Source organism: Pelophylax lessonae (assembly GCF_965119305.1).
Source record: "Pelophylax lessonae genome assembly, chromosome: 5".
In the NCBI taxonomy this organism is placed as follows: domain Eukaryota; kingdom Metazoa; phylum Chordata; class Amphibia; order Anura; family Ranidae; genus Pelophylax; species Pelophylax lessonae.
Genome location: NC_138772.1, coordinates 20,970,616 through 21,042,704, shown reverse-complemented (window position 1 = coordinate 21,042,704; position 72,089 = coordinate 20,970,616). Strand labels below are relative to the sequence as shown.

Here is a 72,089-nt window from a genome sequence, read left to right as displayed (position 1 = left end):
CAGATTTGTGCAGTATACGACTGATTGTTGTCCTATGGACAGAGTCTCCCACCTCAGCTGTAGATCTCTGCAGTTCATCCAGAGTGATCATGGGCCTCTTGGCTGCATCTCTGATCAGTCTTCTCCTTGTATGAGATGAAAGTTTAGAGGGACGGCCAGGTCTTCGTAGATTTGCAGTGGTCTGATACTCCTTCCATTTCAATATTATCGCTTGCACAGTGCTCCTTGGGATGTTTAAAGCTTGGGAAATCTTTTTGTATCCAAATCCGGCTTTAAACTTCTCCACGTCAGTATCTCAGACCTGCCTGGTGTGTTAATGTGTCCTTCATGATGCTCTCTGCGCTTTAAACGGACCTCTGAGACTATCACAGTGCAGGTGCATTTATACGGAGACTTGATTACACACAGGTGGATTCTATTTATCATCATTAGTCATTTAGGTCAACATTGGATCATTCAGAGATCCTCACTGAACTTCTGGAGAGAGTTTGCTGCACTGAAAGTAAAGGGGCTGAATAATTTTGCATGCCCAATTTTTCAGTTTTTTATTTGTTAACAAAGTTTGAAATATCTAATACATTTCATTCCACTTCATGATTGTGTCCCACTTGTTGTTGATTCTTCACAAAATAATTATAGTTTTATATCTTTATGTTTGAAGCCTGAAATGTGGCAAAAGGCCACAAAGTTCAAGGGGGCCGAATACTTTCACAAGGCACTGTATGTAGCACCCTCCTGGGTAGGTGCTAGGAAAAGCATATGGGTGGCCCTGTCTGCTTATCAGAGGGGCCTCAATTGTTCAGCAGGCTGTCATGTGTTCTCAGGTGTGCCTGTTGAGCTTGGGAAGTCTCCCCACTGTATCCAATGAGAGCTCTCATTGGACAGTGGAGGAAACCTGACCAATAGCACACCAGGGCTTGTATCCATCCCAGAGGGCAGATTCTGCCGCAATGCATCCTGGGAGGGGGTATAAGTCTGTGGGGAGCACATGACAGGGTGTCTTTGGCGGGAAGCAGAGTCCCAGGAGGAGGTTGACGTCTGTCTCTCCTCCTGTCAGCGTGAGGAAAGGTGTCCTTGGAGGTTAGAGGACGGAAGGTTGAGCTGAGTTGCAGAGAGGGATCCAGTGAGCTGAGGACCGTGTGGAGCTGTTGGGGTTGGAGTTTCCAGGAAAGCAGAGTCGTGAGTACTGTGAACTGCCCCGGGGTCTGCCTAGGATAGGAGACCACTCCAGGAGGTCAGAGGGATCCAGTAGCCAGCTAACCAGGAGGAAGCTTAGAAAGGGGGTGCCAGAGTCTAAGCCCTGAAGAGAATTCAGTGAGAGAGGGTGCCGGTGTGGGCCCTGAAGTGTTAAGAGTTGCAGCAGTGTTACAAGTAGCTACCTCAGGAGGGCTAAAGGGAGCTGTGCAGAAGGACTTTGTGTCACCGGGTAGTGTCAAAGTCAGTTCAGTGTTAACAAGACAGAAAGACAGCGGTAACAAGTACCAGCCGGCATTGACCGGCATTTAGCTGGTGTCAAGTCAGCGTCAAGACGCATTTATCTCAGTTGTCCCATTACATTGTTTACAGTCGAGCCAGAGGAGTATCCCATTCATTCCCTTCTCCCATCCAAGTTCCTAAAATAAATACAAAAACCAAAGATGCTGGACTGTTTCTTGTCTCAGTGCTCACACTCGGAGAACATGCTTAAATGTAGTGTTGTTACTAGCGGTAACCCTGGCAGACCCACATCTAGCACAAAGGCTGGAAATCCTGCTACATATTGTGTATATATATATACATATAACAAAAAAACTATCAGCGCAAAACCAAATATGTGATATAACACTCAAAATAGGTAAAAACACTGTGCGTGAATAATGTACTGAAAAAGTGCTTGAATATCACTGTGCATAAAGCAAATATAGCCAGCAGCAAACACCAACCGTGTTCACATCCCACAATAAATCAAAATAAATACAAAAAATGTGCTGCGCCAGACGTGCACCAATAAACATAAATGATGTTAATATAATCAATAACTGAAGTCCATACAAGCTGTGATTGTGCTCAAAATCCAATAAATGTGCATTAGTGTCCAAGTGTCAAAATCAGAAATGCAATCTGGTGAAAAGTGCGCACCAATCTGTGAAATCCCTCCACCTGCTAGATTGGCCTCTCACCTCCAAACAGGACCCAGACGGGCCAGCAAAAGCATGTACTGAGGATATCAGACTCCTGGAAAGACACTCCAGCCTCTCACCTCCGGAGGTCTCAAGACACGGGACATGCGATGCAAAATATAAAAGGGAAAATATAGTGCTCTCCGTTTCAACAATCAGGCTTTATTGAGGAAAATAGAAGTTTACTCACATGTACAGGGCACTTCACCGTGCCTGCTGTTATGGCAATAGTAATAGCGTGTGTCACTCGAGAGATGTTCGGCGTCGGTCACGCAAGCTCCGCCCCCCTATACGCGTTACGACGAGCGTATGGCTCCAATGTCTTCCTCGGTAGGGCAGCACTTATACGTCTATTTGCCAAAGACAACCTCTGGATATGACGCTGAGCATGTGCACTCAACTTCTTTGGTTGACCATGGCGAGGCCTGTTCTAAATGGAACCTGTCCTGTTAAACCGCTGTATGGTCTTAGCCACCGTGCTGCAGCTCAGTTTCAGGGTCTTGGCAATCTTCTTATATCCTAGGCTATCTTTATGTAGAGCAACAGTTCTTTTTTTCAGATCCTCAGAGAGTTCTTTGCCATGAGGTGCCATGTTAAACTTCCAGTGACCGGTATGAGAGAGTGAGAGCAATAACACCAAATTGAACACACCTGCTCCCCATTCACACCTGAGACCTTGTAACACTATTGAGTGACATGACACCGGGGAGGGAAAATGGCTAATTGGGCCTAATTTGGACATTTTCAATTAGGGGTTTACTCAATTTTGTTGCCAGCGGTTTAGACATTAATGGCTGTGTGTTGAGTTATTTTGAGGGGACAGCTAATTTACACTGTTATACAAGCTGTACACTCACTACTTTACATTGTAGTAAAGTGCAATTTCTTCAGTGTTGTCACATGAAAAGATAGAATAAAATATTTACAAAAATGTGAGGGGTGTACTCACTTCTGTGAGATACTGTATATTGTGCAAAGGTCCCAATAAGGGCAGACAATGTCAAATGGGACAGACAACAAAAAAGACAATACAGTGGCTCCTGACTCCACCCAAATCTAAGAAAAGAAAAAAGTTTGGTGGATGGGTTATCCTTTAGGTTTGGCACTGCATTAATGCCATTCTGCTCCCAAGTAAAGATGGGCTTTGACTTGGTTCGACTCGAACACAGCCTGTTCGCCGAATGGCAAACAAATGGGCTTCTTCGCGGGAACTTCTAGTTCCCACATCCATAATGCACTGCGCACTGGCAGTGCATTATGTGATTGGCCAAAGCATGGACTCTGCCCTCCATGCTTTGGCCAATCAAATCATTGTGCCATGATTGGCCAAAGGCAGGTGTCTTTAGTCAATCAAGACTCAGGGGCGGCTGTTAAACTCAGTACACTCTCCCTGAAGAAATTCCACTTATAAATCACCCACTGGCCATGGGATCGAATCAACAACCTCTCAATTGCAAACCTGGTATTCTACCACCTACACCACTGTCAAGTCTGCTTAGGCTGAACACATTCTCCCTGCCTAACTAACTAACTTATATCTCTAGAAGTTAGTTGGGTCTAACTTCGGTCGGTCGCGTTTTGCGTTTGAACCGCCGGTAAACACACGTTCTGAACATCCTGAACGCAAATAATTGCTTTCCAAAAAACGACACTGAACTCAACTGCCTCTAAATGACTGTAAACGACCCTGTGTACATGGACAGATAAGATAACATGGAGCTGCGTTCAGGGGCTTCTGAAAAAAAACGCCCAACTGCTCCTAAACGTCCATTTACAAGTAGCAGTGTACATGAGGCCTAAGGGCCGGCTTCACATTTGTGCGGCTGCGGCGATCGCATGTAATTCGGAGCGCACTGCTCCTTCATTACATGTGATCGGATGTGCGGATGCGAATTCAGCCATACACTTTGTATGGCTGAAATTCGCACTGCACCCGCAGCAAAGACGCACAGGACCCTTTTTTGCAGCCACATCAGGATCGGATCGCACAGTGGTTCACTGTCAGAACTGTCAGATCCCACTGCGATATGCGATCAAACTGGGGGTGTCGTTAACATTTAATTGACACCCCCTGCGTATCGCATATGGCAGTGTGAACTGCCAGATGTGCGTTTGCGATGCGGGAACAGGCTGCGAATTCGCAGCCTTCCCGCATCGCACAAGTGTGAACCGGGACTAAGAGTTGATGCTGGTTTGAAACCAAAGGGTGGTCGCACCAAATATTGTTTTAATTTAGATTTTTCTTCTTTGCATTTTGTAAATTGATAAAAATAAACAATTAACACTTCTATTTCTGAAAGCATTTAGCATTTCTTCACACCTGCCGAAAACTTTTTGCACAGTACAGTAGGTGATAATTCAGGTCTACAAACCTATTCAGGTCCTGAACTGTGGGCATTTGTCCTCTTGGATCAGTTAGGAACAAATCTGTAACAACGTCCAATTTCTCATATCTAATGTTAGTTTGCTCATTTTGATTGCAGTGCTGGTTATACAACAGGATAATCCCCCAACCTCTCCCCAAGATAATCCAGCAATGGGTCACTTTATAGCTCTGATTCTTGCCAGGTTCCCCACCCTCTCTGCGGTGGGAATGTGGTGTGGGAGGTAATATGGAAAGCAAATAGCTGTATAAATACACATTCAAGACAGATAATGCATCAAAGCTGCAGGACTCAGTACAGGTAAGTACCTTCTTATGCAGTAATAACTGTTGGTGTACATAAAGGGAAGGGAGATAACAGTAGGAACTGTTTAGGGTGCAAAGCACACGGGGCACAAAGTCATCTAAGATATAACCACTTTAGCCCCAGAAAATTATCCCTCTTAATGACCAGGCCATTTTTTGCGATTTGGCACTGCGTTACTTTAACCACTTAACCACTTAAGCCCCAGGGGATTTTCCTGCTAAACGACCAGGGGGTATTTTGCGATTCGGCACTGCGTGACTTTAACGGACAATTGCGCGGTCGTGCAACGCTGTACCTAAACGAATTTGACGTCCTTTTTTTTCCACAAACAGAGCTTTCTTTTGGTGGTATTTGATCACCTGTGCGATTTTTACTTTTTGCGCTATAAACAAAAAAAGAGCGTAAATTTTGCAAAAATAACAATATTTTTCACTTTTTTTATATGAAATTCCCCAAAAAAAATGTAAAAATCAAAATTTTTTAACATTTTTGGCCAATTTGTTTTATCCTACCTATGTTTGGTAAAAAAAATCGCAAAAAGCGTATTTTTATTGGTTTGCTCAAAAGTTATCGCGTTTACTAACAAAGGGAAAGATTTTTGTCATTTTTGTTTTTTTTTGTTTAACGCGTAATGGCGGCGATCTGCGATTTTTTTGCGGTACTGCGACATTGCGGCGGACAGATCGGACCCTTGACTGAAATTTTTGACACTTTTGGGGTTACCAGTGACATTTCTACAGTAATCAGTGCTATATATATGCACTGTTACTGTAAAAATACACTGGTAGTGAAGGGGTTAACTTTATTTGGGAGGGAGGGGCTGTGTGTGTCCCTAGGGGCGTGCTTTCTACTGTGATTGGCTGTGGCTTGAGGTGTAAGGACACTGATCAACGGATCTACATAGTAGATCCGTCTGATCAGTGTTTTTACACCGAGGAGAATGACAGGTGGCTTGTTTACACAAGCCGCCTGACTTTCTCCCTCTCCCCCGACGATCGCGAGTGACCGGCGGACATCGGGTCCGCCAGTCACACGCGCGGGGGGGGGGGGGGTCCGTGACCGCGCGGGAGCGGGAGCGCGCCTCCGCGGGCGCGCGCTCGCTCCCCAGACCCTCCCAGGCTAGTGACGTTAATTAACGTCACTCTGCCTGGCAGGGGCTGACCGCCGCAGTAAATTTACTTGCGGCGGTCGGCAAGCGGTTAAGCCCCGGAAGATTTTACCCCCTTCCTGAGCAGGGGTTTTTTCGCGATTTTTTTACTGCGTGACTTTAACGGACAATTGCGCGGTTGTGCGACGCTGTACCTAAACGAATTTGACGCAGAGCTTTCTTTTGGTGGTATTTGGTCACCTGTGCGATTTTTTGATCAATCGCTATAAACAAAAAAAGAGCGTCAATTTTGCAAAAATAACAAGATTTTTCACATTTTTTTATATGAAATTCCCCAAAAAAATGTAAAAATCAACATTTTTTAACATTTTCAGCCAATTTGTTTTATGCTACATATGTTTGGTAAAAAAAAATCGCAAAAAGAGTATTTTGATTGGTTTGCGCAAAAGTTATCGCGTTTACTAACAAAGGGAAAGATTTTTGTCATTTTTGGTGTGTTTTTTTTAACGAGTAATGGCGGCGATCTGCGATTTTTTTTGCGGGACTGCGACATTGCGGCGGACAGATCGGACCCTTGACTGACATTTTTGACACTTTTGGGGTTACCAGTGACATTACTGCAGTAATCAGTGCTATATATATGCACTGTTACTGCAAAATGACACTGGCAGGGAAGGGGTTAACTGTATTGGAGAGGGAGGGGTTAAGTGTGTCCTAGGGGCGTGATTCTAACTGTGATGGGACATGGCTACTAGTGTAAAAACAGAGATCAATGGTCCTACATAATAGAACCGTCTGATCTCCATTTTTACACAGGGGAGAATGACAGGCGGCTTGTTTACAATAGCCGCCTGCCTTTCTCCCTTCCCGCTGAACGATCGCGAGTGACCGGCGGGATCAAGGGGTTAAATGTGAGCCTAGGGGAGTTATTGTAACTGGGGGGCGTGGCTTCTGAAATGACCATAGAGACATGTGATCCTATATAGAAGGATCTCATGGGCTCTATGGTCATTCCAGGGAGAAGAAAACACAGTAAACACAGCTGACCGTTCTTCTCTCTTAGCGGGCAATGATTGCGGGTGTTAAAATCAAAATGTCCTTTTTTCCCCACAAACAGAGCTTTCCTTTGGTGGTATTTGATCACCTCTGCAATTTTTATTTTTTACGCTATAAACAAAAAAAGAGCGACAATTCTGAAAAAAAAATATATATATTTTTTACTTTCTGCTATAAAACATTCCCAATAAAAAAAAAATGTAAAAAATCAAATTTCTTCATCATTTTAGACCAATTTGTATTCTGCTACATATTTTTGGTAAAAAAAAATCCCAATAAGTGTATATTGATTGGTTTGCGCAAAAGTTATAGTGTCTACAAACTATAGGATATTTTTGTGTAATTTTTTATTTTTTTACTAGTAATGGCGGCGATCATAGCAGGACTGCGACATTGCGACGGACAAATCTGACTACTAACTGACACTTTTTTGGGGACCAGTGACACTAATAAAGTGTTCAGTACAAAATAATATGCACTGTTACTGTACTAATGACACTGGCAGGGAAGGGGTTTATATCAGGGACGATTAAAGGGTTAAATGTGTCCCTAGGGGGTGCTTGCTAACTGTGGGGGAGGCGCTGTGACTGGGGGATCGCTTGTGCGATCAGAGAGCAAAGGAATAAATCAGCCACCGTTTACCATTTAACATAGAGCTGACCGAGGACCAGATGGTCCCCGGCCATCTCCCTGACCTTCGTGGCAGTGTTAATTTCGTCGACTAAAACCGACTAAAACGTTTTCGTCGACTAAATGAACACAATTTTAGTCGACTAAAATACGACTAAAACTAAAACAATTCAGATGACTAAAATACGACTAAAACTAAAATGGCATTTTAGTCTTAAAGAGGAAGTAAACCCTCCTCAGGAAGTTGTACCTATAGGTAAGCCTATGATAAGGCTTACCTATAGGTACTGTAAATATCTCCTAAACATGTACGGTTTAGGAGATATTTACCTTTAATGCAGCCAGTGACGTCACTGGCGCATGCGCTCTGAAGGAACGGCTGATCGTGCCGTTCCTTCAGAGCCCCGTGCCGTGACCGTCGGCTCCTGCGCGCGTGCGCAGGAGTGACGTCACCGCGGCTCCGGCCAATCCGATGGCCGGATGCCGCGATCCCGGAAGACGGGCGACTGAACATATCGCTCGTCATACAGGTAAGAGAGCGGCACGGCGGGGGCTCGTTCTAAGGTAAGTATTTCATAATGAGCTAGTATGCGATGCATACTAGCTCATTATGTCTTTCTCTTGCAGGTTGTAAAAGAAAAAAAAAATTTTTTAACGAGTTTACAACCTCTTTAAGACTAAAATACGACTAAAACTAAAATGGCATTTTAGTAATAAGACTATAACTAAAACTAAATTGAAATTTGCTGCCAAAATTAACACTGGTGTAGTGCTGTGCTAGTGCATGCTCAAAGCTTAATACCATAAATAATAACATATTAGATTTTTCACTCCAGGACCAGCAGTAGTATATAATGAGTTTGGAAATTGTAGAGAACTGCTTAAATAATGCATTACAAATTACAATTGAACTACACCCATTCGATTATAGATGACTAAAATGAGTTTTAGTCGACAAAAATGTACTGGAGTTTTAGTCGACTAAATACGACTAAAACTAAAACACTTACAGAAGACTAAAATGGGACTAAAACTAAAATGCCATTTTAGTCCTAAGACTAAGACTAAAACTAAATTGAAATTTGCTGCCAAAATTAACACTGCTTCGGGGGGCCAGGAGCGACGTCATCACGTCACTTCTGGCACCGACAGATGCTGTTTTTTTAGCTGGAAAGTCAAAATTGCTTTTTTTTTTTTTTTTCCATCTTAGGCTTTCCAGCATAGAGGAGAGATGTGGGGATTTATAGACCCCAGAACTCTCCATAAAGAGGACCTGTCATGCTCTATTCCTATTACAAGGGATGTTTACATTCCTTGTAATAGGAATAAAAGTGATCTAAAAAATAAAAATAATGGGAGAGTGTAAAAAAAAAAAAAAATTAAAGCGATCCCGCCCCTTGTGTGCTTGCACGCAGAAGCAAACTCATACGTAGGTCACACCGGCATATGTAAACTGCGTTCAAACCACACATGTGAGATATCACTCTGAATGTTAGAGCGAGAGAAATAATTCTAGTGCAGGAACTCTTCTGTAACTCTAAACTGGTAACCTTTAAAAAATGTTAAAGCATCGCCTATGGAGATTTTTAAGAATCAAAGTTTGGTGCCATTCCACGAGTGTGCACAGTTTTAAAGCGTGACATGTGACATATCTATTCACTCGGCATAACATCATCTTTCACATTATACAATTTTTTTAATAATTCATAAAAGTGTTTCCCCCCCCCCCCCCAAAAAAAAAAGGTTATTTAAAAAATTGCTAATACCGTGTGACATAAAAAATTGCAATGACCGCCATTTTATTCCTTAGGGTCTCTGCTAAAAAAATATAATGTTTGGGGGTTCTGAGTAATTTTCTAGCAAAAAAATGATGATCTTTATATGTAGTAGAGAAGTGCAAAATTAGCTTGGCCTGGAAGTGGTTAACTTTTTTTTTTTTTTTTTTTTCATTACATAGAGGACAAAAAGTCCTCTATGTGATGATTTTTAGGTGACAGGTTCTCTTTAATGAGAAATGCATGAGACTCTGGATGTTTTGTAATGCGCATTGTTTACTGGCTATGCTAGTTGGGGGGGGGGCGGCAATGGTACCAGGGGTGTGTGTGAGCAATCGGGAGGCAGCGCACCTGCCCAAATGCAGGGTGTGTGTGAAACTCCCCGCTATCAGGTCTGTGCGATATACGGACCTGGCAGCGAAAGGGTACAATGTATCTTTCTCATCCATTCAGAGAGACAGAAGACACGGGGGAGGACTTCACAGTGACTGATCATTGTGATAGCCAATCAGAGGCTATCACAGTGATCAGGTGACACAGAATCGGACGTTTTGGGTCCCGATTGTTAGAACGGGGCCCAGGGCTCTCAGCAAAACCCTGATCACCATTGCGGGAGTGCAAAGGGAGGTACACAAATATGTGGCCCCATGGCAAAAAGCCCAGTTCAGTGGGGCCGCATATTTGTGTGACATTCATGCCAAGACTGGCCTCAGGTAATACACAGAGATGAAACAAATCCTCCTGCATAAGTTGTACCTGTTTATCTGCTGTCTTCTCTACTCTACATCCACTCAAAGTCCTGAATTTTTAAAGCTTGTCTGAGCTGTCAGCAAAAAGGGGGTGGAGAGACGAAGCCACATTCTGCAGAGCTCAGTGAGGCGAGTTCTGAGAGTTGATTGGAGGGAAGGGACACACCCCCTAGACACAGCACACAGAAGGTTGAGGCTGTCAATCACAGGCGGTGTGCTGGAGCTCCCTCCACGTCACCTTTTTTCTCTTGGTGTCAGGAAAACTTGTCAGAAATGCAGATAGTAGAGGAAGGAGGCAGCAGACAGAAATTACTCTTAGAACTCTAGATTGGACTTATACAAGAACAAACAGAGGTTTTTTGAAGAGGGGGACCGCAATGGACGCCTACTGGCGATGCTAGCGCGGCACGAACAGCCTTTAACCCTGATACCAGAAATTAAAACCCCGTCGGTTGAGTCAGCCTCTTCCCTACCTGCTATTCTAGACACTTTTCGTCAATTTTATAGTTCTCCTTACTCCTCAGTTTTGCCCTCTGACTTTTGTCCCATGGACCTGGCTGCTTGGCTGGACCCTCTGGCCTTCGGCTGGCTGTCAGATGAGGATCAAGAGGCTCTGGTGAGGCCAATTACACCTGACGAGATTCTTAGGGTGATTGGATCTTTTCCAGGAGAGAAGTCCCCGGGTCCAGATGGTCTCCCCTTCAAATTTTATTAAACCCATGGGGACCTCCTTGCTTCCATCCTGGCCTCACTCTACTCCCAGTGTTTATCGGATGGAGCCCTCCCGGCCTCCATCAGTCACGCTCTTGTTGTAGTGATCTATAAACCTCCCAAAGACCCCACATCCTGTGCCTCCTATAGGCCGATCGCCCTACTTAACACAGACTTTAAAATACTTACCATATTACTCACACTGTGTTTACAACCTATCTTGCCCACTATCATTGAGACAGACCAGACACACTTTATGGCCCACAGAGCGACAGACAACCTACGTAGACTACATACCCATATCCACGCCTAACATCTCAATATGCGTTCCAGGGTGGTGGCCTCCCTGGACATTGAAAGGCCTTTGACACAGTCGAGTGTCCTTTCTTGTGGGAGGTCCTCTGCAGAATGAATTTCCCTCTGGTCTTCATCAGTTGGCTACAGATATTATACAAATATCCCAATGTCGGCTCCCAAACTTGGAGGCAGTCTGTCTGAGCTTTTTCCCTTGACCAGGGGTACCCGACAGGGCTGCCCTCTCTCTCTCCAGCCTTATTTGCCATCGCCATTGAGACTTTGGCAGAGGCACTTCGTGCTTCCCCGCGCATTAAGAGACTGCTTATTGGTTGGCTGGAGGAGAGGGTAGCACTGTATGCGGACAACTTGTTATTTCTAAACTATGCCGGCCCATCCCTACAGGGGGCCTTACATACGGGCCTGGGAGGCTGGTCTCAGGCATGAACTCTACCCCAAACATGCAGTTTCCCCTGACACCCCCTATGGTGCAATCCCAAGCCACATGACTTCCACTAAATATTAGAACCATATGCCTGGACCAAATTTACCATTAAAACGATTTCCCAGATTACAGTTGACCATTCCCTGGCCCCCTTGCCATTACTATCCTCTAAATTCAAAACCCCAGGAACCCACTCATTCGGTTACTTCCAAATCTCCAATTGCCTTTCGTAGCCAATTTTCTCACGCAGGCCCTTGGATATTACAATCGACACTGTGGAAAATTCTGTGGCTTTGGTACATTTAGCTTTAAATAAGTTTAATCAAGTGTGATACTACACAATTAATGAATCAAAATCAAATATCCTTGATCTGAGCCTCCCCCTGTCAACAAAAAATAAATGAATGTCTTCCTTTTCATATAAATGGGAAAATAAAGGAATTAAATACCTTGGTATTACTCTTACACCTAAAGTGAAAGATTTCGTGGCAGCAATATACTTACCATTTCTTAACACTTTAGGATCTAGGTTACAGGCATTAGCAAAACAGAACTGTCCTGGTCAGGTAGATTGGCTAAACTCCAACATAAAAATGTATATTAGTGCTAAAGAAAAGGCCTTCAAAAAATACAAGACTGAGGGGTCATTGGCAGCATTTAAGCATTACAAAGAGTGTAATAAGAAATGTAAAGATGAAATCAGGGCGGCTAAAATAGAACACGAGAGACATATAGCGGAGGAGAGTAAAAAGAGCCCCAAGAAGTTCTTTAAGTATATAAATAGTAGGAAAGCGAGGCCAGAACACATTGGCCCCATAAAAGATGATAAAGGAAATATGGCCACTGAGGACAGAGAAAAGGCGGAAGTGTTAAATAATTTCTTCTCTTCAGTCTTCATGGCTAACAGAGGATAGACTTAGAGCTAAACTAGAGAAACTTAACATAAATAAATCCCCGGGACCGGATGGCTTGCACCCGAGGGTTCTTAATGAGCTCAGCCAGGTGATTGCCAGACCATTATTCTTGATCTTTAAGGATAGTTTACAGACGGGTATGGTGCCAGCTGATTGGAAAAAAGCCAACGTGGTACCAATATTTAAAAAGGGGCCGAGATATATCCCGGGTAACTATAGGCCGGTCAGCCTAACATCACAGTAGTCTGCAAAATTTTGGAGGGGATGTTAAGGGACCACATACAAGACTTTAGTAATGAAAACGGTATTATAAGTAGTAATCAGCATGGATTCATGAAAAATCGTTCGTGCCAAACCAATCTATTAACCTTCTACGATGAAGTGAGCTGCCACCTAGATAAAGGTAGGCCTGTGGATGTGGTGTATCTGGACTTTGCAAAGGCCTTTGACACCGTTCCCCACAAACGATTACTGTACAAACTAAGGAAGGTAGGTATGGACCATAAGGTGAGTACCTGGAAAGAGAACTGGCTCCAGGGGAGAGTCCAGAGGGTGGTGATTAATGGGGAGTACTCGGATTGGGCGGGTGTGGAAAGTGGGGTCCCCCAGGGTTCTGTCCTGGGACCAATCCTGTTTAATTTATTCATAAATGATCTAGAGGAGGGGATATCTAGTACAATCACAGTATTTGCAGATGATACTAAACTAAGCATGCCAATATCTTCTCTGCAGGACGTGGAAACCCTACAAGCGGACCTGAACAAAATAACAGGGTGGGCAACTACATGGCAGATGAGGTTTAATGTTGAAAAATGTAAAGTAATGCACTTGGGGGCCAGAAACCAGAAAGCAAGCTACTCACTAGGGGGGGAACCTCTGGGTGAGTCTAGGATGGAAAAGGACTTGGGGGTAATGGTAGACAACAGGCTTGGCAGTGGCATGCAATGCCAAGCCGCCGCAAGCAAAGCCAACAGAATACTGGGATGTATAAAAAAGGGGATTCACTCCAGAAATAAAGAGATTATTCTCCCTCTCTACAAGACTCTGGTCCGGCCACATCTGGAGTATGCTGTCCAGTTCTGGGCACCGGTCCTCAGGAAGGATGTGCTGGAACTGGAGAAAGTCCAGAGAAGGGCAACAAAAATAATTAGGGGAATGGAGGACATCAGCTATGAGGAAAGACTACAAGCACTGAACTTATTCTCTCTGGAGAAGAGACGATTGAGGGGGGATATGATATCAATGTACAAATATTGTACTGGTGACCCGAGCATAAGGAACAAACTATTCAGAGAAAGGAGATACAATAAGACACGTGGCCACTCACTAAAACTAGAGGAAAGGCGGTTTAACCTTAAAGTGCGTAAGGGGTTCTTCACTGTAAGAGCGGTAAGGATGTGGAATTCTCTTCCACAAGCAGTAGTATCAGCAGGGAGCATTGATAGTTTCAAAAAACTATTAGATGGACACCTTAGAGACCACAACATACAGGGGTATACAATGTACGGTTAAAAGCAAACACACACACGCATCATGGGTTGAACTGGATGGACTGTTGTCTTTTTTCAACCTCACTAACTATGTAACTATGGGCCTAATTCAGTATAAGTTTGGAGTAGAGCTGCTCACTTCTCCAGAAATAACTCCAGCCTAAACTCATTGCATCCTAATTAGGTAAGTGGCTGGAGTTAAACCATCAACTAGATGCTTTAATGAATTCGGAGTTGGAGTTAACTTAGACTGAATTCGGGTTTGGAGTTAACTTAGGCTGAATTTGAGTTTGGAGTTAACCAAATTCCCTTTGTGTTTTTCATAAAAGGAAATTTGTCTATTCTGAATCACTATTACACAGCAATGTCATTTATTATGGTTTATTTTAATTTTAAGGTATAGTTATGTATCTTATGTGTTTTAACCTTTAGATTTTCTAATAGCAGACTACACAGCTGTCTAATTAGCAGTCTTCATTCTTTATTCATCTGAAACTTTCAGGCATATCTGATTGTATTCAGCACTTTGGTGTAGTGGGCTAAGCTCACAGCTAAAGATTGCTAGGTCATGAGTTCAAGGCCAGACCATGATAACACCCTGTGTGCCATAATTTTTTTTGGCCACATAGTAATACATTGGCTACATCACCTAAAATTGCATGTCAATGGCCATGTATATTCAAGAAACAAACATGCATATGTGCAGAGTGCAATTATGCATTTGCCAAGTTTCAGTATTTATTTATAGCTGTCTAAAATTTAGGAAGGTGATGGCACACTTGGGATTTGAACTCATGCTCTCAGTGTTTATAGCCAGGAACACTAACCACTGAACCATTGAGCTGAGCATGATTACCCCTGGAATATTTATTCCCATGTTTCAATAGTTAACCACTTCCTTACAGGGCAGTTACACCCCTTCCTGCCCAGGCCAATTTTCAGCTTTTTATACTGTTGCATTTTGAATGACAATTCCGCGGTCATGCAACCTTGTACCTAACACAAATGTATCACAGTATTTTCATTAAACAAAATAGTGCTTTCTTTTGGTGGTATTTGATCACTGCAAGGTTTTTTTTCTATTGGCAAAAAGAACACCTAAATGTTTGACCCCTAAAATAATGTGTTTTTGTTTATGTAATAAAATTTGGTAAATCAATATGTTTTTTGTTGCACTGACGAGCATTGAAGAGGCTGCGCTGGCAGGCACTGATGAGACACTAATAATATGCAGCACTGATAGACAGATAGGTGGCACTGATATGCAGCATTGATGGGCATTGATAGGTGGCACTGATGGGCAATGATTGGCACTGGTGGGCAGCACTGAAAGATGGTAATGATGGGCAGCACTGATGAGGAGGGCACTAACAGGTTCCCTGAGCACTGATTGGCATCAATGGTGGCATGGGTGGGCATCCCTGGTGGCTCTAGTGGCATCCCCCAAGGGTCTGCACTGGTAATCAATGCTCTGATTACAAGCACAGACCCCCCCCCCCCCACACACACACACTTAATTTGCATATGAATGCCATTTCTTCACAGCTGAAAGTGGCCCTCACCATGATTAGCCAGTTGATTGTGACCACTTGCTGGAATGTGTGCAAGCCAATGTGGTGTCATTTCTGGTCCAGGGCGAACGCCAATGTGCCATTTGCAATTTATTGTAAAGAGATTTTGCTTTATTTTAAAAATGGCGCACACAGACAACTAAAATGTATTGGAAATGTTTTACCCAGGCCAGTGATGGTAACCCTTAACCCCCCCCCCCCAAGATGTTTTTGCCCTACATTTCCCAAAATGCTCATGTACTCTGCAGTGTAGGTGAGCATCATGGGAAATGTTACAAAACACCTGTGTTGATTTTTTTATTAAATGTTTTGGTTACATTCATCCACAGAGGCTGAAGGGAAATTTGGTATTATTCCTTAATTTATATATTTTTAGCTAAATATATACATAAACACTTTAATTTTTTCTTAAAATTTAGCCCCCCCCCACACACACACACCCCCCACACACACACACACACACCCCACACACACACACACACCCCACACACACACACACACACACCCCCCACCCCCCACACACACACACACACACCCCCCACCCCCCACACACACACACACACACCCCCCACCCCCCACACACACACACACACACCCCCCACACACACACACACACACACACACCCCCCACACACACACACACACACACACCCCCCACACACACACACACACACACACCCCCCACACACACACACACACACACCCCCCACACACACACACACACCCCCCACACACACACACACACCCCCCACACACACACACACCCCCCACACACACACACACACACCCCCCACACACACACACACACACCCCCCACACACACACACACACACCCCCCACACACACACACACACCCCCCACACACACACACACCCCCCACACACACACACACCCCCCACACACACACACCCCCCACACACACACACCCCACACACACACACACACACACCCCCCACACACACACTTTGCTGGAGTAAAGGGAGAAACCCTACCCATGTTCATACTGCACTGCCATTGCACACACACACAAAAAATACAAGAAATTGATTACATTCAATAGACACAAAAGGTATCTGAATTACATCTAGACAAATAAAAGAAAACAAAAAACCAGGAGCTGTGTACAAATGAATAAGCTTTATTGAACATGTATAAAACATCAGTAATCACTCAAGCAAGCATGTGAAATGTGAAATGTGAAATGCCCCCCAAATCAAGTAATTTTTATTCAAATTACAGTGCAAAAAGATACAACATATGATGGATAGATAGAGCTTACAATATCCAAAAGTCAAGCAAAATAAGTTGTAGACACCTTAGTATTAAGCATTAAACATACCCAACATACTTTTATGTTTATTGTTTGCATGAGCCTGCCTTTCCATTTAAATACCATCAAATCAGTAGAACATACAGCTACACAGAGGCATGAAAATAAAAAAAAAACATGTATAGAGTACATAAAGACACACTTTGCAAAAACAATACCAAACTGTTAGAGCATGAAAAGTATTCATCCAAAAGAATACACTTACTGCAATATGGATCATTAGGCATGCCAGCAAACCCCCCACCCCCAAAAGCAAATTCGGACATAAAGACCTGTGGCCCTTCCACAGGCCAAATGATATGATCTCATACATCCCTTTATATAACCTTGGTTAAACTACACCCACCCAGTATAGGAAACGCCCAGCAAAGTAATTAATTGGGTCTGTTGGTTCCTAAACCAAAATCACCAGTTCACTAATGAATGAGTGTTTGGCTGGCCATCCATGATCCAAGTTTCTTACAAGTCAACACACATAAGAAATGCTTTCAATAATCTCAGCATGAGCACAAAGTGGCTTTTTCATTTAGACTAATGCCTCGTACACACGTACCGATCGTCGGCCGACCGATCGGCCGTCTTTTGTCCAGGGCTGTCCTGTCTGTTGAAAACTGCAAAAGACTGCACACAAATTTTGTCGGCCAACAACAGACGACTGCAGAAGTGATGTCATGTGATGGTTAACTTTCCGTGTGTTTTTTCTTTTCTGAGCATGCCCAGTCTTGCAAATCTGCTGATTGTCGGCCGAATTCTGTACTGACTGGCGAACAATCGGCCGTTCTGGTGTCGGCATACAAACATTTTAATGCTTGCACGACAGATTCTGTTCGGCCGAAAATGCGCTGTCGGCTGTCGGAAGCATCATACTAACAAGCCTACAATCGGCCGATCGGTCGTCGGCCTAATGTTTACGGCCGACAATCGGTATGTGTGTACGAGGCTTAAGGCTGGCCATACATGTTCCAATTTTCTGTCCAATTTTCTGTCCAATTTTCTTGAAATTTACCTTCAAGTATGTAGTACAAAGGCCTGCCTAATTGGATACAAGTGAATGTGTTTTTTAGCTTTGACCTCACATTATGTGGTTTGTGGTAGATCTACCAGAAAATTGTACAACAAAAGTTGAACATGTATGGCCAGCTTAATGGGCCATACACACTATAATGCCTCGTACACACGTACCGATCTTTGGCCGTAAATATTCGGCCGACGACCGATCGGCCGATTGTAGGCGTGTTAGTATGATGCTTCCGACAGCCGACAGCGCATTTTCAGCCGAACAGAATCTGTCGTGCAGGCATTAAAATTTTTTTTTGGCCAACACCAGAACGGCCGATTGTTCGCCAGTCAGTACAGAATTCGGCCGACAATCGGCTGATTTGCAAGACTGGGCATGCTCAGAAAAGAAAAAACACAGGGAAAGTTAACCATCACATGACATCACTTCTGCAGTCGTCTGTTGTTGGCCGACAAAATTAGTGTGCAGTCTTTTGCAGTTTTCAACAGACAGGACAGCCCTGGACAAAAGACAGCCGATCGTTTGGCCGACGATCAGTACGTGTGTACGGGGCTTAAGATTTTCTGAAGACTTTTTCCTTTAGATTTACCAAAACCATATAATATGAGGTCAAACCTAAACACTTTCAATTTGTATGCAATCTTGCAGGCCCTTGCACTACATAGAAAAGGTAAATCTGAAGGAAAAAGTCTTCGGAAAATCTTATAGTGTGTATGGCCATACATGTTCAATTTTTGTTGTACAATTTTCTGATAGATTAACCACAAACCACATAATGTGATGTCAAAGCTAAACAACACTTTCACTTGTATCCAATTAGGCAGGCCTTTGTACTACATACTTGAAGGTAAATTTCAAGAAAATTGGACAGAAAATTGTAAGAAAATTGGATCATGTATGGCCATACACACTATAAGGTTTTCTGAAGACTTTTTCCTTCAGATTTACCTTTTCTATGTAGTGCAAGGGCCTGCCAGATTGCATACAAATTGAAAGTGTTTAGGTTTGACCTCATATTATATGGTTTTGCTAAATCTAAAGGAAAAAATCTTCAGAAAATCTTATAGTGTGTATGGCCCATTAGTCTTAATAAAAAAAGCCACTTTGTGCTCATTCTGAGATTATTCAAAGCATTTCCTATGTGTGTTGACTTGATGTAGTAATTTTTTATATATATATATATATATATATATATATATATATATATATATATATCTTTTTTTTTTTTTTTTTTTGGGTTGTTGAATTCTGAGTTCTGGGGTTGCACTGCATGTGTTCAATCAATTTGCAAATTCTCAGATTTGCAAGCTGAAACACTGCTATTTTTCAGAGTGTAATGTGGCTCTATATAGGAAGCAACACATATGGCTCCCCACTCAACAAATATATTAATTTCACACATATACAATGTTTTATTTTTGGGGTGTTGCTTGTCATATATAACAACAGACAGTTGTAGGTAGTTCAGGGATTTGAACACCCAAATACATTGTTGCAAGGCAGCTGTGCTAACCACTTGGATATTTTGGTCAGTTTATTTAATCAAGCTCAAGCTCAATACATATTTGCAACATTTTTGCAAAACACAATTTACACAAACATAATCACTTTGTTACATTTATTTCATAATATATGCCACTGATAGTTTCTTAGCCTATCAATTTAAGTTTAAAATACAAATTTTTCACAGAAATAAATGTTTTAAACACCTATATATAATTTCCAGCATGCAGGATTATTTTTAAAAATTTGTTGATTTTATACAGTTTCACTAAACTAGGTTAATTATTTGGGAATTGTGGTCTCTGAGGTTTTTTTTTTTTTTAGTTTCTTGTTATCTTTATACCAAGCATACATGCACTGGCACCTTAAGAGCCCATTCACATTGAGGCGACACGACTTCCGGGGGTGACCTGTGAAGTCGCGTGCACCGCTGTGCACTGCGACTTGCAGAGACTTCACATACTGGAAGTCTATGCAAGTCGCTCCGAGGTCGCCCCAAAGTGGTACAGGACCCTTTTTCTAAGTCGGAGTGACTTGTGTCGCTCCTATTAGAACGGGTCCTGTACTACTCAATGGACCCCGACATACCGCGACTTGTCAGGCTGACAAGTTGCCTGACAAGTCGCGCTAATGTGAATGGGCTCTGAAAATTAATATAGTTTGATTCAATTAGTCCATCAAAAAATTTTAATAAATAAAAATTATTTGAGCTTGAATTGGGTCTAAATAGAATATATATATATATATATAATTTTTTTTTTTTAAAGTACAAATCACACATGCTTTGAAAAAAATGTCATTAGCTTTAGGTAGTTAAGTGGTTAGCACCGCTGCCTTGCAACAGTGTATTTGGGTGTTCGAATCCCTGAACTACCTACAACTGTATGTTGTTATATATGACAAGCAACACTAATACGGCTTCTCCCCAAAAATGAAACATTGTATATGTGTGAAATTAATATATTTTTGGGGTTGGTTAGATATAGGAAGTAACAATAATATATAGTTTTTTGCATACATATATATATATATATATATATATATATATATATATATATATATATATATATATATATATATATATATATATATATATATACACACATATGCAAAAAAACATATATTATTGTTACATTCTATATCTAACCAATCCAAAAATATATTAATTTCACACATATACAATGTTTAATTTTCGGGGAGGAGCCGTATTAGTGTTCCTTTTCATATATATATATATATATATATATACACATAAGCAAATCAATAAATAAAACATATATATATATATATACATATAATTATTTTTGGGTATCTATCTATCTATCTATCTATCTATCTATCTATCTATCTATCTATCTATCTATCTATCTATCTATCTATCTATCTATCTATCTATCTATCTATCTATCTATCTATCTATCTATCTATATATATATATCTATATATATATATATATATGTGTGTGTGTTTATATATATATATATATATATATATATATATATACACACACACACATATATATATATATATTTATGTATAGGTATATATTTTTTTGTGATTCATATATATATATATATATATATATATAGACATACATAGATATGTGCAAAAAAAAATTTAAAAAAAAAAAAAAAAAAAAAAAATTTTTATTAGCGCCGGAATAGCGCCGTTTTACCGCGAATTTGCGGCGGTATTTGCCGCAAATTCAATAAAACTCCCACTAACGTTTTCAAAAACATTATTTTCAGCCTAGTTTTTGGTTTGGAGCATGCTCACATGGGCTATCTGCCAGAAATTGACTCTGGAGCTATTTTTGCATTTTACACTTTTATTAATATCTTTTTTTCTATTTAACATTTTCACACAGTTTAAAAGCAGTTTAGCTCAAAATCATATAACACATATTTCCCACACATTTTTTATTTTTTTCCTGCCATATTTTGTGATTTTGAAAAAATTAGTCCACCTTTTAGCTGGACTGTTTTTAAGTCCAGTCCTGACATTAGTTGATCTTAATGAATCTCACAGTTGGCGTTATTTTCCGCCCGCCGTTCTTTGAATACCAATTTCAGACTTAAAAATTCTCCGGTTCACAAAATCCCGCCGAAAAGCCATTTCTCCGTACTATGAATCAGGCCCTCAGTAACTAAAAGCACTAATTTATGGGAACTGACCCAGAAATTCTTTCTTCGTCGGTACCTCACCCACAACGCCTCTCTAAATTATCACCACACGCCTCTTCTGAGTGCTGGAGAGGGTGCAGACAAGAGGGATCTTTAATTCATATAATGTGGTCATGTAACCATCTTACCAACTTTTGATCAGAAACATTTTCACTTATGACAAGTGCTAGGGATCAATATTCGAAAATCACTAGACATGGCTCTATGCCCTCTGGGAATAGATCTAGTATAGTTCATATTCCTATTGCACACCTTCCTGGTTTGTAGGCTCGTGTATAGAGTTGAGCGGACACCTGGATGTCCGTGTTCGGCGGGTTCGGCCGAACTTTAACCACCTGCCTACTGTGCACTTAAACACCCTTCCCATCCAGGCCAATTTTCAGCTTTCAGGGCTCGCACACATTGAATGACAATTGCGCGGTCATGCTACACTGTACCAATATGAAATTTTTATCATTTTTTTCACACAAATAGAGCTTTCTTTTGGTGGTATTTAATCACCTCTGGGTTTTTTATTTTTTACAAAAAAAAAGAAAAAAGACAGAAAATTTTGAAAAAAAAAAGTTTTTCTTATTTTCTGCGAGTAAATTTTGAAAATAAATTTTCTCCCTCACTGATGTGCGCTGATGAGGCTGCACTGATGGGCACTGATAGGATGCACTGATGGGCACTGATAGGCTGCACTGATGGGCACTGATGAGGTGGCACTTATGGGCACTGATGAGGTGGCACTTATGGGCACTGATGAGGACGTACTAATATGCCGCACTGATGAGCACTGATAGGCGACATTGATAGGCGGCACTGATAGGCGGCACTGATAGGCGGCACTGCTGGGCACTGAGAGGTGGCACTGCTGGGCACTGAGAGGTGGCACTGCTGGGCACTGAGAGGTGGCACTGACGGGCGGCACTGATGGGCACTGATAGGCGGCACTGATGGACACTGGCGGATGGCACTGATGGACACTGACGGGTGGCACTGATGAGCACTGATGGGCGGCACTGATGAGCACTGATGGGCAGCACCATCAGTGCCCACACTCAGTGCCCATAGTGCTGCCAGTCAGTGCTCATCAGTGCCTAGATGAGCAGGCACTGATGGGCACTGGCTGGCAGCAATATGGGCACTGATTGTGGGCATTGATGGGGGCACTGATGGCGGGCACTGATGGGGGGGCAATGTGTGTGTTTTTTTTTTACCTTTAGTAATCAGGGCACTGGTGATCAGTGCCCTGATTACATTCCTGTGTGTCCCCAGCGGCTGTCGGCTCCCCCTCCTTCCTCACACTGCAGTGTCTGTGTGAGGAAGGAGCGCCGGCGATGAGAGATGATCTCATATGTTTACATATGAGATCATCTCTCATTGGACGGCTTGATCACGTGGTGAATGGCCGCTGTGATTGGCCATTCACCACGATCTGTGATCGGACGTGTCCAAGGGACACGGCCAACACAGATTCTCCCCGATGCACGCTCGCGGGAGCGCGCGGGGGCGTGTCACTGGAGGCCGTTTAAAAACGGCCTCCCGAAAATTCAAGTCCGCGCTGCAGCCGTATATAGGCTGTAGCGCGGATGGGAGGGGGTTAAAAAAAAGTCCGGGTCCGTGTCCCGGACTTTTGCCAAACTTTTCCCGGACACCGAACCCCATTGAAGTCAATGGGGACCCGAACTTTCAGGCACTAAAATGGCTCTAAAACACCAATGGAAAGGGCTAGACTGCTGCAAATGGCAGCAAAACGTAGTTAAGAGCATGGCAAGTGCTCTGCAAACAAATGTGGATAGGGAAATAACTTAAAACAACAAAAAAAACAGAAAAATAAAACAATGTTCTTCATCTCTGAAGGACGAGGCCCATATGGAGTAGGAGGGAGGTTGAGGTGGTGGTGGATGTGGCAGTGTCATAGGCGTGTGCACAGGGTGTGCCGGATGTGCCTGGGCACACCCTAATCACGTAGGGAACATAGCATTATCGCTCTGTTTGCCAGTGAGGCGATGGGAAAGATCTCCCTCGGACCTGCTCTGCTCTATTTCACTTTGCCAGCAGAGAGTAATGTATCGGGGCCATGTACATGTAGGCAAACACATGCATGTGTATTTAAACTTTGGGGTTCACACCCTAATGCAATAGGCTGCGCACACCTATGGGCGGTGTAGGTGGAAGCGGCGGTGGAGGAGGACCAGGGCCGGATTAAGAGCATCATTGGCTTGGTGCTGAGGATTTTGAAGGTCCTTAAGGGCCGTGCCTTGGCATGCACCCAGAGGAGGAAGGGTGCAGCCATGCATGCCTAATTCCACATGGGATGCTGTCTCTGAAGCCCATAAACACATCCATGCATCGGCAACTGTCCCTCCTTGTCCGGCCTTCGTGCTGTGTGGGGAGGTTCTGAGGGAGATGCCTGGGGAAGCGAGCATAGAAGCCAGACTTCTGTGTTTACAAGTGACAGAAGAGCGGTAACAGTGAATATGGCCAACCTGGGGCCTATATAAAGGTAGGGGCCTGGAGCTGCAGCTCCAATAGCCCCTACGTTAATCTGGCCCTGAGGAGGACGAGGTAGCCAACACTGCTTCTTTTCACAAATTTTAAATGAGGGTACACCCCAAAAGAGTGAGAAAGAGCAAAAATGGAACAATGGCTGGGTAAGGTCGGTATCCATCGCTATTCTGCACAAGGTACGGAAAAGTCCCGTGGGATCCATGCCTGGTTCATTTTAATGAACGTGAGCTTGTCCACATTGTCTCTGAACAGGCGGCTGCGCTTGTCTGTGATAACGCCCCCAGCCGTGCTAAATACCCGTTCAGATAATACACTGGCTGCAGGGCACACCAGCACCTCCAAGGCGTAAAGGGCAAGCTCAGGCCATGTGCCCAACTTGGAGACCCAGAAGTTGAAGGGGGCAGACCCCTCATTCAGTACGTCTAGGCGTGTGCACACATACTGCTCCACCATGTTGGTGAAATGCTGCCTCCTGCTAAGACGTTCCATATGAGCTGCTGGTGCTGCTGTTTGTTGTGTCGTGCTGACAAAGCTTTTCCACATTTCGGCCATGCTAACCCTGCCTTCTGAGGTGCTGGCGGTGCCCTGGTTGCGTTGGCGACCTCTTCCTCCTCCTCCTCCTCCTCCTCTGCCTTGTGCTTCCACTGTGGCCCCGCTGTCAGGTGGGAATGCCAGCAGCATGGCGTCTACCAGCGTGCGCTTGTACTCGCGCATCTTGCGATCGCGCTCCAGTGAGTGAATTAAGGACGGTACATTGTCCTTGTAACGGGGATCCAGCAGCGTGGCCACCCAGTAATCGGCACAAGTTAGAATGTGGGCAACTCGGCGGTCGTTGTGGAGACACTGCAGCATGTAATCGCTCACGTGTGCCAGGCTGCCCAGAGGCAACGAAAGGCTGTTCTCTGTGGGAGGTGTATCGTCTGTGTCTTCTGTATCCCCCCAGCCATGCACCAGTGATGGCCATGAGCTGGCCTGGGTGCCACCCTGCTGTGAACATGCTTCCATCTCCTCCTCCAGCTCCTCCTCCTCATCCTCCAGAACTGTGCCCCTGATGGACAATTGTGTCCCTGGCGTTTGTGTGTGCAGGAACCCACCCTCGGAGCCCCTTGCGAATGACTGCCCTGAAAGCCTTGGAAATGTTACCTCTTCATCCTCCTCATCCTGTGCCACATCCTCTTCCATCATCGCCCGAATTGTTTTTTCAAGGAGGCATAGAAGTGGGATAGTTAAGCTGAGAATGGCGTCATCGGCACTGGCCATGTTGGTGGAGTACTCAAAACAGCGCAACAAGGCACACAGGTCTCGCATGGAGGCCCAGTTATTGGTGGTGAAGTGGTGCTGTTCCGCAGAGCGACTCACGCATGCGTGCTGCAGCTGAAACTCCACTATGGCCTGCTGCTGCTCGCACAGTCTTTGCAGCATGTGCAAGGTGGAGTTCCACCTTGTGGGCACGTCACATATGAGGCGGTGAGCGGGAAGGCCGAAGTTACGCTGCAGCGCTGACAGGCGAGCAGCAGCAGGGTGAGAACGCGAAAGTGCGCACAGACGGCCCGCACTTTCTGCAGCAGCTCTGACATATCGGGGTAGTTTTTAAGGAACCTCTGCATCACCAAATTCAGCACATGGCCAGGCAAGGGATGTGCGTCAAACCGGCTAGGCCCAGAGGGGCCAGAAACCAGAAAGCAAGCTACTCACTAGGGGGGGAACCTCTGGGTGAGTCTAGGATGGAAAGGGACCTGGGGGTACTGGTAGACAACAGGCTTGGCAGTGGCATGCAATGCCAAGCCGCCGCAAGCAAAGCCAACAGAATACTGGGTTGTATAAAAAAGGGGATTCACTCCAGAAATAAAGAGATTATTCTTCCACTCTAGGGGAATGGAGGACATCAGCTATGAGGAAAGACTACAAGCACTGAACCTATTCTCTCTGGAGAAGAGACGATTGAGGGGGGATATGATATCAATGTACATATACTGTACTGGCGACCCTAGCATAAGGAACAAACTATTCAGAGAAAGGAGATACAATAAGACACGTGGCCACTCACTAAAACTTGAGGAAAGGCGGTTTAACCTTAAAGTGCGTAAGGGGTTCTTCACTGTAAGAGCGGTAAGGATGTGGAATTCTCTTCCACGAGCAGTCGTATCAGCGGGGAGCATTGATAGTTTCAAAAAACTATTGGATGGACACCTTAAAGACCACAACATACAGGGGTATACAATGTACGGTTAAAAGCAAACACACACACACACATCATAGGTTGAACTGGATGGACTTATGTCTTTTTTCAACCTCACTAACTACTAACTAACAACCTCACTAACTATGTAACTATATATGTAACTATGCTATGAGATTTCACCCGTTATCGCACACCACCAGGCCGGGCTTGAGGCTCGCTGGCAGCAACCACTCATTTGTCTGCTGTTCCATGCTCCTCCACAACTCCTGCGCGGTGTGTGGTTTGTCCCCCAAACAGGCAAGTTTTAAAACTGCCTGCTGTCGTTTACCCCTGGCCGTGCTAAAGTTGGTGGTGAAGGTGTTACGCTGTCCGGATGAGGAGGCGGTAGAGGATGAGGAAGCGGAGTAGGAGGAGTTAGGAACAGGAGGCAATACTTCCTCTTCCTCTCAAGTGTTTGGGAGATGGAAAGCTGAACGCTTCCACGGGACATTGTGGAGATGGTTGGTGACCCAGGTGGTGGTGTTGCTGACAGATCCTCTGTTTGCGGGGTGGCAGGTGCCGGTATCACTACAGATGTGGCTGGAGCGGCCGAGACTGCAGCAGAAGAGGAAGCAGGATGAGCCAGAGACGTTTCTTGGTTTTGAAGGTGTCTACTCCACTGCAGCTCGTGCTTTGCACTTAGATGCCTGATCATGCAGGTTGTGCTCAGGTTGAGAAGGTTTATGCCTCGCTTCAGGCTCTGATTGCACAGGGTGCAAACCACTCGTGCCCTGTCATCAGCACATTTTCTAAAGAACTTCCACGCTAGAGAACTCCTTTGAGCTGACTTTGGTGCGCTCATTCCCTTGCTGCGTTGGGCAGTAGCGGGCGTAGTGTCTAGGGCACGGCCGCTCCGCTTCTGCACCCTGCTCCCTCTTCTGCTGTGCTGGTGGCTCTGTGCGACCACCGCCTCTTCCTCCAAACCACTCAGGTCACCTGCATGACGTTCATTCCATGTGGGGTCGAGGACCTCATCATCCCCCACATCATCTTCCACCCAGTCTTCACCCCTGCCCTCCTTGTCGGTCTCCACAATGCTGAACGCCGCAGCAGTTGGCACCTGCTTTTCGTCATCATCGGAGACGTGCTGCGATGGTCCTTGCATGTACTCATCTTGAGAAATAAGTGGTTGGGCATCGCTGCACTCAATCTCTTCAACTTCTGGGGCAGGGCTAGGTGGATGGCCCTGGGAAACCTTGCTGACAGAGTCCTCGAAAAGAACAAGAGACTGCTGTATGGATTGGGGCTCAGACTGCTTGCCTGATTTCCAAGGGGGTGAGGTGAAAGACGGTTGGACATTGGCTGCAGGTGCCAACTCTGACCTTTCTGCAGTAGACTGGGTGGGAGACAATGTGAAGGAACTGGAGGCACTGTCAGCAACCCAATCTACTATCGCCTGTACTTCTTCAGGCCTCATCACGTCTAGAGGCGCATTATGCCCTACCAAATACTGATGCAGGTTCTGTCGCCTACTCACACTTGTGGAAGGTGTTTCACTTGTGCGTGTAGCTGGCACAGATCGACCACGTCCTCTCCTTGCAACAGGAGCTCTAGCAGCAGCACCACGACCCAGGCCACGGCCCCTATTTGACGGTCTCCTCATATTTCTGTAATTTATGATCTTGCCCTAGAAAGGTGTTTATTGAATAGCGGAACAAAACAACAACAGTATCGCACGGGTGTATCTGACAGTCAAATATGCAAACTATGCCGCAATTTAATGTTTTTTACCCCAAAAGGGTGTATATTGAATGGCGGAATAGGAAAAAGGATAAAAAAACGGTGTATCTCACGCGTACAAACACAGACTAGGCCCCGATTAAAATTTTTTGTACCCTAAAGGGAGGATGAGGAAGAGGAGTAGAAGGAGTTGGGAACAGGAGGCAAACTGAAGCGCCCTGCAATCCTTGGCAGGGGAAGGAGATGCGCCAAACAAATTTAAAAGGTGTATCTCACACGTACCGATACAGACTATGCCGTAATTTAATTTTCTTACACTCCAAAAGGGTGTATATTGAATAGCGGAATAGAAAAAATGTTATAATACGGTGTTTCTCACACATACAAACACAGACTAGGCCCCAATTACAATTTTTTGTACCCTAAAGGCAGGATGAGGAAGAGGAGTAGGAGGAGTTGGGAACAGGAGGCAAACTGAAGCGCCCTGCAATCCTCGGCGGTAGAAGGAGATGCGCCAAACAAATTTAAAAAGGTGTATCTCACATGTACCGATACAGACTATCCCGCAATTTAAATTTTTACACTCAAACAGGGTGTATATTGAATAGCGGAATAGGACAAATTTTACAAAACGGTGTATCTCACACGTACAAACACCAACTAGGCCCCGATTACAATTTTTTGTACCCTAAAGGCAGGATGAGGAAGAGGAGTAGGAGGAGTTGGGAACAGGAGCCAAACTGAAGCGCCCTGCAATCCTCGGCGGTAGAAGGAGATGCGCCAAACAAATTTAAAAAGGTGTATCTCACATGTACCGGTACAGACTATCCCGCAATTTAATTTTTTACACTCAAACAGGGTGTATGTTGAAAAGCGGAATAGGACAAATTTTACAAAACGGTGTATCTCACACGTACAAACACAATCTAGGCCCCGATTACAATTTTTTGTACCCTAAAGGCAGGATGAGGAGTAGGAGGAGTTCGGAACAGGCAGGAGGCAGACTGAAGCACCCTCAAATCCTCGGCAGCATGAGATGCGCCCCAAAAATTGGAAAGGTGTATCTCACACGTACCGACACAGACTATCCCGCAATTTAATTGTTTATATCCAAAGGTTTTGATTAAATAGCGGAATAGAAAATATGATCAAAAAAAGTGTATGTATCTCACATGTACAGAAGCACACTAGGCCCAATTACTATTGTTTGTACCCCTAAAGGCAGGATGAGGAGTAGGAGGAGTTTGGAACAGGCAGCACCCTCAAATCTTCAGAAGTATGAGATGAACCCCAAAAACGTGGAAAGGTGGATCTCACGCGTACCAACACAAACTATCCCGCAATTTAATTGATCCCCAAAGGTTTTTATTGAATAGCGGAATAGGAAATATGATCAAAAAAAGTGTATGTATCTCACACGTACAAAACCACACTAGGCCCCAATTACTATTGTTTGTACCCCTAAAAGGCTGAATGAGGAGTAGGAGGAGTATGGAACAGGCAGCACCCTCAAATCTTCAGAAGTATGAGATGAACCCCAAAAACGTGGAAAGGTGGATCTCACACGTACCAACACAGACTATCCCGCAATTTAATTGATCCCCAAAGGTTTTTATTGAATAGCGGAATAGGAAATATGATCAAAAAAAGTGTATGTATCTCACACGTACAAAACCACACTAGGCCCCAATTACTATTGTTTGTACCCCTAAAAGGCTGAATGAGGAGTAGGAGGAGTATGGAACAGGCAGCACCCTCAAATCTTCAGAAGTATGAGATGAACCCAAAAAACTTGGAAAGGTGGATCTCACATGTACCAACACAGACTATCCCGCAATTTAATTGATCCCCAAAGGTTTTTATTGAATAGCGGAATAGGAAATATGATCAAAAAAAGTGTATGTATCTCACACGTACAAAACCACACTAGGCCCCAATTACTATTGTTTGTACCCCTAAAAGGCTGAATGAGGAGTAGGAGGAGTATGGAACAGGCAGCACCCTCAAATCTTCAGAAGTATGAGATGAACCCCAAAAACTTGGAAAGGTGGATCTCACACGTACCAACACAGACTATCCCGCAATTTAATTGATCCCCAAAGGTTTTTATTGAATAGTGGAATAGGAAATATGATCAAAAAAAGTGTATGTATCTCACACGTACAAAACCACACTAGGCCCCAATTACTATTGTTTGTACCCCTAAAAGGCTGAATGAGGAGTAGGAGGAGTATGGAACAGGCAGCACCCTCAAATCTTCAGAAGTATGAGATGAACCCCAAAAACTTGGAAAGGTGGATCTCACACGTACCAACACAGACTATCCCGCAATTTAATTGATCCTCAAAGGTTTTAATTGAATAGCGGAATAGGAAATATGATCAAAAAAAGTGTATGTATCTCACACGTACAGAAGCACACTAGGACCCAATTACTATTGTTTGTACCCCTAAAAGGCTGGATGAGGAGTAGGAGGAGTATGGAACAGGCAGCACCCTCAAATCTTCAGAAGTATGAGATGAACCCCAAAAACCCCAAATATCATTCAGCTCTGCTGTAGGCCACAATTTCATTTTTTTTAACCCAAGGCTGTAAATTGAATTGTGGAATAGAAAAAAAGTGTATGATTTTTGAAACCACTCAATATTAGCACATGTGAACTGAACACAGCAGTGTATGATCAGTCACTCAGCACAGCTGAAGGAAAAAGGCTGCACACAGTGCCTGATAGAAAAATACTTTTCTCCCTCCTCCTCAGTGGGCAAAAAAGATTGTGTTCACTGCACCCCAAAAAGATTGTGTTCACTGCACCCCAAAAAGATTGTGTTCACTGCACCCCAAAAAGATTGTGTTCACTGTACCCCAAAAAGATTGTGTTCACTGCACCCCAAAAAGATTGTGTTCACTGCAGCCCACACACAGCAAAATGGATGTGGACCACTGACACCTGCCTATCTCCTATCCTACACCACACAGCAATATCGATTGTAGTTTGCAGAACACACTGTCTGACCCTAAAAATCAGCAGACTCTGTCCCTAAAAGGATTGATAAGATCGTAGATCGGGTGACTGCAAACCCCCCCCCCCTTCCCCACACAGCAATATCGATTGTAGTTTGTAGAACACACTGTCTGACCCTAAAAATCAGCAGACTCTGTCCCTAAAAGGATTGCTAAGATCGTAGATCGGTCACTGCAAAGCCCACCCCACACAGCAATATCGATTGTAGTTTGTAAAATGCACTGTCTGACCCTAAAAATCAGCAGACTCTGTCCCTAAAAGGATTGCTAAGATCGTAGATCGGTCACTGCAAACCCCACCCCACACAGCAATATCGATTGTAGTTTGTAGAACGCACTGTCTGACCCTAAAAATCAGCAGACTCTGTCCCTAAAAGGATTGCTAAGATCGTAGATCGGTCACTGCAAACCCCACCCCACACAGCAATATCGATTGTAGAACGCACTGTCTGACCCTAAAAATCAGCAGACTCTGTCCCTAAAAGGATTGCTAAGATCGTAGATCGGTCACTGCAAACCCCACCCCACACAGCAATATCGATTGTAGTTTGTAGAACACACTGACCCTAAAAATCAGCAGACTCTCTCCCTAAAATGCCTACAACTCGCCCTGCCTAACACACTCCGACCTGTCCCTCAATTCTATCCGGACACAAATGTTTTTTTTTTCCTGTCTGTCCCTAATCAGCAGCCAGCACGTTGATGTGTGCTCTCTCCCTGAACTAAACAGCAGAATGACGCCGCAGCGGCGCTGCCTCAAACTTATAAAGACTTGGTCACATGCTTCAGATGGCCAATCACAGCTACTGATACATTTGTAGGCATGGCTGGGATGGCTTAGGCACACCAGTTAAATGCTTGTTGATTGGCTGTTGAAAGCCCGCCATGAAAAGCGCGCCAAAGCATGCAAAACCCGGAAATAAAACGTCCGAACACGGATTTTTACCCGAATATACAGTAAAGTTTTCGGGTCCGTGTTCGGGTAACAAAAATCCAATTATTCGGTACGAACACGAATAATACAGTCCGTGTTCGCTCAACCCTACTCGTGTATACTGGGTGCTGAAGCGATCACCAGTTGGCAACTGGATCAGTTACAAGTAGATATATATTCGCCAGCACACCAAGGATCTTGCAAAAGCAGTCCAAAAAACTTTATTCCAGATAAGATCACATCAGAAAAATATAGTGCAACGTTTCGGAGCCGCACAGGACCCCTTCGTCAGGCATGTGATGATCTAGTCTCTTTCCAATTGAGAACTGTACTCACACTCACATATCTTAATAGCAGCCCGATTATCTCTGGTCAGACACTGGAAGGACTCCAAACCTCCAGTGATAAACGAGGTCCTCAACACTGTCCAAACACACGCTACATAAGAATTAATGTTTGTCTCAGTTAACGGCAACTTTCATAGAGCTTCTAAGATGTGGGAACTATAGACAAACTGGCACAAAAAAAAATCATAAAATGGGTGATTGATACACAATCGGCTAGTTGAGTAAAGAAACCCCTTTATGATAAAACTATACTATCGGCATATTTATTTCCATTGACTGCGACTTTTTTTCTTTTATGTTTCTTTTTTCCTTTTGTTGTTATATATTTTCCTTTTGTAAAATATAATATTCTGCAAGCCAGCAGAATATTAGCATGCATAAAGAAAGGGATGTATTCCAGAGATGAGACTATAATCCTTCCACTTTATAAAACTCCGACCACATCTGGAGTATTCTGTCCAGTTCTGGTCGCCAGTCCTCAGGAGGGATGTGTTGGAGCTGGAGAGAGTCCAGAGAAGGGCAACAAAACTAATTAGGGGATTGGAGGACCTTAATTATGAAGAGCGTCTGCAATCGCTTGATTTATTCTCCCTGGAGAAGAGACGCCTGAGAGGGGACATGATAGCAATTTATAATATCTCAATGGTGATCTCGGCATAGAAAAACAGCTATTCAGTCGAAGGGATTTCATGAGGACTCGAGGGCATACAATGCGATTAGAGGAGAAGCGTTTTAACCTCAGGCAACGTGGGGGGGTTCTTTACTGTTAGGGCTACAAGATTGTGGAATTCTCTACCACAAGAGGTGGTTTCTGCGGGAAGTATGGTGGCCTTTCAAAAGACTCTTAGACGTACATCTCAAGGATCAGAACATTCAGGGGTATGTGAGATGATTACGGCCACACACACCTACACAGGTTGAACTGGATGGACTATTGTCTTTATTCAACCTCACCTACTATGTAACTATGTAACTACAACTTTTTCAGTACCTTAAACAAGGTGTTGACTCATGTGCCTCTTCAGGTTGTTAAGTTCACGTTGTACTCTCTTGTTAAAATTCAATGATAATGTATTAATATCAAGAAGAAGTTGGCTGGATTGCCTCCTGGTCCATGGCAGTTTGTTCCCAGAAGGGGTGTCTGGGTGGGGCGGTCAATGCCCTTACAGCAAGATTAACAATTACTGTTCAAATTCAATTGGGATTCTTCTCTGCCAATGTACTTATATATGCAACCTTACTTTGTATATGGTGAATGCAACACAGAGCGTACCAATGTTTTCTCGTCATTCTATCCGTTTGCATTTTTTTTTTCTCATAAAAAAATTAATAAAAAACTATTGAAACTTTATTTCTCCAAGTCTAATTTTGAGTAACCTGTATGACCCAAAGATGGTGTCTCCTCTGCGTAATTTCATACCTTCAACACACCGTGACTGATGGAAATGATAGCACCATGTGTTTTGCAGCTCCAGCCACTTTGTTACAAACTAAAAGAAATTAAAGTTTGAGTTTTTCTATTTTATGGTTGACACATAAATTACATGAAATTACAGATGTAATCCAAAGAGGAATTATTTTAATTATTTAATATTAGTAATATTTAATATTAGTAAAATAAATTTCTAAGTACCTCTTTGTTACATATTATGGTAACTGACTCTCTGTGTTCTGATGTCTCCTCCAGAATGAAGACTCTGGTGGCTTTGCTTTTGCTGGGGTTGTTGGGTCCGGCTTGGTGCTGCAGCCCTCCACCTGGAGGTAAGAATAATATACTTCATGAACCAGTCTTTCTCAACCTTTATAAACAGAGAAATCCTTAAAAACATGTATCAGTTTCAGAGAACCCCTGATAAAAATTACTGCATCTACAGTTCACCATACATTAGCGTGTTTAAGCAGAAGAATTCCTATCATTTGTGGTCAGTGGGAATAATCCCCCTTTTACACATTAGGTAAAAAAATTATTGTGGCAACTTTGCACAATGCTCAAGAAACCCTCAGCAACCTCTGGAGGAACCCTAGGCTTCCACGGAACCCTTGTTGAGAAAGCCTGATCTGGACAGTAGTTTGATTGTCTGGGGAGGATGTACTGACAGTACCATCAAAATTACACGTAGGAAAGCTCTCCCTATGTAGCACGTCTAGTGTGTTAGTAGTGCCGGTGTTCCGTGAGAATTACCTACCCGTGAGAAAAACCTACCCCTCGTCACTTCCGGTACTCGGCACTGTATGTAATGGGTACATTAAAACAGCTGTGCTGAAATAGGAGTGATCTCCGCTCCTGTCCCGGTCACTTCCCTGCTCTCGGATAGTAAATATAAAAGCGGCGACGGCTGTATGAAAACATAAATCATGGAGCCGAAAGCCGCTTTTATATTTACTTGCCGAGAGCAGGGAAGTGACCGGGACAGGAGCGGAGATGACTCGTATTTCAGCACAGCTGTTTTATGTAAGCGCCGCGTCGGTAGGTTCTTCTCACGGTACACCGTGATCGTTTCATACTAGTGCACATGCGCACTAGTAAGCTCCTCTGTTCTTCCATTAGGTATCCGGGGCTCTGAGCATGCGCACTGCTGCGCTGCTCAGCTGTTTCTGGCCGGAAGTGACGAGGGTAGGTAATTCTCACGGGGTAGGTAATTCTCACGTTACAGCGGTATAGGCACAAGCACTAAGCACTAGGCACTAGGTATAAGCTTATGACTCACAGTAAGTTATGTGAGTCAGAAAAAAAAAAAAAACACAGGATGTTCTGTCTGAAAACTAGTGTGAATGTCCTGAGTTTAACCACTTTACCACCGGAGGATTTTGCTGTCTTATGTCCAGGCCACTTTTTGCGATTCGGCGCTGTGCGACTTTAACTGACAATTGCGCGGTCATGCAACGCCATACCCAAACGAAATTTACGTCCTTTTTTTCCCATAAACAGAGCTTTCTTTTGGTGGTATTTGATCACCTATGCCATTTTTACTTTTTGCGCTATAAACAAAAAAAAGCATTTATTTTGAAAAAATAACAATATTTTTAAAATTTTTTTATATGAAATTCCCCCCCAAAAAAATGTAAAAATCTAATTTTTTTTTAATTTTTGGCCAATTTGTTTTCTGCTACCTATGTTTGGTAAAAAAAATCACAATAAGCGTATTTTGATTGGTTTGCGCAAAAGTTATTGTGTTTACTAACTAAGGGAAAGATTTCTGTCATTTTTGTTGTTTTTTTTTTAACGAGTAATGGCGGTGATCTGCGATTTTTTTGCGGGACTGCGACATTGCGGCGGACAGATCGGACCCTTGACTGACATTTTTGACACTTTTGGGGGTACCAGTGACATTACTGCAGTAATCAGTGCTATAAATATGCACTGTTACTGTAAAAATGACACTGGCAGGGAAGGGGTTAATTTTATTGGAGAGGGAGGGGTTAATATATGCCTGGTGCTTACTGACGTGTGGGGGGGGGAGGTGACTGAGTGAGTCAGGGACAGATCGGATGTTCAGCTATGCTGAACACTCCGATCTGTCACTCCCTGTCACTTAGGAGATCCGCCCGCTCTGTTTACACAGACGAAACGCCGCTCCTCCCCTGGCCCGACTCCCGCTGTGAATGAAAACAGCGAGAGCGCGCCTCCGGCGGCGCGTGAGCGCCGCCTACAGGGGGAGGAGTCCAGCGACGTAGACCTACGATAACGAGCCACTGTGCCGCAGTAGAGGCACAGTGAGCGGAGTTAAAGTGGTTAACCTTTTCCTTTGGGGTCTATTCAGTCTTAAACTTCCATATGAAATGTATGAAAATATGTCTAATTCTTCATAATAGTTCTGACAACGGACCTCCCACTACAGAAGGTCAGCGACAATCACGGCTCAATCCTGGCTGAGGTCCTCCAAAGAACTCATGAGACACGGGCCTCCATCCTCAGGATATCACGCTCATAGAAGCTCCCCAAAAAATATAAAGCACGCCATATTGTAAAAACTTCTTAAAACTTTATTTTAACATAAAATGTCACACTTACATCAAAGAAACTTTACAAAACTGCATTGGCAAAATACAAGCTGGCCGGCTAATATATAAATGCCCGTCCTTCTGGAATCTGAAAAGCATGATGACGTTTAATTCATTTAAATTTTCTAAATTCTTTACTGAATTTTCAGAGCTTTTCTTTATTTTATATTATTTCTCTGCACTCCAAGCAGCTCGACTCTAAGTAACTTCTTCCCACCATCACTTGAACCCTGGGTGCTAAAGGCAAAACTGAGTAGTCTCTGCTCATAAACTCAGTGTATGAAGCAAGGGCCACCGCACACCAGGTGAATCAGTGGTATCCACGTTTATTGTGTAAGATATCTACAAGACAGCCTCTTTCTAGGAGATTGAATTGACGAGGTCGGCCTCTCTTATATTTTCCTGCCCTTGCCCCACTGAAAAAGAAAGAAACAGAGCACTTCTAAGTGCAGCAATTTATTATGGCTTAAAATCACTATGTAGTAACAACTCACTAGATTGGAGTAGAGTTATGGCTTGTATACTCCGGTGGCATGTCAGAAGGTGAGTGTTGTCCCAGGGGTCCTGGAGAAGGGATCGCTCCTTGCCGATCGGGTGGACAGGTGGACACTGTGCTGGGGATCCACAGTCTTCCGGGTTCCGGGTACGGCTGGGCGCCAAGGACCACGCTGGAACGTAGCACACGCTGCGTGACGTCAACAGAGATAGGAAATGACACGACGCGTTTCAGAGCTCGCGCACGGCTCTCAATGGGCGTGCGCGCTCTTTTTTCAAGTTTAAAATAGAGATGAGACAGAAGGTGCCGAGGGACAGGAGGGACACGAGTGCCTGTGGCTGTTGATTGCAGAACCTGCAGCAGGGAATGTGACTCCAAGGATGCTGTGGAACTAAAGGAGCAGGAACAACAGTAGTGTTCAAAGGACTGGCTCAGATTAAAAGGGCACTCTGCTTATACTGATGGTTCAGGATAGGCAGCTTGTCAGGGCTCTTTAGGCTGGAACATACAGCGGTGTACAGAGCTGGTGCAGCGGACAGCCAGGCAAGCACTTGAGTAGTACCAGGAGCCAGGACCAGAGGCAGAATCAGGTTCTCAGGAATAGCCAGGGTCGTCAACAGGCGGGCAGCAAGGTACCAAGTCATAAGCAGAGCCAAAGTCAGGAACAGAGTCGGGTCAAGGTAAAACGACAAGACAGAAGCAGAATCCAGTATCAGGTCAAGAACACGCCAGGTCAGTAACAGGGGGGGCATGCAGGATCAATCAGGACACAGGGCACAGCTGAAGATCAGTCAGCAAAGGATATGGGAATTAACTCCCTTTAAATAGCCCGCCTGGCGCCAACAGGAATTGTGCCTGTGCGTGTGCGCATGCGCGTTCGCGATTGCAAATTCCCTCGCGTATGCGCGCGCCTGTTAGCCGTTCTATGCACAGACGTCTCACAGGAATTCCCTGACAGCCTCCACCTTAGGACCACCCTCTCTAACGCGTTTCACCTAATTAGGATTAGTTGTAGAGATATCTGGATACCAGTGATCCATATGAGGTGTGGTGGCCCTTTCTTCCTACACTGTGTTCTGGACATTTTATAGATAGGCAATAGTTATTATTAATTTGAAACCACTAATCAATGTGAGGAAAGGAGTTGCCTATCTATAAAATGTCCAGAACAACTGCGATTGGGTGTCACTGTGGTCACATGATCGGGAGCTAATCCTGCCAGTACCTGATCATTAGTACAGACCGAGAGCTGTCTCTGACCGCTTGGTCTCTGTACAGTGAGAGCGCAGTGAGCATATTCTCAGCACAGAAACCTCTTCTGCCTATAGATACATATTTGTGGCACATGGGTATTAACCACTTGCCCACCACCGCAAGTACATTTACTGCGGCGGTCAGCCCCGTACAGGCAAAGTGACGTAGTACTACATCGCTCGCCTGTGAGCCTCTAGGGGTGAGCGCGCGCCGCCGGAGGCGCGCTCCCGCCCCCGATCGTTCCCTGACATGTCCGCGCGTGTGACTGACGGACCCGCGATCTCCCACTGGAGAGGGAGAAAGGCCGGCGGCTGATGTAAACAAAGCCGTCTGTCGTTCTCCCTGATGTAACTGCAAAGATCATATGATCCTGCTATGTAAGATCATATGTCTCTGTGGTTACATCACTAGCCACACCCCTTTACAGTAAGAAGCACGCCCCTAGGGATACACTTGATCACTAATAAAGTTAGCCCCTTCCCTGCCAGTGTAATTTTTACAGTAACTGCGCATATGTATAGCACTGAATACTGCATTAATGTCACTGGTACCCCCAAAAGTGTCAAAAATGTCAGTCAAGGGTCCGATCTGTCCACCGCAATGTCGCAGTCCCACAAAAAAAAAAACAATAAAAATGACATAAATCTTTCCCTTTGTTAGTAAACGCAATAACTTTTGCGCAAACCAATCAAAATACGCTTATTGTGATTTTTTTTACCAAAAATATGTAGCAGAAAACAAATTGGCCTAAAATGTTAAAAAAATTTGATTTTTACATTTTTTTGGGGGGGGGGAATTTCATATAAAAAAATGTGAAAAATATTGTTATTTTTTCAAAATTGTCGCTCTTTTTTTGTGTATAGCGCAAAAAATAAAAAAATCGCACAGGTGATCAAATACCACCAAAAGACAGCTCTGTTTGTGGGAAAAAAAGGACGTCAATTTGATTTGGGTACAGCGTCGCACAACCGCGCAATTGTCCGTTAAAGTCACGCAGTGCCGAATCGCAAAATACCCCCTGGTCAGGAAGGGGGTAAAATCTTCCGGGGCTTAAGTGGTTAAAGCCCACCCTTTCATTGCCACACATATGCATTACGTGGGTGGCAATAGGCTAACAGTGTTGTAGAATGAGTCAGGCAATTAATGAATTCATTACATTACAGAATGTCATAGACGATATATTGACAACATTGCAGTTTACAGTTACCTTCTCCGTGAAGGCCCTTTTAGAAAAGTAGAAAAACTTTATACAATTTATATATATTAAAGTTTTCTTTTTTTTTTTTTTTCTGCAGCCATCAATATCGCCAGAAGCGGGGAAGCATCACAGAGCTCAAATTATGGAGGCGCTGCAGTTTTAAAGGGTCTCGCTGACAAGGCCATTGATGGTGTGAATGACCAAAACTGGTATAATGGATTCTGTGCACACACAGGTGCGGACAGGTCACCCTGGTGGAGGCTGGATTTGAAACAGAAATACAAAGTGAACGTTGTTGAAATCTCTGGCCGGTCGGATTGCTGTTTGGGAAGGATGAGGAATCTTGAGGTCCGAATTGGAAATTCTCCGGACAATAACAACCCAGTGTGAGTACCATAAGGCCAGGATACTGTAAGGGCTTGTGGTCAATGGGCTTTGTGCTTGTTTTTTGACTATTTTATAGTGTGACATGTTAGAAATCTATTTTCTCAGTGTAACATCATCTTTTATATTTTACAAAACAAATGGTTATTCTAGTCAGGGCCGGTGCTTCCACTAGGCAAACTGGGCAGCCGCCTAGGGCGCATTGCCACCTAGGGGCGCAGCCAGGAGTCGGCACTCTCTCTCCATCATGAATGATTATTGTGAGCTGAGGGGAGAGGTGGCGGTAGGGGAGGAAGAAGGGACAGAGAAAGATGCCAGGTGTCTTGGGCAGTGGCAGAACTATCAGGCCCTGGCTTTCCACCACTGTTGGAGGGGCCCCAAGAGGCAGGAATGGAGCCCACCAGAGTGCTGCTTGCATGATGATCCTCTTCAGCTAGAGCTGAATGGCCTTAACCCCAGGCTGGAAGTGACTCTCTGCACTGAGCTGGTGGGCAGCCGTTCATTTCCCTGGGTTGGTATTAAGCAGGGAGCGGAGGAGAGCTGAACCTGAGCCGGAGCTCGGCACTGGAGGGCGGAACCTTTACTGGAGCAGAAGCGATGAGGTACCAGAATGGTCTGAGGATGTTGGTGATGAAGGACATGCGGAGCTCTCTGACTGCTGCTTTTCCCTCCACCGGGAGACGGTTGGAGCTGTGGTGAGCACTGTGGTCCAGGAGAGGAGCGTCCTGGGAGAAGGAATAAGCAGGATCACTGTGAAGGAGGGCAGAGTGCAGGCCACTCTCTTCATACCGCCCAGTTAGTGTCCCCAGAACAGGGGATCGGGGTCCCTGGGTGTTACATGGAGCATCACTGGTATGAAAGGGAATCGGGGTCACCAGGTGTGCCATGGGAAATCAGTCACCAGGTGTGACATGGAGGATAGGGGTCACCGGGTGTAACAGGAGTTCGGGGTCACCAGGTGTGCCATGAGGAATTGGGGTCCCTGGGTGTGCCATGGGGGATTGGGGTCCCCAAGTGTGACACGGAGGAACATCAGGGTCCCCAGGTGTGACATGGAGGAACATCAGGGTCCCCAACTGTGACATGGAAAAACATCAGGGTCTGACATAGAGGAACATTGGGGTCACTGAGTATGACAGCATGACATTGAGGAACACGGGGGTCCCTGGGTGTGACATGGAGGAACTTCAGGGTCAGTGGGTATGACAGCATGACATGGAGGAATATTGGGGTCCAAGGGTTCGACATGGAAAAACATCAAAGTCTCTGGGTGTGACATGGAGGGACATTAGGGTCCCTGGGTGTGACATGGAGGAATATGGGGGGGTCACTGGGTATTAAAGCATAACATGGAGGAGCCATTGGATCAGGGTCACTCTTTATGACATAGAGGAGTTTTTAACCCCTTCCCTTTTTTTTTTTTTGGGGGGGGGGGGGCGCAAGTAGCTGGTCTTGCCTAGGGCGTAAAATAGTCTAGCACCGGCCCTGATTCTAGTTTGTTTTGTGTTCACAACATTTTTTTTATCTGAAAATTTCTATTTGATTCCCCTGCACAAATAGCATGTGACATAAAAATTGCAAGTGTTGCACATATGCTGAAAGTATGGTCAATAATTCCAATGTGCGAAGGGATCGGACCGGGTGAAACCAGAATTATTATTATTGAGATGTTTCTGCAATGATAAGGAAATGAGTTTTGACTTTTTATTGTGAGGGACAGGAACTGCTATTCTGTTCATACATACTATTACATAACTCTATATATATTAATATCAACATTCTGATATACAGGAATAACATCCTCATAGAAAATAATAACCAATTAAACATGTGCTGATATATTGTTACTCCTCTTGCATCACAGTGGTCTCATAGTACAATCTAATATAAGATATAAAAACATAACACTATAATAATCCCATTCCTGGTACACTGTAGTCATGTGATGCTACAGTGTGACCCACTAACATTTGTGCAGTGTGTTATTCAATCACACAGTAGTGACAGGAGCCTTTACTGATCACAGGGATGTAAATTAAATCAATTTTGCCCTGTTTATAACCATAAATATACTCCTTCTTACCTGGAAATACAAGGACATGAGTGAGGTATGATTCTGAGGGACACAGCACAGCTATTCTGTTCCCCCAGAAACAAAACGTCAAACTTTTAGTTCCTCCCATGCCTTTCTTGCAGTTGTGCTTTGTGCTGCCATCTACTGGTGGTTTCATAGAAATGCCATGAAACAGAAATGTGTTATTTTTTTTTTATGGAGTACCTGACATCCCTTACACTCTCCCCCACTAAATTTGATGTCGTCCCAGACATATGCAGATTTAGTATTAGAACCATTCCATTCCCCATCTCACAATAGCCATTGGAAGCCAAGGTTAAGTAGTAATCCAATTACTGGAGGAACCATCCTCCCTGCGACATCTACTCCCAGTTATGTCACAGTTTCCCACCAGGTCCAGAGCGCTCATGTACCTGGTGAGATATTGTTGCATATAGCCAACCAATTAGTAAACCTCTACAACACAGGTTTGTGCAGGCTATTGAGATGATGGTTTGATGGAGAACTAGGGAACATCTTATTACTTCAGTCCATTGTTTTGTTTTTAAGGTGGAATACCCATGGTATGTTATCAATACAATACAGAATAACCACCTAATAATCTCTATCCATTTTGATGTCGGCCGACTTTACCTTAACTACCTAGTTCCATCACTTGAAGCAATTTTTGCATGACCTGGAAAATCTGCAGTGAGAGTGCAAGAAATGTCCTTCTGTTAACTACAGAAATTAACACCTATCATCTTCAACACAAGTAAACAACTGTAACATAGTGATAATTAATAGACCGTATCATAATATATATGACTGTTTTTACCAGTTTTTAGAGTCCTCAACAAAACAATCTGGACTTAAATACCAGCTAGGGCAAATGGGTAGTGTATGAATACAGTCTATGACCTGTACAGCTGCATTTCTGGCAGTACTACTGGGTTGACCCAAAGTGTCATAAGTCAGAACTTTTGGTTGTCTTCTGTTCCTGCTGGGTTGTATCCTATGTAGAGGAAGGGCATCTGAAGTGTTCTCATACTCGCCTTCGTCACAGTCAACTGTCTCTGTTGGCTTTCCTGGTGAAGTATTTTCTTCTTCTATATCTCCTGGCGAACATGCAGTTTGTTCAGGTTGACCCACAGGCGTGTCCTCTGTAGTTTCCACTGTAGCTTCCTCTGTAACTTCCGCTGTAGCTTCCTCTGTACTTTCTTCTTGAACTTCCGCTGTACTTTTCTCTGTAACTTCCTCACTCATTTCAAACTGACAAGGGTAGAACTCTGCTGCTTCTGGATTTAACTCTGTGTCTTTCCTTGCGTGGTCTCTCTGAGTTACAGGAATGAAAGATCTCCAATGCTCTTGTTCATGGTCAGATTCATCTTCTGATACTTCCTTAGATATCTGTGTAGGCAGTTGAGTAGTCTTTGGAACTTTGCCTTGTTTTCTGGCACTGGGTCTGTCAGGTATCTTCTGACCTCTGTCGACGGGTAGGTAATCGCATGGCAATAACAAATTGCGGTGTAGAATCCTTGTTCGGCCTTTTCCAATTTCTGGCTTGACCTCATACACTGGACTATCTTCACACTTTTTCCTAAGGACAACATGTACGGCATCTTCCCAGAACGATCTCAATTTTCCTGGTCCTCCTCTTTCAGTAAGATTTCTTACAAGAACTCTGCTGCCAGGTGCAAGCTCAACTCCATGAGTCTTCTTGTCATAATGTTCTTTTCCTCTTTGTGCAGCTTGAGTAGCTACCTTTGAAGCAATTTGGTAGGCCTCAGTCATCCTATCTGTCCACGTTTTCACATACTCAGAGTGAGTCTTGTATTTTTCTGTTACTGGAGTGTCAAACATGCTATCTATGGGTAATCTTGGAGACCTCCCGAACAGTAGAAAGAATGGAGAATACCCTGTAGCTTCACTCTTGGTGCAATTGTATGCATGTACAACCTGTGCAAGGGAACTTTTCCAGTCTTTCTTGGAATCTGGTGACAGGGTCCGAAGCATAGACAACAGGGTACGATTAAATCTTTCACATTGTCCATTGCCTTCTGGATGATATGGAGTTGTGTGAGAGTTCTGGCTATGGCAGTGTTTCCCTAATGCCAAGAACAATTGATTTTCAAATTCTTTACCCATGTCATGGTGAATTCTGGTAGGAAATCCAAACTTCAAGACAAAGTCACTGAATATCTTGTCGGCAACAGTCTTTGCAGACTTGTTTTTGGTTGCGTAGGCTTGAGCAAACCTGGTGAAATGGTCGATTACCACTAATATGTACTCATAACCTCCTTTACAAGTCTCGAGATGGAGAAAGTCAATGGAGACCAGCTCAAAAGGATAAGTGGTGGCAATATTGTTCAATGGAGCTCTAGTAGGCTTATGTGGGCGTTTGTCTTTCAGACAAGTGCACTGGTGGTTGATGTATTGCTCAACGTCTCTCTGCATATGTGGCCAAAAGAATCTTTCTCTAATCAGATTTACAGTCCTTTCGACTCCTAAGTGTCCCATATCTTCATGTAATTCTTTGAACACCAATTGATGATACAACTTGGGCAACACTAGTTGAGAACCTGATGATGTTTTCCGTCTCAAGATTCCATCTTCATCAAGGTATAGCTTGGTCCACTGTTTCATTAGTGTGAAGAGCTCAAGTTGTCCACCTTGTCGTTCCTGTTTTGATGGGAACCGGTTTTGGCTCTTGTACTTCCACACTTGGCCAATGACAGAGTCTTCTTTTTGGGCTGTCCTAATGGTCCCTTTGGGTATTTGAGCAACCTTTGTTTGGGTACCATCGATTGTTGATGTCATATGGGAGATGGTTACTGGACACAGCCAAGGCATTTCTTCCTTCTGACGTACTTGAAGTGCTTGGGTTATGCATCCGACGATTTTGGGGTCAACTTCTTGCGAACACTGTTGCATGTATTGTTCAGGACTTAATGGCATACGGGAAAGTACATCCGCATCCGCATTCCTTTTCCCTGGACGATACTTCATGGTAAAATTAAAGTCAGCTAATTCTGCAATCCATCGATGACCTGTTGCGTTTAGTTTAGCCGTAGTGAGGACATAGGTTAGGGGATTATTGTCAGTATATACTACAAAGGATGGACAGTAGTATAGGTAGTCTCGGAACCTATCGCATATGGCCCACTTCATCGCTAGGAACTCTAGTTTTCCCGAATGCATGTGATAGTTCTTCTCAGCTGGTGTGAGGGTTCTTGTTTTGAATGACTGTCATTTGAGTCCTTGCTTTTAGTACTCAGCTCTTTTATCTGTTCCTCGATCATTCTGGACGTTTCCTGGAACTTTTCCTGCATAGTGTGGTATTGTCGTTTCAGATTGGCTAATTGCTGTTCTGGTTGGGGGTCTTTCTCACTGGTGTTTGGTGCTTCAGCATTGTCCCTCTTCTTCTCTAGCTCACTGACAAATCTTTTAGTTGCTTGGAGAAATTGTGTCACCGCTTCTTCACTTTCAGTGTCGACCAGTTCATCTATTACCTCATTGACTATCCCCATGTAGTGGCGCCGGGTTTTTCCTTTCGCCATACTTGCTTCGGAGGCCTTGATAAACTGGCAAGTCTCTATGAGATCACCGACTGTCATGTGAATCAGATGCCAACTGATTTCATCTTGCAACTTTTCTATATCCATTCCTGTGCAGCAACGGTTAATAATGTATCCTCTCTCAGCTTCGCCACGGACAGCGTAACCGCTCTCTTCCACTTCTGTGACCTTTGCGTTTTCTTCACCCGGTCGCTGTTCGGGCGCCAATTTTGTTGCACATATGCCGAAAGTATGGTCAATAATTCCAATGTGCGAAGGGATCGGACCGGGTGAAACCAGAATTATTTTTATTGAGAAGTTTCTGCAATGATAAGGACATGAGTTTTGACTTTTTATTGTGAGGGACAGGAACTGCTATTCTGTTCATACATACTATTACATAACTCTATATATATTAATATCAACATTCTGATATACAGGAATAACATCCTCATAGAAAATAATAACCAATTAAACATGTGCTGATATATTGTTACTCCTCTTGCATCACAGTGGTCTCATAATACAATCTAATATAAGATATAAAAACATAACACTATAATACCCACATTCCTGGTACACTGTAGTCATGTGATGCTACAGTGTGACCCACTAACATTTGTGCAGTATGTTATTCAATCACACAGTAGTGACAGGATCCTTTACTGATCACAGGGATGTAAATTAAATCAATTTTGCCCTGTTTATAACCATAAATATACTCCTTCTTACCTGAAAATACAAGGACATGAGTGAGGTATGATTCTGAGGGACACAGCACAGCTATTCTGTTCCCCCAGAAACAAAACGTCAAACTTTTAGTTCCTCCCATGCCTTGCTTGCAGTTGTGCTTTGTGCTGCCATCTACTGGTGGTTTCATAGAAATGCCATGAAACAGAAATGTGTTATTTTTTTTATGGAGTACCTGACATCCCTTACACAAGCAGCATTTTATTCTCCAGGGCCTTTGCTTTCAGAAAATATATATGTTTGGGGTTGCTAAATAATTTTCAAGCAAACAACTCTGCTATTTACATGTATACTCACCGGCCACTTTATTAGGTACACCTTGCTGGTACCGGGTTGGACCCCTTTTGCCTTCAGAACTGCCTTCATTCTTCGTGGCATAGATTCAAGGTGTTGGAAACATTCCTCCATTGTCCATAGTGATATGATAGCATCATGGAGGTGCTTCAAATTTGTTAGCTGCACATCCATCATGGGAATCTCCCATTCCACTACATCCCAAAGGTGCTCTATTGGATGAGATGTGGTGAGTGTGGAGGCCATTGGAGTACAGTGACCGGATCTGGTGAGTATGGAGGCCATTGGAGCACAGTGACCGGATCTGGTGAGTATGGAGGCCATTGGAGTACAGTGACCGGATCTGGTGAGTATGGAGGCCATTGGAGTACAGTGACTGGATCTGGTGAGTATGGAGGCCATTGGAGGACAGTGACCTCATTGTCATGTTGAAGAAACCAGTGGTGAGATGATTGGAGCTTTGTGACATGGTGCGTTATCCTGCTGAAAGGAGCCATCAGAAGATGGGGACACTGTAGTCATAAAGGAATGGACATGGTCAGCAACAATACTCAGGTAGGCTGTGGCGTTTAAACGATGCTCAATTGGTACTAAGGGGCCCAAAGTGTGCCTAGAAAATATCCCCCACACCATTACACCACCACCAGCAGCCTGAACCGTTGATACAACGCTGGATGGATCCATGCGCCACATTCTGACCCTCCCATCTGAATGTCACAGCTGAAATGAAGACTCATAAGACCAGGCAACGTTTTTCCAATTTTCAGTTGTCCAATTTTGGTGAGCCGTGCAAATTGTAGCCTCAGTTTCCTGTTCTTAGCTGACAGAAGTGGCACCCGGTGGGGTCTTCTGCTGCTGTAGCCCATCTGCTTCAAGGTTTAATGTGTTGTGCATTCAGAGATGGTATTCTGCAACCTTTGGCTGTAACGAGTAGTTATTGGAGGTACTGTTGCCTTTCTATCATCTCAAACCAGTCTGCCCATTCTCCTCTGACCTCTGACATCAACAAGGCATTTTCCTCCACATAACTTCCACTCACTGGATATTTTCTCTTTTTTGGACCATTCTCTGTAAACCCGAGAGATGGTTGTGCATGAAAATCCCAGTAGATCAGCAGTTTTTGAAATACTCACACCAGCCCGTCTGGCAACAACAACCATGTGTCAGGGTCTTACCTTACCCTCCTGTTGGCAGCCATCTTGGACATGTGCAGACTGCTGCCTTGTATAAACTCTGATTGCACCATCACTTGCCTGCTGCTTGGGTGGCACACAGTGATGATGCTGCACACCTGACTTTATCAATCACCTGATGGGTTGCAGTCCTTGCCCTTGCATTTGTGCTCCAAGGTGCATCACAGCTAGCAGTCTTCTGTTCTGTTCCTCCGTGTATGACCTGGCTTGGCTTACGACTCTCCTTGCTCTCGACCTGGCATCGGCAGAAGACCCGGCATCAGAAGACTACCCGCTTCTGGACTCGACCCCGGATTGGATAACTACCCATGTCTGGACTGGACCCTGGCTTGGATGACTACCCGCTTCTGGACTGGACCCTGGCTTGGATGACTACCCGCTTCTGGACTGGACCCTGGCTTGGATGACTACCTGCTTCTGGACTGGACCCCGGCTTGGATGACTACCCGCTTCTGGACTGGACCCTGGCTTGGATGACTACCCGCTTCTGGACTGGACCCCGGATTGGATAACTACCCGCTTCTGGACTGGACCCTGGCTTGGATAACTTCCCGCTTCTGGACTGGACCCTGGCTTGGATAACTACCAGCTTCTGGACTGGACCCTGGCTTGGATAACTTCCCGCTTCTGGACTGGACCCTGGCTTGGATGACTACCAGCTTCTGGACTGGACCCCGGCTTGGATAACTACCAGCTTCTGGACTGGACCCCAGCTTGGATGACTACCCGCTTCTGGACTGGACCCTGGCTTGGATGACTACCCGCTTCTGGACTGGACCCTGGCTTGGATGACTACCCGCTTCTGGACTGGACCCTGGCTCAGATAACTAACCGCTTCTGGACTGGACCCTGGCTTGGATGACTACCTGCTTCTGGACTGGACCTTGGCTTGGATGACTACCCGCTTCTGGACTGGACCCCGGCTTGGATAACTACCCACTTCTGGACTGGACCCCGGCTTGGATAACTACCCGCTTCTGGACTGGACCCCGGCTTGGATCACTGCCCGCTTCTGGACTGGACCCCGGCTTGGATAACTACCCGCTTCTGGGCTGAACTCTGGCTTGGATGACTACCCACTTCTGGACTGGTCCCTGGCTTGGATGACTACCCGCTTCTGGACTGAACTCTGGCTTGGATGACTACCCGCTTCTGGACTGGACCCTGGCTTGGATGACTACCCGCTTCTGGACTGGATCCTGGCTTGGATGACTACCCGCTTCTGGACTGGCCCCCAGCTTGTTCCTGATCTCGCTCCTCACTCTTGCTCTGCTTTCATTGTTGTTTGCTCAAATAAACTGCTTTATTTTACCTTCATCTCCGTGTGGTCTGGTTCCCTGGCACCCCGACACAATGCCCTGTTCAAAGTCACTTGAATCCCCTTTCTTCCCCATTCTGATGCTCAGTTTGAACTTCAGCAAGTCATCTTCACCACATCTAGATGCCTAAATGCAGTGAGTTGCTGTCATGTTGGCTGATTGGCAATTTGTGTTACCAAGCAATGTACCTAATAAAGTGGCCGGTGAGTGTATGTGAGTCATGTTAACAATTATGTCCTGGTAGGCAAGCTTTTAAAGCTGAACTCTGGCTTTTGTTACACTTTACATAATTTATTCGGGCCAAGCTGGCCCAAATGAACAATGTCCCTCAGTAACATGTGAGGCTGCTGGACATGCCGTATAAACTGTATGTAGCTGAACCTTCCTGTCTCACACCTAGGAAAACAAATGAGTCTACATTAACAATGTATTCTAGCAATGCATAAAAAGCCAATCAGAGGAAGCTTTGTATTCAGTGCTAAAATACATCGCTTTCTATGAATGGGCGAATCCTGCTCAGACTTTATTGTGGGACAGGAAGGTTTCGGCTTTCACCTGGAATACAGTGCGGAATGCTGTATGTAGCATCAGCTACATACAATTTATACATTACATCTAATGACCTCACAGGTTAGTGAGGAACATACACTATATTGTCAAAAGTATTGGGACGCCTGCCCTTACATGCACATGAACTTTAATGGCATCCCAGTCTTAGTCCGTAGGGTTCAATATTGAGTTGGCCCACCCTTTGCAGCTATAACAGCTTCAACTCTTCTAGGAAGGCCGTCCACAAGGTTTAGGAGTGTGTCTATGGGAATGTTTGACCATTCTTCCAGAAACGCTTTTGTGAGGTAAGGCATTGATGTTGGAGAGAAATCTTGGCTCAAAGTCTCCGCTCTAATTCATCCCAAAGGTGTTCTATCGGGTTGAGGTCAGGACCAGTCAAATTCCTCCATCCCAAACTTGCTCATCCACACTATATTGCCAAAGTATTGGGCCACCACTCCAAATCATTTGGTGGAGGGGAGATTATAGATTGTAAAAAGGTGTGTACATATAATATATCACATGCATACACTAACAGCGCTTAAGTTAAAATCACAAAGTCCATCGTGTGATAAATTGATCGAATATTATCCAGCTTGTTAACATCATCTGCAGGTGTCACAGTCCTATATGTGTATATTAAGTGCTCTGATGATAACAGAGTGAGGAGCCCCTTCACCACACCGGCATGCCCCCCCAAGCAGTGCCCACGTACCTCACTGAGGGGGAATATACGCCCAACTAGATGCGATCAGGATGGACTGCCTCACATGTGATAAGCCAGGAACTTCCCACAGGCACCGCTCACAATAGGACATAGAAAGACCAGGCCAATCATACACCTTTTCAAGTACAGCTCCAGACTTCCTCCCGACTGCAGGCTAGATCACTCCATATGAGCCATATCATGCATGAATAAAAAAAGCGTTTTCATTCCCCTGGAGGGAGGAGAGGGAATATGGAGAGTTTTGGTTATCTTTAAATTTAATTCTCACTGTGAATATTTGCTCAGTGGTTTTGCACGTAACGCTACATACAATGTGGGATATAGTATTATTGAGTTTTATTGCACTATAAGAATGTTGCATGGTTACCATGGAGATATTTTTTATGGCCGTGACTGAGGGCAGCTGCGGGCTGTAATCTCCATATATCGTTTCTCTGGCGGAAGTTACAGGGTTAACATCGCCCGGTATGTCAGAGGATTGGATACAAGCAGGGGTAGGAAGACACTGGAGTGGAGAGGAGGGACGATGTAAATGTCCGGTGTTGCCAGTAATGGATGCCTCCCGAGTTGTGCTTCCGCCCTTACTTGTATACTATAAAGAGGAGAGGTGTCGTCGTGTGTCCACGCCCTCCGTTGAAGTCAGCCAATGACGAAACGCGTTAGGGCGTGGACACGCGGTGACCATAGCAACCCTACGTCCCGGACGTCTGACGTCACGCCGAACCCGGAAGTCGGAACCCGGAGGTTACACGGTGTTTTAGCCGCAACTTCGGCTCCACGAAGGGGACGGCTGGAGCCGTACAGGTAGTCCGGTCCGGGACAGCAATTCGATTTTATCTGCTTTTACTTTGGATGCCTTTGCTTATACTTCGTTTGTGAGTGTATTCTTTGAGTTATTTAATAAATTCCGCATGCTTGATAGAGTTACGCTATGAGCGCTTTTTTTATTCATGCATGATATGGCTCATATGGAGTGATCTAGCCTGCAGTCGGGAGGAAGTCTGGAGCTGTACTTGAAAAGGTGTATGATTGGCCTGGTCTTTCTATGTCCTATTGTGAGCGGTGCCTGTGGGAAGTTCCTGGCTTATCACATGTGAGGCAGTCCATCCTGATCGCATCTAGTTGGGCGTATATTCCCCCTCAGTGAGGTACGTGGGCACTGCTTGGGGGGGCATGCCGGTGTGGTGAAGGGGCTCCTCACTCTGTTATCATCAGAGCACTTAATATACACATATAGGACTGTGACACCTGCAGATGATGTTAACAAGCTGGATAATATTCGATCAATTTATCACACGATGGACTTTGTGATTTTAACTTAAGCGCTGTTAGTGTATGCATGTGATATATTATATGTACACACCTTTTTACAGTTTGATATATATATAACAGCAGCTGAGATACGAGAGGTTTTAATATTATTATTGGTGATTGTATTATCAATTTTAATTGATCTTAACAGTGACGGGTTTACCGCCCTATGTTTTTTGGCTATTTTATGTAGCTTAAGCACGTTAGCGCCGAGTGGGTGAGATTATTTGACACTCCCCTCTGGGGTAATTGTCTTATTGTTCTTACTCTTGTGTTTTAGGAGATTATAGATTGTTTTTTAGGGGTTGGGCTTCCCAGTGGGTTCCCAGTGAAGGGAACACTCTTAACCACTTGCCGACCGCCGCAAGTACATATACTGCGGCGGTCAGCCCCTCACAGGCAAAGTGACGTATGGGTACGTCGCTAGCCTGTGAGGCTCTGGGGAGAGAGCACGCGCCGTCAGAGGCGCGGTCACGTACCCCCCCGCGCGTGTGACCAGCAGACCCGATGTCCGCCTGGCACTCACGATCGTCTGTTAGAGCGGGAGAAAGGCAGGCGGCTGATGTAAACAAAGCCGCCTGTCATTCTCCCCTGTGTAAGAACAATGATCATACGGTTCTACTATGTAGGACCGTTGATCATTGTTCCTACAGCTCAAGCCACAGCCAATCACAGTTAGAATCACGCCCCTAGGGACACACATAGCCCCTCCCTCTCAAAAAAAGTTAACCCCTTCACTGCCAGTGTATTTTTACAGTAACAGTGCATATGTATAGCACTGATTACTGCAGTAATGTCACTGGTACCCCCAAAAGTGTCAAAAATGTCAATCAAGGGTCCAATCTGTCTGCCGCAATGTGGCAATACCGCAAAAAAAAATCGCAGATCGCCGCCATTACACGTTAAAAAAAAAAACAACAAAAATCTTTCCCTTTGTTAGTAGACGCAATAACTTTTGCGCAAACCAATCAAAATACGCTTTTTGCGATTTTTTTTTTTTTTTACCAAAAATATGTAGCATAAAACAAATTGGCCTAAAATGTTAAAAAAGTTTGATTTTTACTTTTTTTTTGGGGGGGAATTTCATATAAAAAAATGTGAAAAATATTGTTATTTTTGCAAAATTGCCGCTCTTTTTTGTTTATAGCGCGTGATCAAAAAATCACACAGGTGATCAAATACCACCAAAAGAAAGCTCTGTTTGTGGGAAAAAAGGACATCAAATTTGTTTAGGTACAGTGTCGCACGACCGCGCAATTGTCCGTTAAAATCACAGAGTGCCGAATCGCAAAATAGGCCCTGGTCAGGAAGGGGGTAAAATCTTCCGGGGCTTAAGTGGTTAAGGCATCAGCATACCAAGACATGTTGGACAATTTCATGCTCCCAACTTTGTGGGAACAGTTTGGGAATGGACTGAGCACCAGTGCTCAAAGCAAGGTTCATAAAGCATGGATGAGCGAGTTTGGGTTGTAGGAACTTGACTGGCCTGCACAGTGTCCTGACCTCAACCCGATAGAACAACTTTGGGATCAATTGGAGTTTAGACACACTCCTAAACCTTGTGGACGGCCTTCACAGAAGAGTTGAAGCTGTTATAGCTGCAAAGGGCGGCCTGCAGTATCATGTGTTTAACCACTTCTGGACTGGAAGGTTTTACCCCCTTAATGACCAGGCCATTTTTTGTGTCTCGGCACTGCATTACGTTAACTGACAATTGCGCAGTCGTGCGACGCTGTACCCAAATAAAATTGATGTCCTTTTTTCACACAAACAGAGCTTTCTTTTGGTGGTATTTGATCCCCTGTGCGATTTTTATTTTTTTTGCGCTATAAACAAAAAAAAGAGCGACAATTCTAAAGAAAAAAAAAAATATTTTTCACTTTCTGCTATAAAATATTACCAATAAAAAAAAATTTGAAAATCAAATTTTTTCATAATTTTAGGCCAATTTGTTTTCTGCTACTTATTTTTAGTAAAAAAAATTCCCAAAAGCGTATTCTGATTGGTTTGCGCAAAAGTTATCGTGTCTAATCCAGCAATTTAACCTCTTTACGACCGCTCACTGTGCCTCTACGTCGCTGGACTCCTCCCCTTGTGGGTGGCGCTCGCGCGCCGCCGGAGGCTCGCTCCAGCTGTGTTCAGTCACAGCGGGAGTCAGGCCAGGGGAGGAGAGGCGGTGATCACCGCTGCTCTTCCCCGATCGTCGGGAAATCGAGTGAGGAGATCCGCCCGCTTGTGTAAACAGAGCGGGCGGATCTACTAAGTGACAGGCAGTGACAGATCACAGGATTCAGCATAGCTGAACCTGCGATCTGTCCCTGTGTCACTCAGTCACCTCCCCCCCCCCCACACGTCAGTAAGCACCAGGCATACATTAACCTCTCCCTCTCCAATAAAATTAACCCCTTCCCTACCAGTGTCATTTTTACAGTAACAGTGCATATTTATAGCACTGATTACTGTAGTAATGTCACTGGTACCCCCAAAAGTGTCAAAAATGTCAGTCAAGGGTCCGATCTGTCCGCCGCAATGTCGCAGTCCCGCAAAAAATAAAAATCGCAGATCGCCGCCATTACTCGTTAAAAAAAAAAACACCAAAAATGACAAAAATCTTTCCCTTAGTTAGTAAACGCAATAACTTTTGTGCAAACCAATCAAAATACGCTTATTGTAATTTTTTTTACCAAACATATGTAGCAGAAAACAAATTGGCCAAAAATTTTTAAAAATTTAGATTTTTACATTTTTTGGGGGGGGAAATTCATATAAAAAAATTTGAAAAATATTGTTATTTTTTCAAAATTTACGCTCTTTTTTTGTTTATAGCGCAAAAAGTAAAAATCGCACAGGTGATCAAATACCACCAAAAGAAAGCTCTGTTTGTGGGAAAAAAAGGACGTAAATTTCGTTTGGGTATGGCTTTGTACGACCGCGTAATTGTCAGTTAAATTCGCACAGCGCCGAATCGCAAAAAGTGGCTCAGACGTAAGACAGCAAAATCCTCCGGTGGTAAACTGGTTAAGATAGCCAGTGATGTGCCTATATAGGCCAGTGAACACGTTGTGTACGCCAGTGTGCCAGTGCGTGCCATTTTTTTCGATACGGCACTGCGCTACTTTAACTGACAATTGCGCGGTCGTGCGATGCTGTACCCAAATAAAATTGATCTCCTTTTTCCCCACAAATAGAGCTTTCTTTTGGTGGTATTTGATCACCTGTGCGATTTTTATTTTTTGCGCTATAAACAAAAAAAAAATACAGAGAATTTAAAAAAGAAAAAGAAACAATATTTTTTACTTTCTGCTATATAACATTCCCAATAAAAAATAAAATTTTTCATCATTTTAGATTGATATGTATTCTGCTGCATATTTTTGGTAAAAAAAAAAAAGAATCCCAATAAGCGTATTTTGATTGGTTTACGTGAAAGTTATCGCATCTACAAACTATGGGATAGATTTTTGGAATGTTTTTACTAGTAATGGCGGCGATCGGCATTTTTTAGCGGGACTACGAAATTGTGGCGGACAAATCAGACACTATGCGACACTTTTTCTGGACCAGTGACACCAATACAGGGATCAGTGCTAGAAAAAAATGCACTGTCACTGTACGGATGACACCTTGATTTACTAGTAATGGTGGCGATCTGCGATTTTTAGCGGGACTGCGACATTGCGGCAGCCAGATTGGACACCTAGCTGACACTTTTGGGGGGACCAGTGACATTACTACAGTAATCAGTGCTACAAATATGCACTGTCACTGTACTAATGACACTGGCAGGGAAGGGGTTAACATCAGGGGGCAAACAAAGGGTTAAATGTATTTCCTGGGAGTGCTTGCTAACTGTGTGGGGGGAGGTGCTTTGACTGGGGAAGACAGAGATCTGTGTTAATGCTTAGCAGAGAGACACAAGATCTCGATCTGCCTCTCCTGAGAACGATTGTGGGGTGCTGGTGAAAATAAGGTCCTGCTGATTGGCTCCCGCTGGGTCCAATCACAGTTGGATCGGGTTACCAGTGGCGCACGCGTGTGCCCCAGACCCAGTGCATGAAATTACTGCTGCAAGTATATCTGTGTGGAGTGCTCCCGAAGGGGTTAATGGTGATACTAAGGGGTTGATTTACTAAAAGCAAATAGACTGAGCACCTGCAAGTGAAGTTTCTCCAGATCGTAGTAAATTAGGGGAAATTAGGGTCCGCCAGACCCGCTGATTGGCTCCCGCTGTGTCCAATCACAGTGGGATCGGGTTACCAGTGGCACGCGTGCGCCCCAGACCCAGCGCACGGCATTACTGCCACGGTATAAATGCGCTGGGCGGTCCAGAAGGGGTTAATGGTGATACTAAGGGGTTGTTTTACTAAAAGCAAATAGACTGAGCACTTTGCAAGTGAAGTTTCTCCAGATCATAGTAAATTAGGGGAAATTAGGGTCCGCCAGACCCCCGCTGTGTCCAATCACAGTGGGATCGGGTTACCAGCGGCGCCCCAGACCCAGCGCATGAAATTACTGCTGCAGTATATCTGCGCGGAGCGGTCCCAAAGGGGTTAAAGGTAATACTAAGGGGTTGATTTACTAAAAGCAAATAGACTGAGCACTTTGCGAGTAAAGTTTCTCCAGATCGTAGTAAATTAGGGGAAATTAGGGTCCGGCAGACTCGCTGATTGGCTCCCGCTGGGTCCAATCACAGTGGGATCGGGTTACCAGCGGCCCCCCAGACCCAGTGCATGAAATTACTGCCGCAGTATATCTGCACGGAGCAGTCCCGAAGGGGGTTAATGGTGATACTAAGGGGTTGATTTACTAAAAGCAAATAGATTGAGCACTTTGCGAGTAAAGTTTCTCCAGATCGTAGTAAATTAGGGGAAATTAGGGTCCGGCAGACCCCCGCTGTGTCCAATCACAGTGCGAATGAGTTACCAGTGGCGCGCGTGCGCCCCAGACCCAGCGCACGACATTACTGCCACAGTATAAATGTGCGGGGCGGTCCAGAAGGGGTTAATGGTGATACTAAGGGGTTGATTTACTAAAAGCAAATAGATTGAGCACTTTGCAAGTGCAGTTTCTCCAGATCGTAGTAAATTAGGGGAAGCTCTACTGCCTTCCATCGGCCAATCACGTGCAAGCAAAAATGCATTTTATTTTACTTTCTTCACCTCATTGACTAAGAGCCGGTTCACACTAATACGACTTGTCAGGCGACTTGGTCAGCCTGGCAAGTCGCGCACCGTCGGGTCCATTGAGTAGTACAGGACCGGTTCTAATAGGAGCGACACAAGTCACTCCGACTTAGACAGAGATGTATAGTAACTAAGTAGAACTACTTCACTACTTTACTTAAAGCGGAGTTCCACCCAAAATTGGAACTTCCGCTTTAGGGAGTCCTGACCCCCTGACATGCCACATTTGGCATGTCATTTTTTTGAGGGGGGGGGCGGGTACCTAGTTTTGACAGGTACCCGCTCCCACTTCCGCTCGGAGCGCCGCGGCGCCCTGAACGGAAGTTCTCCTCTCCCCCTCCCTCCCTGCAATCTTCTGGGACACGTCAGAGGTCCCAGAAGATTGCCGGCCAATCAAGACGTGCAGCGCGACTCGCGCATTCGCAGTGGGTACCCGGCTGTGAAGCCGCAAACTGTCACAGCCGGGTGCCCACAGCAGTGATGCCGGCGCCGAGGGAGAGGATCGAGGCTTTGGGCGGCCGCATCGCTGGACCGTTGGACAGGTGAGTGAATGGCTGGAACTCCGCTTTTAGTACCGAAAGGCGGTATCTGTACTTTCCTGGAGTAGAATTTTTTTCTCCTACTTCCACTTTTACTTCACTACATTTTTTCGATGATTTCAATACTTCTACTCCGATTTTTTTTTTTTTTGTGCTGCATAGTTACTCGTTACAATTATAAAAATGACCACTGCCAGAACAGTAGATGGCAGGTTTCATGAAGCTCAAAACATGTGTATTATCAGCGCATACGAAAATAAATGCTACTGTATGTATAATTAAAAGCGGCATTTGAAATAATAAAAAACAATATGATGTTCAAACTTTTAACTTCTTTCTTTAATAACTACATAACACAGTACTTGTACTTTTACTTTCAGTACTTGAGTAGAAAATTAAAAAAAAAAAAAATACTAAAAAATGTTGAATACTTTAGTACTTCTACTCAAGTCACTTTTTGATCGAGCACTTCCACTTCTACTCAAGTCACTTTTTGATCGAGCACGTGTACTTTTACTCAAGTATGGGTTTCGAGTACTTTATACAACACTGAACTTAGAAAAAGGGTCCTGTACTACTTCGGGGCGACCTCGGAGCAACTTGCATAGACATTCATTAGATGAAGTCTGTTCAAGTCGTGCCAAAGTCACGGTGCATGCAACTTCACAGGTCGCCCCCGAAGTCGGAGCGACCTAATGTGAACGGGGGCTAAGCCCTGGAGCAACTTCATCTATTTGCCTTTAGTAAATGAACCCCCAAGTCAGTCAGCCAGAGAGCAGTCTGTTCATCTCTATTGCCTAGTTATTGTAAATTTCCCTGAATAAATGGCATTTTCTGTATCATTGTGTTGGTCTCTCTTTGTCCTCCACAGGTGCGGTAAGATTTCCAGCACTTCTTCTGCAAAAATTACTTTCTGCTGCAATGGGATGGAGGGTCAATACGTCAGCGTGGTGATCCCGGGGCGCAATGAATATCTGACCCTGTGCGAGGTGTTGGTCTACGGTGACCGGGTGACTCAGGAGAAGCGCGTCTGCTGGTAAACCCGACAGAAGGAATACTTAACTTCATCATCAAGTTTAATGTCCATAGACGAGATTCTGAAGATCCCAGAAATATTGACGTTTTCCAGTTTGGCTGGAGGAGGAGGTTTTTCACTTTACGCCTTGTTGGTGCGATTAAAGAAACTCTTCACAAGCATGTCTCGGAATTTTATTTCAATGTTACATGAAAATAATGTGAGTTACACAAAGGGGGTCTGTTTATAAATGTTTTCACCCAAGGTTCACCCAACCTTCACCCAACCTTCCCCCAACCTTCACCCAACCTTCACCCATCGATCCGCGATCCCCGCTGAGCCGGGCGGATGACAGCTCCGTCTCCGCTTGCAGAGCGGAGAGGGAGGTGTCTCAGCACCCGCTGCCCTCTATGGGGGATCGGAGGAGAGCGGACCGCTTGTCCGCTCTCATCAGATCCGCTCCGCTCCGATTACTGAACGGATGGAAAAATAGGGTTTCCATCTTTCCAGATTTCAGCACAGGATCGGATGCGGATGGCAGCGGGTGTCAGCGGAGGTGACCTCCGCTGACACCCGCTGCCCCATAGAGCTGCATGGAGGATCCGATCAGATCCGCCTAAAAAACTGACAGGCGGATCTGATCGGACCGCCCGTGTGAAAGAGCCCATACGTTTTTTCCTGCACTGATGAGCACTGATGAGGCTGCACTGACAGGCACTGATGAGGAGGCACTGATGGGGTGGCACTGATATGCAGCACTGATGGGCACTGATATGTGGCACTGATAGGTAGCACTGATATGCAGCACTGATGGGCACTGATAGGTAGCACTGATAGGTAGCACTGATATGCAGCATTGGGGGGCACTGATAGGCAGCGCTTATGGGCACTGATGGGCAGCACTCATAGGCACTGATTGGCGGCACTGATGGGCACTGATAGGTGGCACTGATGGGCGGCACTGATGGGCACTGATAGGCAGCACTGGTGGGAAATAATGGGCACTGGTGGGCAGCACTGATAGATGGCAATAATGGGCACTGGTGGGCAGCACTGATAGATGGCATTGGTGGGCAACACTGATAGGGAGGTCACCACTGGCAGGCTCTCTGAGCCCTGATTGCCATCCCTGGTGGTCATGGGTGGGCATCCCTGGTGGCTCTAGTGGCACCCCCCCCCCCCCCCCAGGGCTGCACTGGTAATCAATGTTCTGATTATCAGCACAGACCCCCCTGTGATCAGTGAGTAATTAGAAAAACTCACTGATCCCGTGGCTGCAGCACAGATCATCTTCTTCTCCTCACTGACAGGATCTGTGTGAGGAGAAGAAGAGATCAAAGCCGTTACAACGGCTGTATTTACATTACATGACGGCTGTGATTGGACACAGCCGTCATGTGATCAGGAGGGCCAATCACAGGGCCCTCCTGCCAAAACTTGTTGCTCTGTGTCCGAGGGACACAGGCACATCGAGATTGCGCCGCTGCGCGTGCCCGCAGCGGCGCAGTCTCGCTCCTTCTGAAGGACGTTCCGGAACGTCTGATCAGAAGGATGAGACTCCCACCCGGCCGTATATGTGCAGTGGCCGGGTGGGAGGTGGTTAAAGTGTATCTAAAGCCGTCTAGTTGTGGATAGAGATTAGAAGGGTTTAAACCATGGGTGTCCAACCTTTAGGCTTCTCTGGGCCACATTGAGTGTAGAGAAATTTTCTCGGGCCGCATATAAAATATATACTATAGTTAAGGTATATAAGTAATAAAACGCCGCCACGTCCTTCCCGCTACAGGAAGCAGCGGCTCTGTCACTGACTGCAGACATTCTAAGTCTCTCTCGGCATCCGGTAGATCGCACAGCACTTGCAGCCTAGTGCGTGCTCGTCCAATGCAGCTTCACCAGTGCGTGCCCATCCAATGCAGCCTGATCAGTGCCCATCCAATGCAGCCTCACAAGTGCATGCCTATCCAATGCAGCCCGATCAATGCCCATCCAATTCAGCCTCACAAGTCCATGCCCATCCAATGCAGCCTGATCAGTGCCCATCCAATGCAGCTTCACCAGTGCATGCCCATCCAATGCAGCCTGATAAGTGCCCATCCAATGCAGCCTCACAAGTCCATGCCCATCCAATGCAGCCCGATCAATGCCCATCCAATGCAGCCTCACAAGTCCATGCCCATCCAATGCAGCCTGATCAGTGCCCATCCAATGCAGCTTCACCAGTGCATGCCCATCCAATGCAGCCTGATAAGTGCCCATCCAATGCAGCCTCAGAAGTCCATGCCCATCCAATGCAGCCTGATCAGTGCCCATCCAATGCAGCCTCACAAGTGCATGCCTATCCAATGCAGCCTGATCAATGCCCATCCAATGCAGCCTCACAAGTCCATGCCCATCCAATGCAGCCTGATCAGTGCCCATCCAATGCAGCTTCACCAGTGCATGCCCATCCAATGCAGCCTGATAAGTGCCCATCCAATGCAGCCTCAGAAGTCCATGCCCATCCAATGCAGCCTGATCAGTGCCCATCCAATGCAGCCTCACAAGTGCATGCCTATCCAATGCAGCCTGATCAATGCCCATCCAATGCAGCCTCACAAGTCCATGCCCATCCAATGCAGCCTGATCAGTGCCCATCCAATGCAGCTTCACCAGTGCATGCCCATCCAATGCAGCCTGATAAGTGCCCATCCAATGCAGCCTCACAAGTCCATGCCCATCCAATGCAGCCTGATCAGTGCCATCCAATGCAGCTTCACTAGTGCATGCCCATCCAATGCAGCCTGATCAGTGCCCATCCAATGCAGCCTCACAAGTCCATGCCCATCCAATGCAGCCTGATCAGTGCCTATCCAATGCAGCCTCACAAGTCCATGCCCATCCAATGCAGCCTGATCAGTGCCTATCCAATGCAGCCTCACAAGTGCATGCCCATCCAATGCAGCCTGATCAGCGTCGATCCAATGCAGCCTCACAAGTGCGTGCCCATCCAATGCAGCCTGATCAGTGCCCATCCAATGCAGCCTCACAAGTGCATGCCTATCCAATGCAGCCCGATCAATGCCCATCCAATGCAGCCTCACAAGTCCATGCCCATCCAATGCAGCCTGATCAGTGCCCATCCAATGCAGCTTCACCAGTGCATGCCCATCCAATGCAGCCTGATAAGTGCCCATCCAATGCAGCCTCACAAGTCCATGCCCATCCAATGCAGCCCGATCAATGCCCATCCAATGCAGCCTCACAAGTCCATGCCCATCCAATGCAGCCTGATCAGTGCCCATCCAATGCAGCTTAACCAGTGCATGCCCATCCAATGCAGCCTGATAAGTGCCCATCCAATGCAGCCTCACAAGTCCATGCCCATCCAATGCAGCCTGATCAGTGCCCATCCAATGCAGCCTCACAAGTGCATGCCTATCCAATGCAGCCCAATCAATGCCCATCCAATGCAGCCTCACAAGTCCATGCCCATCCAATGCAGCCTGATCAGTGCCCATCCAATGCAGCTTCACCAGTGCATGCCCATCCAATGCAGCCTGATAAGTGCCCATCCAATGCAGTCTCACAAGTCCATGCCCATCCAAAGCAGCCTAATCAGTGCCATCCAATGCAGCTTCACTAGTGCATGCCCATCCAATGCAGCCTGATCAGTGCCCATCCAATGCAGCCTCACAAGTCCATGCCCATCCAATGCAGCCTGATCAGTGCCCATCCAATGCAGCCTCACAAGTCCATGCCCATCCAATGCAGCCTGATCAGTGCCTATCCAATGCAGCCTCACAAGTGCATGCCCATCCAATGCAGCCTGATCAGCGTCCATCCAATGTAGCCTCACCAGTGCGTACCCATCCAATGCAGTCTGCAATGAAGAGAGAGGAGAGCAACTGGATTACACAGAGCAGGGATCTCCCGCTTTCCCGGCGACCGCTACCATACGAAGTCCTGCCTCCTGGACCGGCTCCTATGATAGTAGTCACCAGTCTATCATAGGAGCCGGTCCAGGAAGTGGGGCTTTGTATGACAGCTGGGTAAGCAGGAGATCCCCGATCTGCTTTTAATCTGGCAGCGCTCCCCCTTCCTTCCCCTTCCAGGGCAGCCTCTGCCTACAGTTAGTTGGAAGCCACTGTGGCTGTGCCCCCGACTCGACTTCCTTCCTCCCCAGCAAAAAAATAATAATTGTCAGGGGGCAGTGAGCCGCATTGCCTGCGGTTCTGGGCCACAGGTTGGACATGCCTGGTTTAAACCAAAGCCATCTGTGTCCTCTCTGGGGAGATTTGCTTTCTATATTTGTACTGGTGACTATAGTCACTGGGACAGAAAGTTATGAGAAAATCCAAAGTTTGAGTTTCCTTATAACAGAAATAGAGGGGATTCTTTTATCTTGTTCTGGTAATGTCTGAGACCATGGTGCCCAACCTGGGTCCTGAAGGACACATTTGGCCCTTTGACAGTTATTTTGTGACTCTCAGGGCCCCAGTAGACAATAGCCTGTGATTTCCTTATCATGTGCTTACTCGAGCCAATAACATTTTTTTTTTTTTCACTTGTCTTACTTTTTTCTGTGTTGTCCATTCATGTATTTTTCCTTCAGGTTTATTATAATGGATCTTGTTAACCACTTGCCGACTGCCGCACGACTATTTACATCGGCAGTCAGCCCCTCACAGGCAAAGCGACGTAGGCAGTGGCGGCTGGTACTCAAAATTTTTGGGGGGGCGCAAAAAGAAAAATGTAATAGGTATTGCTTCGCGGCAAAAAACGCGGTAAAAAACTTTGAGGTCATGGTACAGGCATGGCACAGATGGTATAGGCATGGCACAGATGATGGTATAGGCATGGCACAGATGGTATAGGCATGGCACAGGTGATGGTACAGGCATGGCACAGATGATGGTATAGGCATGGCACAGGTGAAGGAATAGGCATGGCACAGGTGATGGAATAGGCATGGCACAGGTGATGGAATAGGCATGGCACAAGTGATGGAATAGGCATTGCACAGGTGATGGTACAGGCATGGCACAGGTGATGGTACAGGCATGGCACAAATGGTATAGGCATGGCACAGGTGATGGAATAGGCATGGCACAGGTGATGGAATAGGCATGGCACAGGTGATGGAATAGGCATGGCACAAGTGATGGAATAGGCATTGCACAGGTGATGGTACAGGCATGGCACAGGTGATGGTACAGGCATGGCACAGGTGATGGAATAGGCATGGCACAGATGGTATAGGCATGGCACAGGTGATGGAATAGGCATGGCACAGATGGTACAGGCATGGCACAGGTGATTGTATAGACAGGGCACAGATGGTACAGGCATGGCACAGGTGATGGAATAGGCATGGCACAGATGGTATAGGCATGGCACAGGTGATGGAATAGGCATGGCACAGATGGTACAGGCATGGCACAGGTGATGGAATAGGCATGGCACAGGTGATGGTAAGGTCATGGCACAGGTGATGGAATAGGCATGGCACAGATGGTATAGGCATGGCACAGGTGATAGAATAGGCATGGCACAGATGATGGTATAGGCATGGCACAGGTGATGGAATAGGCATGGCACAGATGGTATAGGCATGGCACAGGTGATGGAATAGGCATGGCACAGATGATGGTATAGGCATGGCACAGATGATGGTATAGGCATGGCACAGGTGATGGAATAGGCATGGCACAGGTGATGGAATAGGCATGGCACAGGCGATGGTATAGGCATGGCACAGGTGATTGAATAGGCATGGCACAAGTGATGGAATAGGCATTGCACAGGTGATGGTACAGGCATGGCACAGATGGTACAGGCATGGCACAGGTGATGGAATAGGCATGGCACAGGTGATGGTAAGGTCATGGCACAGGTGATGGAATAGGCATGGCACAGATGGTATAGGCATGGCACAGGTGATAGAGTAGGCATGGCACAGATGATGGTATAGGCATGGCACAGGTGATGGAATAGGCATGGCACAGATGGTATAGGCATGGCACAGGTGATGGAATAGGCATGGCACAGATGATGGTATAGGCATGGCACAGATGATGGTATAGGCATGGCACAGGTGATGGAATAGGCATGGCACAGGTGATGGAATAGGCATGGCACAGGCGATGGTATAGGCATGGCACAGGTGATTGAATAGGCATGGCACAAGTGATGGAATAGGCATTGCACAGGTGATGGTACAGGCATGGCACAGGTGATGGTACAGGCATGGCACAGGTGATGGTATAGGCATGGCACAGATGGTGGTATAGGCATGGCACAGATGATGAAATAGGCATGGCACAGGTGAAGGAATAGGCATGGCACAGGTGATGGTATAGGCATGGCACAGGTGATGGAATAGGCATGGCACAAGAGATGGAATAGGCATTGCACAGGTGATGGTACAGGCATGGCACAGGTGATGGTACAGGCATGGCACAGGTGATGGTACAGGCATGGCACAGGTGATGGAATAGGCATGGTACAGATGGTATAGGCATGGCACAGGTGATGGAATAGGCATGGCACAGATGGTACAGGTATGGCACAGGTGATGGTACAGGCATGGTACAGGTGATGGTATAGGCAGGGCACAGATGGTACAGGCATGGCACAGGTGATGGAATAGGCATGGCACAGATGGTATAGGCATGGCACAGGTGATGGAATATGCATGGCACAGATGGTACAGGCATGGCACAGGTGATGGAATAGGCATGGCACAGGTGATGGTAAGGTCATGGCACAGGTGATGGAATAGGCATGGCACAAGTGATGGAATAGGCATTGCACAGGTGATGGTACAGGCATGGCACAGGTGATGGTACAGGCATGGCACAAATGGTATAGGCATGGCACAGGTGATGGAATAGGCATGGCACAGGTGATGGAATAGGCATGGCACAGGTGATGGAATAGGCATGGCACAAGTGATGGAATAGGCATTGCACAGGTGATGGTACAGGCATGGCACAGGTGATGGTACAGGCATGGCACAGGTGATGGAATAGGCATGGCACAGATGGTATAGGCATGGCACAGGTGATGGAATAGGCATGGCACAGATGGTACAGGCATGGCACAGGTGATTGTATAGACAGGGCACAGATGGTACAGGCATGGCACAGGTGATGGAATAGGCATGGCACAGATGGTATAGGCATGGCACAGGTGATGGAATAGGCATGGCACAGATGGTACAGGCATGGCACAGGTGATGGAATAGGCATGGCACAGGTGATGGTAAGGTCATGGCACAGGTGATGGAATAGGCATGGCACAGATGGTATAGGCATGGCACAGGTGATAGAATAGGCATGGCACAGATGATGGTATAGGCATGGCACAGGTGATGGAATAGGCATGGCACAGATGGTATAGGCATGGCACAGGTGATGGAATAGGCATGGCACAGATGATGGTATAGGCATGGCACAGATGATGGTATAGGCATGGCACAGGTGATGGAATAGGCATGGCACAGGTGATGGAATAGGCATGGCACAGGCGATGGTATAGGCATGGCACAGGTGATTGAATAGGCATGGCACAAGTGATGGAATAGGCATTGCACAGGTGATGGTACAGGCATGGCACAGATGGTACAGGCATGGCACAGGTGATGGAATAGGCATGGCACAGGTGATGGTAAGGTCATGGCACAGGTGATGGAATAGGCATGGCACAGATGGTATAGGCTTGGCACAGGTGATAGAATAGGCATGGCACAGATGATGGTATAGGCATGGCACAGGTGATGGAATAGGCATGGCACAGATGGTATAGGCATGGCACAGGTGATGGAATAGGCATGGCACAGATGATGGTATAGGCATGGCACAGATGATGGTATAGGCATGGCACAGGTGATGGAATAGGCATGGCACAGGTGATGGAATAGGCATGGCACAGGCGATGGTATAGGCATGGCACAGGTGATTGAATAGGCATGGCACAAGTGATGGAATAGGCATTGCACAGGTGATGGTACAGGCATGGCACAGGTGATGGTACAGGCATGGCACAGGTGATGGTATAGGCATGGCACAGATGGTGGTATAGGCATGGCACAGATGATGGAATAGGCATGGCACAGGTGAAGGAATAGGCATGGCACAGGTGATGGTATAGGCATGGCACAGGTGATGGAATAGGCATGGCACAAGTGATGGAATAGGCATTGCACAGGTGATGGTACAGGCATGGCACAGGTGATGGTACAGGCATGGCACAGGTGATGGTACAGGCATGGCACAGGTGATGGAATAGGCATGGTACAGATGGTATAGGCATGGCACAGGTGATGGAATAGGCATGGCACAGATGGTACAGGTATGGCACAGGTGATGGTACAGGCATGGTACAGGTGATGGTATAGGCAGGGCACAGATGGTATAGGCATGGCACAGGTGATGGAATATGCATGGCACAGATGGTACAGGCATGGCACAGGTGATGGAATAGGCATGGCACAGGTGATGGTAAGGTCATGGCACAGGTGATGGAATAGGCATGGCACAGGTGATGGTAAGGTCATGGCACAGGTGATGGAATATGCATGGCACAGATGGTACAGGCATGGCACAGGTGATGGAATAGGCATGGCACAGGTGATGGTAAGGTCATGGCACAGGTGATGGAATAGGCATGGCACAGGTGATGGTAAGGTCATGGCACAGGTGATGGAATAGGCATGGCACAGATGGTACAGGCATGGCACAGGTGATATAATAGGCATGGCACAGGTGATGGTATATGCATGGCACAGGTGATGGAATAGGCATGGCACAGATGGTACAGGCATGGCACAGGTGATAGAATAGGCATGTCACAGATGGTACAGGCATGGCACAGGTGATGGAATAGGCATGGCACAGGTGATGAGTCAGCACTTCCCTGGCTGAGACACTTACCTGGCGACGGCTCGGCTCCCGGCGGCGGCTTCTCCCCCTCCTCGCGACTCTGACGTCTGTCCTCTTCTGCTCGGCTCCCGGCGGCGGCTTCTCCCCTCCTCGCGACTCCTCTTCTGCGGCGGCGGGAAGCTGACCGGGCGGTGACGGTGAGTGACTGATGCACGCACCGGCACCGCCCCCAACGAGGTCAGCATGGATGTCCTTAATCATGATTGGTCCAGGCTGGAGTCTGGACCAATCATGATCCAAGACATCACAAAAGGGGAGTGGTGTAGCGCTGTGCTCTGCGCTACAGTTACGCCCCAGAAGGCCGCCTCTCGGCGCCTCTGCGGGTGGAAAACCCCACCCCCCATAGGCACCAATAAGGCGGGCGCCCCTTGTGGGCAATAATCTTTTTTTTTTTTTTTTTTTAATCTTTTTTTTTTCTTTTTCTTTTTTTTTTGGGGGGGGGGGGCGGCGCCCCTGCGCCCCCTATGGGCCGGCCGCCACTGGACGTAGGGCTACGTCGCTAGCCTTTAAGGGATTTGGGAGCGAGCGCGCGCCGCCGGAGGCGCGCTCCCACTCAGTCACGGAACCCCCCCCATGCGTGTGCCTGGCGGACCCGATGTCCGCCGGGCACTCGCGATCGTCCATGACAGCGGGAGAAAGGCAGGCGGCTAATGTAAACACAGCCGCCTGTCATTCTTCCCTGTGTAAGAATGATGATCAAACGGTTCTACTATGTAGGAACGTTGATCACTGTTCTTACACACACAGCCACACCTAATCACAGTTAGAAGCATGCCCCTAGGACACACTTAACCCCTTCCTCTCCAATACAGTTAACTCCTTCCCTGCCATTGTCATTATTACAGTAACAGTGCATATGTATAGCACTGATTACTGTAGTAATGTCACTGGTAACCCCAAAAGTGTCAAAAATGTCAGTCAGGGGTCCGATCGGTCCACCCCAATGTCGCAGTCCCGCAAAAAAAAGAAATCGCAGATCGCCGCCATTACGCGTTAAAAAAAACAACAACAAAAATTACAAAAATCTTTCCCTTTGTTAGTAAGCGCAATAACTTTTGCGCAAACCAATCAAAATACGCTTTTTGCGATTTTTTTTTTTACCAAACATATGGTAAAAAAAAAAATTTGCCTAAAATGTTAAAAAATGTTGATTTTTACATTTTTTTTGGGGGGGGGGGAATTTCATATAAAAAAATGTGAAAAATATTGTTATTTTTGCAAAATTGATGCTCTTTTTTTGTTTATAGCGCATGATCAAAAAATCGCACAGGTGATCAAATACCACCAAAAGAAAGCTCTGTTTGTGGGAAAAAAAGGACGCCAAATTTGTTTAGGTACAGCGTCGCACGACCGCGCAATTGTCCGTTAAAGTCACGCAGTGCCGAAAACCAAAATACCCCCTGGTCAGGAAGGGGGTAAAATCTTCCGGGGCTTAAGTGGTTAAAATAAATATTAAATGTGGCACAAGTAATTTTAATAGAATCTGTATTTTGCATAAATATGGAAGGCAATGATCTTGTAAACAAACAGTAGTAGCAGTAGTCCAGGGTTTCTCAACCAGGGTTCATTGGAACCCTAGGGTTCCTCAAGAGGTTCCTAGAGATTCCTTGAGCAATGAGCAATGTCTGTCTCTTAGATAAGTTCCCAATGACACCATTGATCTTTTTAGCTTTTTTTCTGTAAGGGGGCAATTCTTCCCAATGGCCACAAGTGTAAGGAGGAGCATTCTTTCACTGACCGTCACACTAATGTATCATGAGTTGTAGATATAGTAATTTTTAGCAGGGGTTCCCTGAGACCGGAAAGTTATTTCAAGGATTACTCTATGTTGAAAAGGTTGGAAAATCTGCTTTATGCCCCGTACACACGTGCAGATTGTCGGCCGAAAAGATTCGGCCGACGACCGATCGGCCGATTGTAGGCTTGTTAGTATGATGCTTCCGACAGCCGACAGCGCACTTTCGGCCGAACAGAATCTGTCATGCAAGCATTAAAATTTTTGTATGCCGACACCAGAACGGCCGATTGTTCGCCAGTCAGTACAGAATTCGGCCTACAGACAGCAGATTTGCAAGACTGGGCATGCTTAGAGAAGAAAAAAGACAAGGAAAGTTAACCATCACATGACATCACTTCTGCAGTCGGCTGTTGTTGGCCGACAAAATTCGTGTGCAGTCTTTTGCAGTTTTTAACAGACACGACAGCCCTCGGACAAAAGACGGCCGATCGTTCGGCCGACGATCGGTACGTGTGTACGAGGCATTAGTCTCTGACTGTCTCCTGAAGCATTTCCCTAGTCTCCCTCAACTCTCCAAAAATTCCTATAGCATGTTTCAAGTCTCCATCTGTCTCCTGTTACATGTCCATAGTCTCTGAGAAGTTTCTGTTCAAACCCTTGCAACTTTCTGGGGTCCCTCTTCTTCAGGGGCACACACTGGTTATCAGCCCTCTGAATAAGTTTGGGCATGTTCCTGATCTGGGCAGTAGCTAAAGCTCAGGAATGAGGAGAGGGCAAATCCCCCTGGTATTCCTCATGAGCTTTTGTTTGAATAGGTGTCCCTCGGTCTCCCGGGTACCCTCCCAGTCCCACTCTGCTCCTAATGAATCTGAGGGTCCCCAACCTCCTCCTTCACAGATTTGAACCCGATACTGAACTTAGGCAACCCTGAATCAGTGTCACTTGCACTCCCCACCGACCGGCACCTCTAAGATTTTGGCTCCTTCCATGTAAGGGCGACAGGTTGGATTGCAGCTGCTGGCTTCACTTGGGGTTCCTCTGGTACTGATGCCTCTCTGTTACTGCAGGACAATGCCATTTGCCCCTCCAAAGTGAGACCTACCATGCCCTCTGTCCTTCCAGACGTAGCTTCAACTGTCCGGGGACTTGGCTTGGCAATAATGCATCTAAATCGCTGGACACTTTAGGCTTGACTCCAGCATGATGGGATGGCTCTGGCACTTCTGTACAGAACACCAAGACCACATCCACTTTGTAGGTCACTGGTGTCAGATTGCTGAGGGTGGGCTGTAATAAAGGTTTTTTTTTGCAGTGGCCACAGCAGACCCATGCCTTCACTACTGCGGTGTGTTTCCAGCAGTTCCCACATACCAGGCATAACTACTCTGTGCTCCCAATCATGCCCAGGGTGAAACCACTTTTATGCATAATTCAGACACCTGTGTCCACCATAAGTTCTGGCAATTCAACCTGTCTGCTCTGCCATTACCAAACTCTTCAATCTCGCCCCTACCCAATATCTGAAGATGAAGATAGAAGCCCCCATCTTTCTGCTCTTCACACATGCTTCCCCTCCAGCTATGCCCAGAAACGACGTGGTGTCTCCTCCCACCTTCTCTGGTTGGTCGGAGCACTGGGGGCATCCATTTACATTTGTTTACATCCAGTGGTGTATTTTGGTTTTGTGCTGCCCTAGGCAAGACTAAAATTGGGCGCCCCCCTCCAAAGTAAATTTGCCCCACTCCTTCCTTAACAGATGTGACTCCCTCCAAAATTGAAGTCAAGTCCCAGCGTGAACCCCTGAGATCTCACGAGGGGGGGGGGGTTGTGATAGAGAGAGAGGGGGGTGAGAGAGAGGGGGTGGGTGAGGGAGAGAGAGAGGGGGGTGGGTGAGGGAGGGAGAGAGGGGGGATGAGGGAGGGAGAGAGCGAGGGGGGATGAGAGAGAGAGGGGGTTGAGAGAGAGAGGGGGGATGAGAGAGAGAGGGGGGTGAGAGAGGGGGGGTGAGTGAGAGAGAGAGGGGGGGGTGAGTGAGTGAGAGAGGGGGGTGAGTGAGAGAAAGAGGGGGGGTGAGAGTGAGAGAGAGAAGGGTGAGAGAGAGAGGGATGAGAGAGAGAGGGTGAGAGAGGCAGCTCTAGCAACCAGTGACCAATAGAGTCTCAGGTGGAGGGAGGCAGCTTTTTGCTGCCCCCCTGCAAAGTGCCGCCCTAGGCCTGGGCCTTGTTGGCCTAGGCCAAAATACAGCACTGGTGTGAACCACCTGTGGGAAGAGTCTGGTAACATCGGACTGTGACTATACTGAGTGTTTTGCACTAAAATGACTATTGTCAGGAAGTCTTGTAATGACTGTTGTCCTGCACTGTTATACATCTGTTCTGTTCCATTACAATGGATTCGGATGTTGGCTGTTCCATTTAAAAAAACGGACATGGATGTAAACGGATATAAATGGATGGCACTAACTGAGTGCACTGTTTTACGTTTTTGATAATGATTGCTCATGTTGCATAGGATAGGAGGAAACAGGGATTGTAAAATGTGCTCTGTTTGGGGTGCCTTGATTCTAATGAGGGACCACCAGATTCTAAAATAAGGTTTGGGTTTATTTGCTAAAAAGGGATATACTGTACATACATTATAGTTACAAATAGGAAAATGGGAAATAGAATAAGTTAACCGGGAGATGGACGGTGATGGAGAGGGAACAACTTGGCCCCCTCTAGGTGAGCACACAACCATTCTCTCTGAATCTTTCACTTTTCCAGTCTTGAGACACACCCTCACTCACCCCCTGGATAGTACAATCCATAAATATCAGGGATTACGTTGTGATCATCAATGTCCTCCAGCAGATAGTATCGTCACAAAGCGAGTAAAGTCCTTGACGGAAGTTGACATTCAGGCCACAGGTTTGTCTTTGATCTCCCAGTGATAGACATATCATCAGATATTTTCCTCTTCACCTCAACGGGATGTAAGGGTCCCTCATTGGATGGCAGTCCCTGCTATGTTGACTCTGGACCCGTCCTGCTTCTTCTTGAATGGGAATGGGATAGTCGCCCACCGGTCATTTTGGAGTCACTCCACCATCTTGTGTCACTTACTTCCTGGCCTGAGGCCCATCCTCTTAAATATGCCCAGGCCTAAGGCCTTGTTCTCGGAACAAAGAATGTCCAATCCAAAAACATTCTTTACTGAAGCAGTTTAGTCCCATTAGCACAATGTCATTGCTCCTTCTTTACAAGACAACAGTCATTACAAGACTTCTTGACAATAGTCAT

At 45.6% G+C, this 72,089-nt stretch overlaps 1 protein-coding gene across 1 annotated transcript; it reads left to right on the top strand.

Moving 5' to 3' along the window:
* Positions 1–34,013: 34,013 nt before the first annotated feature.
* Positions 34,014–58,232, top strand: LOC309555859 (fucolectin-like; the record flags this gene model as incomplete). The annotated part of the gene is made up of 3 exons (XM_082258027.1): positions 34,014–34,086; positions 39,373–39,661; positions 58,006–58,232. 3 exons carry the CDS (start codon positions 34,014–34,016, stop codon positions 58,172–58,174), a joined length of 531 nt encoding a protein of 176 aa, XP_082114153.1. The 3' UTR covers positions 58,175–58,232.
* Between the last annotated feature and the right edge of the window lie 13,857 nt (positions 58,233–72,089).